Raw genomic sequence first — 72,089 nt, forward strand, 5'->3', positions numbered from 1 at the left:
CTCAGAGACATATTGTTGATTTGATAGCTCTCTTGAAGGGAGATCTGAGCGGCTTTCCCGTTGCCTATCTTATCACAGATAGCAGATGCCAAAAAAAGCACAAATTCTTCTTCTCCCTGTGTCTAGGAATTTGTAGCATGAGACTTTGCATCTTTTGACATGCAAAGATGGTATCTATTTCTTCATCCTCCTGGACTTTTTACCTGATTTGACGAAAAGAATGCAGAAGTTATGTGCCAGTTCCAAGCCTAGGCCTCAAAAATATTTGCAAGCATCTGTTCTAGTTCTTGGAACTTTGCCAATCTAACAAAGGAACAAGCCAAGGATAGTTTGCTGGATAATGAAAGACACCTGGCATCCCCTGCCTCTGCCAACAACCAATCAAACCTTAGAACAGAGCTACAAAGCTGATTTGAGGCCGACCAGAAATTAATGAACCCAGTCAAGACCAGAAGAACTTCTTGGCCATGCTCAGCCAAAATAAAATCATAAGTTAAATAAAATTTGAAATGTTTTGCTGTGCAGCAAAAGCTAGCTTCCATGTAGTTCATTCACAATTTGTGATTGCATTTTATTCATTAATTTTCCTTCCCTGTAACAATTACTGGTAGTTATCTATTTAACATTCATTTCACCCTTCTTTAACAGAACCCCATTTTTGTTCAGGAATGCATCCCTTCCCCAGGAGGCTCAGAGCCCCAGAGGAAGGCCCTGCTTAATCTAACTATTTTCCTGCCCCTTTGCAGTAAGGGGTTTAGGATCAATCCCATAACCCAGTTCTGATCAGTGAAACCTGAAAGGAAATCTGCTGGTGGTTGCTGAGACAGGTTTCTCGGTTTTAATAAAATCACATGAAGAGATGATCATTTTTTCATTCGGTACACAGACATAACTGAAAATGACATCTGAAGTTGTAGTAACCAATCATCCTGAAACTTCAAAGAAAACAACCTGCCAAAAAATTTTCTACAAGGGCACCTGGGTGGCTCAGTGGGTTAAAACCTCTGCCTTGGGCTCAGGTTATGATCCCAAGGCCTTCGGATCGAGCCCCACATCAGGCTCTCTGCTCAGCAGGGAGACTGTTTCCTTTCCTCTCTCTCTTCCTGCCTCTCTGCCCAATTGTGATCTCTGTCAAATAAATAAATAAAATCTTAAAAAAAATTTTATACAAAATTTTAGCATCTTAAATTATAAAAATTTTAGTTTTAAAGCCTCATATAAGAAAATATCAAATAGGGGGCGCCTGGGTGGCTCAGTGGGTTAAAGCCTCTGCCTTCGGTTCAGGTCATGGTCCCAGGGTCCTGGGATCTAGCCCCACATCGGGCTCTCTGCTCAGCGGGGAGCCTGCTTCCTCCTCTCTCTCTGCCTGCCTCTCTGCCTACTTGTGATCTCTCTCTGTCAAAAAAAAATAAAATTCTATAAAAAAAAATCAAATAATGGCCAATACTCAAAATCAATGACTTTCTGACAACCTACAATGTAATGGTTTTAGAATTAAACACATACACACTCCCTCAACTCATTGCACACAATGTAACAGAAATCACCCAACTTGTCAAATTTCACATCAGCCTGGGGTAACTGAAGCAGGGAAAGTGAAATGAATCTGCTTTCATTCATCTAAAGTTTTGTTCTGTATCAGAAAAAACCCACAAAATACCAAGAATATAGAAATCCATCAGTTCAATAACAAAATGATAAGTCATTTTTTACCTAACAGGGGAAACCCACAGGTAACAAATCAAAGTAGGTGAAGTTACAAATTTTATAGTGTTTGAGCTATATTTTATGACTAAAGAGATCATCTAGCACTTTTTTTTTTTTTTTTAATTTTAAGCTAAGCTCTATATCCAGCATGGGGCTTGCCCTCATGATCCTGAGATCAAGAGTTCATGCTTTACTGACTGAGCCAGCCAGGAACCGCTAATATGAGTCTTGCTCCCATGGTTTTACATGGTAAGTGTACTGTTTCACGGAACTTTTGTTTTAGTTATATACATATATGTATATATGTATATATATATACACACACACGTACATATATATGTATATATATATATTTGTGTGATTGGGATATTATAGTCTATGTTTTAAAGGATTTTATTTATTTATTTGACAGTGAGACACACAGCGAGAGAAGGAACACAGTGGGAGTGGGAGAGGGAGAAGCAGGTTTCCTGCCCAGCAAGGAGCCCAAGGTGAGGCTTGATCCCAGGACCCTGAGATCATGACCTGAGCCAAAGGCAGATGCTTAACTGTCTGTGTCACCCAGGCATTCCCTAGGACAGTAGTTTAAAAAAAAAAAAAATTTAGGGGCACCTGGGTGGCTCACTGGTTTAAGCCGCTGCCTTCAGCTCAGGTCATGATCTCGGGGTCCTGGGATCGAGCCCCTCATCGGGCTCTCTGCTCAGCAGGGAGCCTGCTTCCTCCTCTCTCTCTCTCTCTGCCTACTTGTGATTTCTCTCTGTCAAATAAATAAATAAAATCTTTAAAAAAATTTTTTTTAGTGAAACACACAGTAGGAAATAGACTATAGGGGCACCTGGGTGGCTCAAGTTGTTAAGCGTCTGCCTTCTGCTCAGGTCATGATCCCAGGGTCCTGAGATCAAGTCGTGCATCAGGGTCCTTGCTCAGCGGGGGGCCTGCTTCTCCCTCTTTCTGCCTCTCACTCTCTGACAAATAAATAAAATCTTTTTTTAAAAAAATAAAATTACTAGATTATCCTAGATGGTGTGATTAAGGAGAATGTCTATCGCCTTTGCCTCAAGTGAGAGTTTTAATTCTTTGAGCACTTTTGGACAACTGGACCACCAGTTCTTTATACCTCTGCCCTTCTCAGTCATTTTCTTAAAAAACAACAACTTTAAAATCATTTAATTTCTATCCAGCCCCTTTCCAATATTCTGTAGGATGATACACCTAAAATCACATCCCAGTCCTTTCGTAGCCCATTTTGTTTTCCTTCTAAAGACCCCAAGACTCCACTGTACTTGTCATCTCTGCAGCAGCAGCCATCTACTCTGCATCATAGATTTCTTTAAACTCAGGTCCCTGCTCACAGAGCACAATATGGCTCCCAGTCTCTGCCTTCTTTCCTATAGCTGAATTTGTTATTTTTCTTTTGAGGGTAAATGTGGGGAGAAGGGGAGAAGGTGGAAAATCATTCTATTCATTTTACTTGAAAGGACCAAAGAAGACCAAGATAGAGCCAGAAAGAGACGATAACAAGACTAAATAGTTAAGAAAAAAAAAATGAGAACCTACTTACAGAGTGGTCAGTACCCGAAGGAGCTTCCTAGAAAAGGGGGGCACAGGACCTCAGGTCAGCCCGACAGGATCAGCTTCACAGGTGTGTGATCAATGCAGTAAGCAGTACAGGGGACTGAGTTCAGAAAGAACCCATGTGTAGTTTATTATTTTTTTTAATTTTATTTTTTTAAGATTTTATTTATTTGTTTGACAGATGAGAGATCACAAGTAGGCAGAGGCAGACAGAGAGGGGGAAGCAGGCTCCCCGCCGAGCAGAAAGCCTGATCCCAAGACCCTAAGACCATGATCTGAGCTGAAGGCAGAGGCTTAACACACTGAGCCACCCAGGCACCCCCCCATGCGTAGTTTAATGCCTCCTCTGTTCCCATCTCGACATTCCTTTCTTTGAACTTGCATTTTTTAAGTCCAGTGGAACAAGACAGCATGTATGTAAAGAGGGGATTCATGCAATACGTGTATCTGTCTACCATTCCTTGCCTCTCTATTCATAAGTAGCATTTTCAGTTCTTCATGAGCAAAGAATTCCATTATTAGATTCAAAATGAGTGCAAGTGTGTTTCATCTAAAATTGAGTAGACAGTGGTCCTGACAACCCCAAGAAGCTGTGCTTTCAGTTTAAACCAGAACTTGGTTTTTTTGTTTGTTTTTTAAGATTTTACTTATTTGTTTGACAGGGATCACAAGTAGGCAAAGAGGCAGGGAGAGGAGAGGAGGCAAGCAGACTCCCCGCTGAGCAGAGCGCCCCATGCAGGGCTCGATCCCAGAACCCTGAGACCATGACCTGAGCTGAGGCAGAAGCTTAACCCACTGAGCCACCCAGGTGTCCCTTTTCCCTGCTTTTTAAGCAAGAGGCTTGCACCTATGAAAAACCCACAACGAATATCATTCTCAATGAGGAAAAACTGAGAGTTTTTTCCCTAAGGTCAATAGTGCAACAGGAACATCCACTCTCATCACTTTAGTTTAACATAGTAGTAGAAGTCCTAGCCTCAGCAATCAGACAATAAAAAGAAATAGAAGGCATATGAATCAGCAAAGAAGTTAAACTCTCACTCTTTGCAGATGATATGATACTTTATACAGAAAACCCAAAAGGCTTCAACCCAAAACTGTTAGAACTCATACAGGAATTCAGTGAAGTGGAAGGATGTAAAATCAATGCACAGAAATCAGTTTCATTTCTACACACCACCGAGACAGAAGAAAGAGAAATTAAGAAGTTGATCCCATTTATAATTGCATCAAAACCCATAAGATACCTAGGAATAAATCTAACCAAAGAGGCAAAGGATCTGTACTCAGAAAACTATAAAGTACTCAAGAAATTGAGGAAGACACGAAGAAATGGAAAAATGAAAATAAATAAAAAAAGAAATGGAAAAACGTTCCATGCTCATGGATTGGAAGAACAAATATTGTGAATATGTCTGCGCTATGTAATCTACACATTCAATGCAATCCCTATCAAAATATCATCAACCTTTTTCACAGAAATGGAACAAATAATCGTAAAATTTGTATGGAACCAGAAAAGACCCCGAATAGCCAGAGGAATGTTGAAAAAGAAAACCAAAACTGATGGCATCACAATTCTGGACTTCAAGCTCTACTACAAAAGCTGTAATCATCAAGACAGTATGGTACTCACACACACACACACACACACACACACACACACACACAAAACCACATAAATCAATGGAACACAATAGATAACTTGAAATGAACTCTCAACTCTATGGTCAACTAATCTTCGACAAAGCAGGAAAAAACTATGCAATGGAAAAAAGACAGTATCTTCAACAAATGGTTTTGGGAAAATTTGGACAGCCACTTGCAGAAGAATGGAACCACTTCCTTACATCATATACAAAAATACACTCAAAATGGAAGACCTAAATGTGAGATAGGAATCCATCAAAATCCTTGAGAACACAGGCAGCAACCTCTTCGACCTTGGCTGCAGTTAACTTCTTCCTGGACATACCACCAAAGACAAGGAAAGCAAGGGCAAAAATCAACTATTGGGACTTCATCAAGATCAAAAGCTTTTGTACAGCAAAGGAAACAGTCAACAAATCCGAAAGACAACCGACAGAATGGGAGAAGATATTTGCAAATGACCTATCAGATAAAGGGCTGATGTCCAAGATCTATAAAGAACTTCTCAAACTCAACCCTCAAAAAACTAACAACCCAGTCAAAATAAGGGCAGAAGACATGAACAGACACTTCCCTAAAAAAGACATACAAATGCCTAACTGAAGCACGAAAAAATGTTCAGCATCACTAGCAATCAGGGAAATACAAATCAAAATCACGATGAGACATCACCTCACACCAGTCAGAGGGGTTAAAATTAACAAGTCAGGAAATGACAGATGTTGACAAGGGTGTGGAGAAAGGGGAACCCTCCTACACTGTTGGTGGGAGTGCAAGCTGGTACAGCCACTCTGGAAAACAGCATGGAGGTTCCTCAAAAAGTCGAAAATAGAGCTACCCTATGACCCAGCAATGGCACTACCAGGTATTTACCCTAAAGATACAAATGTAGTGATCTGAAGGGGCACATGCACCCAAATGTTTATAGCAGCAATGTCCACAATAGCTAAAGTATGGAAAGAATCTAGAGGTCCATCAACAGATGAATGGATAAAGATGTGGTATATATACATACAATGGATTATTATAGTCATCAAAAGAAATCTTGCCATTTGCAAAGACATGGATAGAACTAGAGGGTATTATGGTGAGCGAAGTAAGTCAATCAGAGAAAGACATTTATCATATGATCTCTGATATGAGGAATTTGAGAGGCAGGGTAGAGGGTTGTGGGGTTAGGGAAGGAAAAAATGAAGATGGGATTGGGAGGGAGATAAACCATAAGAGGCTCTTAATTTCACAAAACAAACTGAGGGCTGCTGGGGGGTGGGGGGGCGTAGGAAGAGGGTGGTTGGGTTATGGACATTGGGGAGGGTATGTGCTATGGTGACTGCTGTGAAATGTGTAAGCCTGATGATTCAAATACCTGTACTCCTGGGGCAAATAATACATTATATGTTAATAAAAATAATTTAGAAAAGTAAAATAAGAAAAATGGGGAAAAAAAGAACATGCCCAAAGCACCAACTCTCTCTCCACCCACTCGTACCAAGTCAAATTATTACTTCTTCGGGGCGCCTGGGTGGCTCAGTGGGTTAAGTTGCTGCCTTCGGCTCAGGTCATGATTCCAGGGTCCTGGGATCGAGTCCCGCATCGGGCTCTCTGCTCAGCAGGGAGCCTGGTTCCCCTCTCTCTCTCTGCCTGCCTCTCTGCCTACTTGTGTTCTCTCTGTCAAATAAATAAAATCTTAAAAAAAAAAAATTATTACTTCTTCAAACATTGCCTTGCTTTGTTTTTTTCTGGATATGCAATTACCTCTGGACCTTTTCATTTTATGCACTATACTTTTTAACTCCTCATATTCTCCATTTCCTTTTTTAACACATTGCAAGTAATTTCTCAGGATCTCTTCCAGTTCACTAACCTCTATTCAGTTGTGTCTAATCTAATTAACATTCACTTTTACTTCAATCATTTTTGACTTCTGAAGTTCTACTGGTTTCTTTTATAAATCCTCCTGGTCAGTCTTAGTATTCTCCAAATGCTTGCTTATTTTTGTAATTTCAGCTATTTATTTATTTATTTATTTATTTGACAGACAGAGACCACAAGTAGGCAGGCGGAGAGGGAGGAGGAAGCAGGCTCCCCGCCGAGCAGAGAGCCTGATGCGGGGCTCAATCCCAGGACCCTGGGATCATGACCTGAGCCGAAAGCAGAGGCTTTAACCCACTGAGCCACCCAGGTGCCCCGTAATTTCAGCTTTTATTCATTTCATTAATTCAAGTATTTATTGGGTACTTTTGTGCAAGGCACTGTCCTAAGTGCTGGGGTTATACCAGCAAAACAAAGCAAAAAAACCAAACCAACCACAAACCATCCTTATAAAGGCTACATCCCCATGGGAGGAGAAATACAACTAACCAAAGTAAATTATATAGTGTATTAGATGATCATTGAAATGTTCACTAAGCAAGCCAGTAAAGGGTGGAACAAATGGTTGAGTATAAGTGAAGAGAAGCAGTTTTAAATATGGCTTTTACATCTTCTGATAACTCCAGTATCTGAAGTCCTTGGTAGTCTAAGTATATTATGTACTGTTTCACCTATCAGTTATAGCATGATTCATTGCCTGATGATCTTTGTGAGCTATTTGGCTGACCTAAATTTTCAGCCATCTTAGAGACCTCCTTAAGTGTTTAATTTCAATATCTAGTATCCACAGCAAGAGTGGGCAAACTGTGGTTTATGAGCCAAAAAACGGCCCACTGCATGTTTTTGGTAATTTTATTCAACACAGCCAGGCCCATTCATCTATGTATCATCTGTAGTTGCTTTCACACTATGGTAGCAAAGTTGAGTGAATGTGACAGAGAATGTATGGCCTTCAAAGCCTGAAATATTTACTATCTAGCTGCTTACAAAAAAAAGTTTGCCACCTGCTTATCTACAGATATACACAGGAATTAAAAAAAAGTAAAATGGGTACCAACATACACTGCTGGAGCAAGTGAATCTGGTAGAACCTTAATAGAAATATTCTTCCACTAATTCTGACAGACAAGTGTGGAACTAATCAGAGGTACAAAAGACTTGTATCCTGGGCTAGAAGTCCAAATATTATATATAATAGCAAACAACCAGAAATAATGAACACATCCAGAAAGGTATTAAATACTATTAGATCCATGGGAATGCATGAAATTTATAGGAACAAGGCTCATGAATCTGAATATTTGATAAAATTCAGTCTTGTATTTTACCTGGCACCCCTCATTTTACTTTCTCCCTTCTCATTACTCAGGTTTTCCTTATTCCCTCTGCTTCAGGTTAACTCCTCCATGTCATGCTGGTTCTATCTCTTTGGGGATTTTCTGGTCTTTTGTGTCAGTCTCATTCTTGCTGTTTCTTCTTGTTCATAAATATTTACAAAGCACCTTACGTTTGGAACAAAAGATCAACCACTCTTAAGTCTGATTCCCTTAAATATAACACTGTACATGGGGGATTCCCCATTTCTTTCATTTTCCAGTCACCTGCATTCAAGCTTCTATGTTCTCTTCTCACTTGCTCTTATGGTAATATTTCAATTAAGATTTCTAGGGACGCCTGAGTGGCTCAGTTGTTGGGTGTCTGCCTTGGGCTCAGGTCGTGATCCCAGGGTCCTGGGATTGAGCCCTGCATCGGGATCCTTGCTCAATGGGAAGCCTGCTTCTCCCTCTCCCACTCCCCAGCTTGTGTTCCCTCTCTCGCTGTGTCTCTCTCTGTCAAATAAATAAATAAAATCTAAAAAAAAAAAAAAAAGATTTCTAATGGTCTACCTGCAAACCAAATAGCAGTATTTTTTAAACCGTTCAATCATTATATATTCCAACTCTATAGAATTTTAAATATAATTACTATGAAGTTATTACAGAAGAAATAAGAAATAAGAGACATAATTAATACACTTTCCAGTAAAAATAAGTAGCAATATTTAGGGTTTAGTGTATGTCAAGTACTGGTACAGCTGTTTCACTTTGATCATTTGATCCTTAAAATCCCTATACGGTAGGTATTCTTACCGTTTCACACAGGAAGAAACTGAGGTAGATGTTAAGTTACTTAGCTCAGCTCATAGTTGCAGAATTAAATTCTGCTTAGTTCTAGAACTTAACTTAATCACATTATAGAGCTTTTTTTTTTTAAAAAAAAAAAAGATTTTATTTATTTATTTGACAGAGAGAAATCACAAGTAGGCAGAGAGGCAGGCAGAGAGAGAGAGAGGGAAGCAGGCTCCCTGCTGAGCAGAGAGCCCGAAGCGGAACTCGATCCCAGGACTCTGAGATCATGACCTGAGCCGAAGGCAGCGGCTTAACCCACTGAGCCACCCAGGCGCCCTATAGAGCTTTTTTTAGTTAAAAGAACTATAAAAATGATCATTACAAAAAAAGATGTACATTTCTTTTTCTCACAATGAAAACAGACTAACACAAAGCTTTACAAAAATAAATTTTTATTAAAAGCAGTAGAGTCTGAGCAGGAGACAGTACAAAGAATGTAAACAATGTAAACATCACTACATTCAGCTCAGCCTGATTGAATGCTGAAAGACAACTCTAAATGCTCTATGTGCCCTTACTAGCAAGATACAGTAATTCTATTATACACAGAAAACACACTCTAATTTTGATTAAGAAAAAGTATTTTATCGAAGTCGGTCCCAGCGCCAAATACTGGCATCATCACAAACAGCTATAAGAATACTGCTATCCCTGCTAAAACTGGTTTGTCTAATAGCAGCACCACATTTATGATGAGTCAGTGTTGTACATCTAGAAAAAAAACAAAACAATAGTTTAAATGCCATTCATAAAAAATGTTGTATCAAATTAAACCAGTGAATTAGAAAACAAATAGATGTTCCAAGTCATATGGAAAGCATTTAAAACATCACTAAGAGCTCAATCTCTAATTTCATAAAACTTGGGTATATTTTTAATTTAAAAAAAAGTAATTTGTCACCACAGTACTTATGATAAATAGTCATTATGAGAACACAAAGTATTTTAAAATAACTGAGTCATGTAAATGTTAAAAATGATTTAAGAATGGTACTTTAAGTATTAATTACTTCCTATCTATTGACATTTGAGTAAAAAGGCAGAGATTATCAGTAAAGGGACGCCTGAGTGGCTCAGTTGGTTAAGCATCTGCTTTCGTCTTTGGTCATGATCCTAGGTTCCTGGGATTGAATCCTGCAGGGCTCCTTGTTCGGTGGGGAGCCTGCTTATTAACCTCTACCTGCCACTCCCCCTGCTGATGCTTGTTCTCAATCTCTCTCTGACAAATATATAAAATCTTTAAAAAAACAAAACAAAACAAAAAAACCCACTTTATTTTTCCCAGAGAGAGAATGCACACAAGCAGGGGAGGGGGGCATGTCAAAGGAGTACCAGACTCCCCACAGAGCAGGGAGCCTGAGGACTCTATCCCAGCACTCTGGGATTATAGTCTGAGCCGAAGGCAGATGCTTAACCAATTGAGCCACCCAGGTGCCCCTATCAATACATAGTTCTAAATACTTACTTGGCTTTATGAGGATCTTCTACTTCTAAATCCCAAACATAAAGTTTGCCAACCTGATTGCCCAATGCAAGCATCTGTATAAACATATTTTTAAAAAATTCAAATTATTAAATAGGCTACAGGGCCTTCAAGCATTCCTAAGATATGTTCATATTTCAGAAAAACCTCAGCTTTAGCCTATGGCTATGCTCATGATTAGTTCTTTGCACCTTGTATTTCTGATTTGTAAATGGGGATAATAGCAACTAATACTTCAGAGGTGTCCTGAGTGAATTAGAAGGCATTCTGCATATTTATGAAGGACTTTACAATTTACATAGCATGTACTCTTTATTCTGCCTTAAAGAATTATAGCAACAGCTACAGAGAGCTTCTCCAGTCTTTTGAGAAATAAATACCCAGATAATTTGTTACTACAAATTCCTAATACAAGTCTCTTTAAAATTTTAGATAATTATTACTTTGTCCCATCTTCTATGCTGATTTTTCTCCAAGCTTTTATATAAAAAAATCTACTTAAAAAGTTTAACACTCCTGGGATGCCTGGGTGGCTCAGTTGGTTGAGCAGCTGCCTTCGGCTCAGGTCATGATCCCAGCGTCCTGGGATCGAGTCCCACATCGGGCTCCTTGCTCAGCGGGGAGCCTGCTTCTCCCTCTGCCTGCCACTCTGTCTGCCTGTGCTCGCTCGCTCTCCCTCTCTCTCTGATAAATAAATAAAATCTTAAAAAAAAAAAAAGATATATAAAATCTGGGTCTTTGTTTTTTGATTTATTAGTGTGAAAAAATAACATTCTAATGAAAATCAAGTTTGATATGTTTGTTTTGAAGTAGTATTGGGGGAGTTGTTGGGGTTTTTGCATCTCTAGTACTGGTTACTTTAAACAAATAAAAGCTTTCTGTAGTTGCTTAAAAAAAAAAAAAAAAAAAAAAAAAAAAGTTTAACACTCTAATCACCAAAACATTAAATCTTAGTAACAGATGTTATGGAACGTAAGCACCTCACTGCCACCACTGACACCTGTTAACTACATTTTAAAATAAACATTGCAGATGGTGAGCAGAACCACAAAGACAGAATAAATATCAATCGCCAAAGTAATCAATACAAAAGATCAAGGTAGATTCTTAGAGGAAACTGAAGATGGATGCACAGAGAAAAGTGAAATTTTCAATGGTCTTAAGTTTAAAATGTAAAAATATGCTGCTACCTTTTGCCAGAAATCCATAGAAAACCTCATGTACCAAATGTCACACTGGCTGTAATCGAATCGCCCAAGAATAGTCACATTAGACTCACTGGGTTTAATTTTATCTATATCATCTTCCATTTTCCCAGGTTTCCAGCAAACAATGGCATTTTCACAAGACTTTAAAAGAGAGAAATGAGAAAACAAGAAATGTTACATACAGAACTGAATTTTAAATATTAAAAACAAAGCCCTTCTTTATTATCTTTTTAGAATTGACAGTCTTAAAACCTGGTTACCCAACTACTAAATACAGTGATATACATTCATTTATATTTACAGAGTCAATGTCCACACTTGACAAGAAGTCCTATTACAACAGAATTTAACAATATTCAAAAGCATTATGTTATCTGGAGTATTCATTTTGAAGTCACAATTTCTCTTCCAAACCAAATTCAGCTCTAGATACTGTGGCATCCAGACTTGAGTGTTCTATAACGAAAGTAAAATTACAAAAACTCTGTACAAATGCATGACTCTTCAATATGGCCCCCGCTTAGAGGCCTTAGAGATCAGATTATATAGAAGGCAATAAACTCAGTAGTCTTAACATCAAGACACTGATATGGGCATAGGACTGAACTAGACTAAGTTACATCTTCCTCATTCTGTATCATTATCTTTGCACACATTCTCGTTAAGCAGCAAGTGATAAGGAATACAATGGAAGAAAAACTGCAACACGGTGGGCACAATTTATATTAAAGGCCAGTGGTGTGATAATAAGGGATATTTGGCAATGTCCCTGGCCTTTGGTGGGTGGACAAGGAAAGATGCTGCTGAGCATCCTACAATGTACAGGATGGCCCCTCCCATTAAAAAAAAAAAAAAAAAAAAAAAAAGATCTAGCCCAATTACCTCAACAGAAACTGAACTGAGAAATGCCTGTGTAGGTAAAGAGTGCCTGCTGGGGTGTTACAGGACACACAGTCCAGGCGATTCCCCAGCTGTGTCTGGTTCACTGACATATGAACAGTTTAACAGCAGGGCCACAGGAAGAGTAGGGAGGAGACAGTACCCCAACCTTTTTCTTTCTCTGCCTTTTTTAGATTATATAAAATCCCAGGGCTATATATCTGATACATAAGTTTTTTAAAAAGTACCTTAGATTAGAGATCACCTACTTTGATAACCTAACTAAATGCACAATTGGACTGATAGCCCATAGACTTCCCTCAAAAAACTCATCCTGGTCCCAACCCTACTGAATCAGAATCTCTACAAGGGAAGGCCGAAGCAGAACAACTGTGACAGAGTTCTTCAAGTGCCTTGCACCGAATACACTGGTAAAGGATTCTTTATTAGTCGAGTCCCCTCATGAACTAAAACTTGAGGTAGAATTTGTTCATTATAATGGATGACTGCATTTGAAAATCATCTTGATGGGTGCCTGGGTGGCTCAGTGTGTTAAGCCTCTGCCTTCAGCTCAGGTCATGTCTCAGGGTCCTGGGATTGAGCCCCGCACTGGGCTCTCTGCTCAGCGGGGAGCCTGCTCCCCGGCCTCCCGTCTGCCTGTCTACTTGTGATCTCTGTCTGTCAAATAAATAAATGAAATCTTTAAAAAAGTCATCTAGAGAGCTTTTTAAAATTACAAATTCCCAGGTCCTTTTGCCAGATTTAGAATCTCTGGGACTGAGACCTAAGAATCTATTTTTACAATGTTCTCCTAGTGATTCTGATGCAGAAATAGATTTGTGACCACCAATATAGTTCATTCAGGTCAGCTTCCTGAAACCTAAAATGCAGAAATCCCTTCGTATCGTCTGACGAAGGTCTAAGAAAAGAAATTTTAGAGCTAGTGCCTTTTTACTTCTACTTCCAAAACGATGGGGTAGGTGTACTTTTCCCCATTTATCCTCACTATAGCTTAAAAGACTAAGTATCAAATATAAAGCAAACATAAGACTTTGAAAGGTAGAGAAAAGGCAGACTGGTTAGGAACCTTGGGACATAAAGGATGCTGAGTTCCTTGGTTCTCTTTTGCCTAATTTATGTATCCCAAACTGGATGCTAGAGAAGGCAGCAGCTCAGCTATCAATACCCATGGGTTAATTACAAAACACCCACAACAAAAGCCTGCTCTCTCTAACCAAAGAACCAGGAAAGTGACAACCTAGCAGGAGAGAAAATTTTCAAACATCCTATTCCAGGAAAACACCACAGAAAAAAACTGTAGGCTCACCCTCGCATGAACCACCAATGACCCAGTGGAGAGCACTTCTCAGGTGGTACCTATGTACCTCAAATGCATACCCAACCCTCCCTACTCCTGACTCTACCTTCCCCTCATCATAATGATACCTAGGGTGGTATCAGAGGAGGCCCAGCAAGAGTCAGCTTGTTTACAATCATCCACAGCCCTCAGTGTCAGTGGAGACCACTTGGGAACAGTAATGAGACGCCATCATCTCGACTTCCCCACCACTTGCCAATGATGAAGCAGTGCTCCCCTTCTCCAGCTGAAAATTTGTCAAGGAAGACTGCTGCAAAAGATCTAAATAAAATAAGATGCAGTCTTGTAGTGTAACACTCAAAATACCTAGATCTCAATAAAAAATTCACTTGTCACACCTAGACTCAGAAAAAATCTCAACTTTAATGCTAAAAGACAATAAATGCCAACAATGAGATGCACAGATGTTCAAACTACCTGACAAGGATTTTAAAGCAGCCATAATAAAAATGCTTCAATGAAAAAAATGCTTCAATAAGCAATTACACACTTAAAATAAAAAGGTCTCAGCAAAGAAATAAAAAGAATCAAACTGAAAATTTAGAATTGAAAAATATAACCAAAATAAGAAAATCAACTGAAAGGCTCAATAAAGAAAGAGTCAACTTAACATCTGAAAAACAGAAACTACCCAATCCAAACAAAATGAAACAAACCTAAAAAAATGACAGTCCAAGGAGTCAAATGAAAGATCTAACATTACATCATTAAAGTTCCAAAAGGAGAAGAGAGGTCTAGAAACAAATTTGAATAATGGCTGTAAAACTTCCAAATTTGGGACAAACTATCTCCAAAAGTCATAAATCTATTACAAATATAAGGTTAGTGAATTCATAAAAATAAATTCAAAGAAATCAAGGTACATCATATTCAAACTTCTGAAAACTAAAAAGACAAAGAAAAAAACCCTGAAAGCAAGTAAGACAGAACACCTTGTGATTAGGAGAAAAATAATTCCAATGATGGCAGGTATCATCAGAAACCACAGACCCTGGAGAGAGGGAATACAACATTTTTCAAATGTGTAAAGAAAATAACTGTCTATGTAAAATCCCATTTTGAATGAATATAACTTTCAGGAATGAAGGATGAAGAAAAATGAAGAATTTGTCACCAGCAGACCTTTCCTAAAAGAATGGTTACAGGCAGTTTTATAAACACAAAGAAAATAATATGAGAAGGAATCTTGGAACATCAGAAAGGAAGAAAGAACAAGGGAAAAAGCAAAAATGAGTAAATACTCTCTTTTTCCTCTTGAGTTTGATGGTTGAAGCAGAAATAGTAACATTAAAAAAATTGTAACTTTTTTTGATGTTGTTCTCAATTATAAAGGGAATATTCAAGACAATCAAACTATAAATGGTGGATAAAGTAACATATAGGAAAGTAAGATTGGTAAAATGCTGATACACAGTAGAGAGGCTACATAAATATATTTTTATATTTGTGTTTGCATAGTAGGCATGTCTTTGAGCAATTTTTATCTTTTTTTTTTTTAAAGTAGGCTTCATGCTCACCATGGAGTCCAATACAAGACTTGAACTCACAACCGTGAGATCAAGACCTGAGCTGAGATCAAAAGTTGAATGCTTAACTGATTGAGCCACCTGGCCCTCTGGCAATTTTTTACTTTTAATCTACACACATTTTATACTTAAAGTGACTTTCTTACAAATAAAGCATTAATAAAGATATATAATATATGTAACAAAAGGTAACAAAATAGTTAATAAATATACATATATAACATCTAGAGGAAAAACTAAAAAGCTACATAAAGAAATGTACTTCAGGAGACTGGGTGACTCATATCAGTTAAGCACCTGCCTTTGGCTCAAGTCATGATCCCAGGGTCCTGGGATTGAGCCTCACATTAGGCTCCCTGATCACAGGGATCCTGCTTCTTCCTCTCTACCCTGCTTGTGCTCTAATAAATCAAGTCTTTTTTTTTTTTTTAAATAAATAAAATCTTGGGACACCTGGGTGGCTCAGTTGGTTAAGCAGCTGCCTTCGGCTCAGGTCATGATCCCAGCGTCCTGGGATCAAGTCCCACATCGGGCTCTTTGCTCGGCAGGGAGCCTGCTTCTCCCTCTGCCTCTGCCTGCCTCTCTGTCTGCCTGTGCTCGCTCTCTCGCCCTCTCTCTCTGACAAATAAATAAATAAAATCTTTAAAAATAAATAAATAAAATCTTAGAAAAAAATGTATTTAGTATCACAGATAAATCAAATGGAATTCCAGAGGTACCTGGGTGACTCAGTTGGTTAAGCATCTGCCTTCAGCACAGATCATGATCTCGGGTCTGGCTCCCTGCTCAATGGGGAGTCTGCTTCTCTCTCTCCCTCTCACCCCCCTCCCCTCAAAGGTTATGCTCTGTTGTGCGCTCTAACAAATAAAAAAACCTAAAAAAAAAAAAAAAGAAAAAGAAAAGAAAAGCGGGATTCTAAAAACTGTTCACATAGAAGTACCTGGCTGCTTTAGTCAGTAGAACATGGGACCCTTGATCTAGGGCTTGTGAGTTCAAGCCGTACATTGGACGTAGAACCTACTTAAAAAAAAGTTTGCATTACCTATAGGAAATTAGGGTAAAAGCCCAGATAAAAGAAAAAAAAGAAGAAGAAGAAAAAAAAAAAAGATTCCAGTCACCAAAACACAGCAATAACAAGCAAACCACCATAAAACTGAAAGCAAAAAGGGAAAAAAATCCACAAGTACAGCTGGAAACATCCCCATCTCTCAACAATTGATAAAATACATAGACAGGGGGCGCCTGGGTGGCTCAGGAGGTTGGGGCCTCTGCCTTTGGCTCAGGTCATGATCCTGGGGTCCTGAGATCGAGCCCCGCATCAGGCTCTCAGCTCTGCAGGGAGCCTGTTTCCTCCTCTCTCTGTCTCTCTGCCTACTTGTGATCTCTGTCTGTCAAATAAATAAATAAAATCTTAAAAAAAAATATGTAGACAGAAAAATCAATGAAGCCATAAAGAATTCAACCTCACATCGACCAACAGTACCTAATAGACACTTATGGAACACTCCACACAAACAGAATTACACACTCCTTTCAAGCTCCCACAGAACATACCCAAGATAGTGTCATAAAACAAATCTCAATAAAGTTTAAAAGAAACCAAATCACAAAAAATATGCTCTGACCACAATAGAGTCAAACTAGGAGTCATTTAAGAGAAAGATAACAAGAAAATCTCCAACACCTAGAAAGTAAAATTCATATCTAAATTAGTGAGATGCAAATAAATAAATAAATAAATAAATTAGTGAGATGCAGCTGAAGAAGTGCTGAGAGGAAAATTTATAGCATCTAATACTTATCTTAGAAAAGTCTCAACTCAATAATCTGAGCTCCCACACCTTAAGAAACTAGTAAAAGAGCAAAATACACCCAGGGCAAACAAATGGAAGGAGAGATAAAAAATTGAGGAGCCTTTATCAAGACTTACAAAAAAAGAGAAGACATTAACTACCATCTCAGGAATGAAACAGGGCTATCAGAGACCTTACAGTTGTCAAAAGTACAGTAAGAGAATATTACAAACAACTCTATACATCAATTTTACCTTAGATGCAGTCAATTAATTCCTCATACAACATAAACTACCACAACTCACACAATATGAAATAGTTAATTTGAACAGCTCTTTTAACTATTAAGGAAATGGAATCTTTATCTTTAAAACTCTCAAAAATTTCTAGACCTAGATGACTTAACCAGAGTATTCTAACAACCATTTATGAAGAATTTCTATATTTCTCCAGAAAATAGGAGGGAAAACTTGTCAATTCATGTCCATAAGCCTGTGTTTATCAATACCAAAACCAGACAAAGACATTACAAAAAACCTCAGACTCATATCACAGCCTCATTAATACAAACAAATCTTTAACAAGATTATCAGCTATTAGCAACATATATAAAAAGTTACACACTATGAATAAATAAAATTTATTCAAGGGATACAGGACCAGATCTATTTTAAAAAAATTAAATACACTCCATACAGGCTAAGGAAGAAAAAGCCACCTGGTCATATGAAATGATACAGATAAAGCATCTGACAAAATTCAACATCCATTCATGACAAAATTCTCAAAAAATTAATTAGTAAGAGGGACAGTTCTCAACTTGATAGAAACATCTACAAAAACCACATAGCTAATATACATAATTGTGAAAGACAGAATTTTTCCTTTTTAGTACCAGAAGTAAGTCAGGAATGTTTGTTTGATCTTAACACTACTATTCAACACAGAACTGGAATTTTGCCAGTGAAATAAAGCAAGGTCAGAAAGGAAAACATAAAACTGTCCCTATGTGCAGATGACATGATGGTCTACATAAAAATCCCAAGTACTAGACAAAAAAAAATCAGGGGATTCAAGGTCAGTATGAAAAATTAATTGCTTTCCTGTATACTAACTAGCAGTAAACAGAAAGAAAAAAGGAATACCATCTATAATCACTCAAAAAAGAGCAGTAGTTAGGTATAAATCCAACAAAGTATGTACAGGACTTGTATGCTAAAAGCTACAAAATGCTGATAATAAAACCAAAGATCTAAATAAATGGAGAGACATACTATGTTCGTGGACTAGAGAGCAGAGCAAAGACATTAATTCCCCATCAAACTGATATACAAGTTTAACAAAATACCAAACTCTTCCCTGCCCAAAAAACCTCCAGCAAGATTTTTTATAAAACATAGACAAGATTATTCTAAAATTTAAACAGAAAGGCAGGAATCAAAATAGCTAGAACAATTTTGAAAAAGAATAAAGTGGAAGAAAACACCTAATCAATTCCAAGACTTATTACAGAGCTACATTAATTAAGACTGTGTATATATAGCAGTGGTAGAGGGAACCGAACAGAAAAACCAGAAACAGCCTCACACAAGTAGGCCAAACAATTTTGACCAAGGTACAAAAGCAATTCAAAGGAGAAAGACTAGTCTTTCAACAAATGGTGCTGAATAACTGGATATCCAAATGCAAAAAATGAACTACCACCTAAACCTCATACAAAAATTAACTCAAAATAGATCATACATTTAACAAAACATAACACTAGAACACTTTTAGAAGAAAACAAAATACCTTTAGGATCCAGAGCGTGAAGAGCTTTTAAATGTAACATCAAAAGCATAATCCATAAAATCTTTTCAAACAAAAATCAATAAACTGAAATTCAACAAAAATTAAAATATTTGCTCTGCAGAAGAGCCTGTTAAGAGGATGAAAAGACAAGCTACAGACTGGAAGGAAATATCTGCAAACTATGTATCTGACATAGGATTTATATTTAGAATATATTAAGAACTCTCAAAACTCAACAATAAAAAAACAAAACCAATCCAATTAGAAAATGAGCAAAAGATATGAAGAGACATCATCGAAAAGGATATACGGATGGTAAATAAGCATATGAAAAAGATGTTCATCACTAGCCATCAGGGAAATGCAAATTAAGACCACGATGAGATATCACTACACACCTATCAGAACAGCTAAAATAAAAAATAGTGACAATACCAAATGCCGGCGAAGATTCGGAGACACTGGATCTTTCATACATTGCTGGTGGGAATGTAAAATGGCACGGCCACTCTGGAAAATAGTTTGGCAGTTTCTTAAAAAACTAAACAAACTTAACCATGACCCAGCAATTGCCATTCTAGGCATTTATCCCAGAGAAATGAAAACTTAAGTCCACACAAAAACCTATACACTACTGTTTATTAGCAGCTTTATTTGTAATAGCTCCAAACTGCAAAAGGACCAAAATGTCCTACAATAGATGAATAGTTAAATAAACGGTGGCACATCCATACCATGGAATACTACTCAGCAATAAAAAAGGAAAGCTATTGATACACACAACAACTTGGATGGCATACTGAATGGAAAAAAAACAATCTTAAAAGGTCCCATACTGTAACATTTTTGAAATGACAAAATTCACATGTAATAAAATGACAACATAGAACTATATGCACACATTGTACAAGGTCAATTTCCTAAATTTGATATTATACTGCAGTTATGTGAGATGTATGTAGAAGAAATTGGGTGAAAGGCAATATGGGACCTCTCTGTACTTTCTTTGAAACTTACTGAGAATCTATTATTTCAAGATCAAAAGTTAAAAAAAAGAAAAAAAGAAAAAAAAAAAAAAAGGTAAAACTATACCTGTAAAGCCAAGAAAAAAAATAAGCCAGGCTCTGCCCAAGAAAATATGAAATGCCCTGAAATCCACATCAAGAAAAGAAACTGGACAGCAATTTTTCCAAATGTGACAATCCTAAACATTCAGATACCAGCACCAACAACTACTCTAAATTATCAGCAAAAAAATCAACACATTAGAGAGCAGGGGTTGGCAAACTGCAGCCACAGCCAACTCCAGCTATCTGTTTTTGTAAATACAAATTTACTGAAAAGGACACAAACATAAAAAACCCATTACTGACTTTAGATATTCATTATTTTATAACATCGGATATCAGAGAAGAATCTCATCTTACAAGTTAACATTTTTTCCTTTATTGCAGAACAAGTTATAATAATTCATCAGGATGTTATATGCCTAAAACAAGTTTCCAAATCTGAGACTTCAAGGAAAAAAAAGGACTTTCCCATCTGCCATCCAATTTACCAAAACTATAAAAAAACTGTGCTCCCTGCAAGGTTCCAACTCACACAAACACAAACAACAGAAGTACAGCTTAACAGCAGTTAGCATACCTTGGAAAGTATCAAATCACCTAACCATCGTACACAATCGACATAATTCCTATGTATGTCTCTGGTGGAAAAGTCAGGAAAGTGAATTTTCTGAGAAATAAATGGCCTGCAATGGAAATGTCAAAAAGTTAAAAGAAAAAAGAATGTAGAATCACACTCATTTTCACTTTCAGATTTATGACTATTAATTTTATGTTCCTAGAAAACTGCAAAGCATCTCATTATTGAGAACTGAACTCTCATTTCATGCATTTGTTTCTATATTTTTTCCATTATCAGCTCTCAATTCAATTTCATCTTATGAAATTTCATTTGTAAGAACCGTAGCTTTCTTACTATGGTGACCAAAATTAATCACTTCAATTCTGGCTATCCTGACCAATGATAAGCAAGGTCTGCAGCACTAAAAGATTCTCACAGAAAACATTAAACTATCTATTCAATCCTTTATATTTAAGCATCAACATATCTAGATTATTTCAAAAGATAGTCACCTATCTAGGAACAATGACCTTATTCCAAAGGCTGCTAAAGGTAAGTTTAGAGGAGAGTCCCGCCTTGAGCAAAAATTTCTAAAAATGTTACCTGACAGGAATTTGACATTTATTAAAGACTTTTCCCATATTTAGGCAAGTAAAACATAGTGCTCTTTTTTTCCTTAAAGATGTTTTTGAGAAGACCAAGCAGAGAAGTTGCTACCAATTTTATAGTTACTTAAAAGTATACCTAACATTTCTAATCTAGTGATTCGGATTTATACTGAAATAACTGTAGAAGAATGATATGATGCCAAGAATTAGTTGTGTCTTCGGCAACTCACATGTCCTCTCTTTACTTTTTTCTCATATGCAAAAAGGATGGTGGGCTGAATCATCTCAAACATTCTTTCCAGTTCAAATTCTGGGAGCTTTTCTTTATTAAAACATTAAAATGTTATTAATGACCTGATACAAATTCTTAATTCTGTTATAATTATGTTAATTACTTTTTTAGCCAAATATATGTTAGTGCACTGAAATATTTGTTGGTTATAAATTTAACTGATAACCTATTAATAATCTGGTTTGATAACCATAAAATAAATGCTTTTTGTTAAAACAGAAGTACAAAGTTAATATACAGACATACCATAGTTACAATGAAAGTGTTAATAGCCTGATGAGATTCTGAAAAGACAGGTATTGAATTAAGAATTGAAGCATTTCAAAAATATATTAAAGGGTATCAGGCTGGCTTAGCAGGTGGAATGTGCAACTCTTGATCTTTGGGGTTCTAAGTTTGAGCCCCATGCTGTATATAGCGATTAATTAAAAAAAATAAAAATCTTCATATATATATATATGTATTTTAAGAAAATTGCAAGTTCCCATTCATAGTCCCATGAAGCAAGGCTCCTGCTTCTGAATTTTCTCCATCTAAAAAAGGGATCATTGTTTAAAGGAAAGCATTACATTACCAGGAAATAAAGCCAAGAAACCCATTTAAAAAAATTCATGATCTACTATCTTGACTTTGGAATTTAAAAGTGCTCACAAATAATACAAGTAATCTTATTCTGAAGGGTCCTTTACCCTACCCCACAGCAAGTTTTAAGCAGCTTTTAAAACTGTTATAATGTAAATAGTCAAGCATATGCATACCTAAATAAAAGTTTAACATGCTACTAAACTAAAAAACACAATTCAAAGGGGATTTTCCACAAACATTAAACTAAAAATAAAGGGCTTTGATTTTAAAAATCTTATGGTATATAAACTTATTCAAAGGGCTTCTAAACTCGATGTTGGGACATTATGTAAAAATTTTGGAAAAAGTAGAATGCCTCTATACAACAGCATGAAAAAACAAATTGTTTTCAATAGGACAATTGTTACCTGTTAGTTTTATTTGGGTTATAATCATAAGATTCCTTAATTGCATTCATCATTCTCTTTGAGTTGATCCTCCAAAGTTTAAGAGAGTGATCCATACCACAGGACATTATTTTTTCACCCAAAAGATCATAATCCTGTATGTAAAACAGAAAAGTTTAAATATATAAAACTGCCCAAATTAAGACTACCCAATTTTCTTTTCCTTTTTTTATTTTTTATTTTTTTATTTGACAGTCAGAGATCACAAGGAGGCAGAGAGGCAGGCAGAGAGAGGAAGGGAAGCAGGCATCTGCTGAGCAGAGAACCCGACTTGGGGCTCAATCCTGGGACCCTGGGATCATGACTCGAGCCAAAGGCAGAGGCCCCAACCCACTGAGCCACCCAGGTGCCCCAACACTACCCAATTTTCATCTGATATACAGCATAATGAAAAATCTTTTTCAAGTCACACACAAACATTCTGAGTTTATCTATGTAACCCATAAATCAGTTGTTACTACTTCCCAGACTTATTTTTTCAAGATTTAGTTTTAGCTGATTTGTCATGACTATAGTATATGAGTTTACATAAGAAAGTAAATTGTTTGAATTTAGTTTTATCTATCCAATTATCTTTAAATATTTTCTTTGCTTGATTCTGAAGGTAAACTGAAGTAAAACAATTATTTTATTACACAAAGATCTGAGTAAGTTTGTTAGAGTTCTTTGTCCAACCCTGATTAAACAATGAAATCAATAGCTATAAACTATAGTCAGTCCCTGAACAACTGAAATTTTACTTTATCTGTGTATCTAAGTCAAAATACTTGTTATATTGGTTTTAACTTCAATTTTTTTTTTAAGAGTTTATTTACTTGGCAGACAGAGACACAGTGAAAAAACGGAACACAAGCAAGGGGAGTGGGAGAAGGAGCAGCAGACGCCCCGCAGAGCAGGGAGTCTGATGCTGCCGATCCCAGGACTCCAGGATCATGACCTGAGCCAAAGGCAGTTGCTTAACCAACTGAGCCACCCAGGCACCCCTAATTTATAATTCTTAAAGGATGGTAGTCATGGCTCTTTGAACACATAAAACCAGATGGGAGAATGCTGCTCCAAGTTTTAGAAAATCCAAGGTGACAAGGTAGCTGAAGGTAGGTGTGATTCTCAAAAAAAGCATAAAAACTCCAACAACAGAAATATTTAGTACCTCCAAATAAAATGCTACGGACTTCAAAACATGGTGCCCCCTGCATAGTTTAATATGGAAGAGCTGTAAAACCACTACATAAGCTATAAATGGAAAGTAAATAAAGCTAAAATAATGTAAAAATACTAGCTGACTAAAAATACCAACATCATATCACTAAATTGATAAACATAATACATAAATATAAAAATAACAACATGACAAAAAATTATCTAAGACTTAGCACAATAAAACAACTTCCTAAAAATGGATTTTATATTTCAACTGCAAATAAAAGATGAAAGTTGATCTCAACTGCTAACTAGCTTAACCTTTTTCTTTAATAACTGAAAACCAACAAAACAAGAGTTGTTTTGGTGTTGTATGACTGAACAAGTTCATGGTATTTTTTCATGAGAATAGAGACGCTGGTATAAATTACAAAAGTAGAGATAAAGCGTACAAAGCCTTACTTGCTTAATTCCTTCATCTGTAAAGTAAAAACCTTGTCATATCACAAGTAAATAAACTGAGTGCCTAGCAGCTATGTCAAATAAACCATATACTTTCTTGTAAGAGTTCCATGGGGATTGTTCAGAGCTCTATACACCCAAAGGTCATTGCCCTGCAGCTTTCAACTTACAGCACTTAGAACTTCATCTCTGTGCCCTTCTACGCCTCCAAATATTGCCACCAGAGTGTCTGTCTGGATATTCCACAATCGTAATGCATGATCTAGTAAAGACATAAAAAAAATTTTAAATGGACTTTTTTTTTAAAAGGTTTTTATTTATTTATTTGACAGAGAGAGAGAGAGATCACAATTAGGCAGAGAGGCAGGGAAAGAGAGAGGGGGAAGCAGGCTCCCTGACGAGCAGAGAGCCCGATGCGAGGCTCAATCCCAGGACCCTGCGATCATGACCTGAGTGGAAGGCAGAGGCCTAATCCACTGAGCCACCCAGGTGCCCCTTAAATGGACTTTTATCATTCATTTACTCTGGACTCTCAAAACCTCTTTAAAGAAGTAAAAACTACAAGAGTTCGGACTCCAGCAATGCACAGTGAGAAGTAAGAATGGAAGCTACATTTTCTAATTAAGTATGAGCTCAAACTTTCCAGATGGAAAAAAAATACTTATGTGATCTTAAAATATGTTTAACTTATTTGCCTCCAATAATTTCCTTTAAATAATATCCTAATTTGATGGAATTATGCTCCTGAGATAACAAATACTTAGGGATTTGACAGAGAACAAGATACTGAAGTTTTTCTTCCACAGAATCCACATTTACAAATTGAAAGGGTGAGCCTGGTGGTGGGTATTATGGAGGGCACATATTATATGGAGCACTGGGTGTGGTGCATAAACAATGAATTCTGGAACACTGAAAAGAAATTTTAAAAAAATAAATAAAAATTTAAAAAATACCATTGCCCATTTTTTAAAAAAGTATTTTATTTATTTATTTGACAGACAGAGAGAGAGAGAGATATCACAAGTAGGCAGAGAGGCAGGCGGGGGGGGGGAGCAGGCTCCCTGCTGAGCAGAGAGCCCCACGTGGGGCTCGATCCCAGGACCCTGAGATCATGACCTGAGCCGAAGGCAGAGGCTTAACCCACTGAGCCACCCAGGTGCCCCCCATTGCCCATTTTTTAAAGGGTTGTCTTTAGTGTTGAATTGTTAAGATCTTTTGATATAAATCCCTTATTAGATACATAATCTGCAAAATATTTTCTTATACTTTGTAGGTTATCTTTGTACTTACTGACCCAAAAGGGGAAGAGTATGGCTGGGGAGTTGTGATAATTAGAGAGTGTGGCATCATGACCTATATGACTTGTAGAGAAATACCTGGGCCCAGCTATTACCAAGAAAGGAGAAAAAGTTATCAGCTCTTCTTAGTTGTTGATTTTCAAACGTAAGCCTTGGTAGGTAAAGGAAAATCACAATGAAGCATTTTCATGGAAGAGTTTTATTTTTTTTTTAAAGATTTTATTTATTTATTTGACAGAGAGAAATCACAAGTAGATGGAGAGGCAGGCAGAGAGAGAGAGGGAAGCGGGCTCCCTGCTGAGCAGAGAGCCCCATGCGGCACTCGATCCCAGGACCCTGAGATCATGACCCAAGCCGAAGGCAGCGGCTTAACCCACTGAGCCACCCAGGCGCCCCCATGGAAGAGTTTTAATCTGAGGACATCTTTTAGTATGAGCAGATTGTGGGGGAAGGTTATAGGTTTGAAAGCCTGTAAGAAGAATAAACTTGACTAGAATAATAATGTGGAAGTAAAAAGAGAACAATCAAGAACAAAATGCAGAAATAACACAGCTGATTTCAGAGAGCTCAGAAATTATTAAGAGGCTTGTCTGAATCCTGAATAAACTTATAATGCCAATTTAAGCGTACAGAGGAAGGCAAGGCTTTCTTTATGCATATGGGAAATATTTCAAAGAGCTTATGCTGGAGAACTTAGCATTTTAAGGAATTCTATTAGGGACTCCTTTGTAAAATAAAATCTTCATGTAAGAAAAAGCAATACAGATTCTCAGATGCATTATTTCTTATTACACAGTCGATCAGGGATAAGATTTGCAATACTATTTTTTAAATTCTTAAAAATGTCGTAACTTTGGTGATCTGCCACTTGAAATTAATAAAGCTTACTAAAATAATTCAACTGCAACTGAGGATACATACACTACCTAATATTAGTGTATTAGTGTCATAATATACTACCGTTAATAAGGGTTACACATACTTAACCTGTACAAATTATTTATGTCTGATGTTAACTATTTCACAGCCCTTTTACCTAATTCTTCGTCTGGAGATGCTACTGTAGCCTGAGATTTTTCTACTAAAAACATACTTTATAAATTCTTTTTAAATTTGGCTTTTTTAATAACTTAGGACTCTTTGTCCCTTAAAAAATAAAATCATTCCCAAATAAACAGGACTAAAGAAACATTTGCTTCTCTTACCTTTACTTACTGACAGGAGAAGATTTGGATCTCTTGGGTGGAATTTCAGTTCATTGATTGCATTTCCATGGCCAACATAATGCTACAATAAATTTAGAACATTCAACTTTCATATTAAAAATCAAGAAATTATTTCATTAATCTTTAAAGAATGGAAAAACAGTTTCACTTAAATTAGTGGTTCCCAACCCTGGCTGCATATTAAAATCACCCAACAAAATTGAAGGGAAAAAAAGATGCTCAAGTCCTATCTGCAGGTATTTTAATTTGACTGGATCAGCTGAGACCCAAGGAAGGATTTAAAATATCCTTAGATGATTCTAATGTGCCCCAGGTTTAAAAGCTTCTGATTAAAGTAATATGCAAAACTTAGTATCAAATTCCCAGGCTTTACATTTCGGTTCTTTACAAGTTCTTGACTCTATATCCCTAATTAGGATGTTTAGAAAAAGTACTCACTCTTTCCCTATAGTTCATTTAGAACATCTCAAAATAATGCAAGGGAGGAGGGAAATTATTTTTTAAAAATTACAAATAAAAACTTTCCGCTTATTCCAGAATTTGTATTATCATATGTGACAAAGGTCTCAAAGACCAGTCTAAAGGAAGCGAAAAGCCAAGTGCAAATCAAATTAGAAACTGTACAGATATTGATTCTACTGGTTTTAAGTTAAAAATGACAAGTTTTCACAAGTGTGTATTCAAAAAAGGGCAGATCTACAATTTAACCAAAAACCCACCTTTATGCACTGCATTGTTATGGGATTAATTATCCTAATTATGCCTCTAGATCCAGCCACAGCCAGCAAAGGATGGCTTGTATTGCTATCATATGTCCATGCACAAGTGTAAAAATTTTCATCAGCCTAAGAAATGCCAGTTAAGAATTGTAATTTGTTTTTGAAAAATAAACACATCAATGATTATGGTATATACTACACGGAAACCTCTAAAGAAGTGCTAAAGTTTCTGACACAGAAGTTCTTATTTCTTCTTATATTACCATATTTAAACAGTGACCATTTTAGGTCTACAATCTAAACCAAATGGTCAAACAAAACCAATTTTTCCACTCAATTTTATCAAAATTGATTTCTATTTCGATGCATAATTATTCAACTCTGTCATTCCAAAGCAACTGTAGACAATGTAAACGAATGGTTATAGTTGTGTCCCAGTAAAAATATTTACAACAATAGGTGGCTAGGCCCACAGGCTATAAATTGCTGACCCTTCTTTTATCCCAATATGTCTGATTATGCATGTCTATTCAGTCTGAGTAGCGTTAACTATGAGTTTTCCACCTTGTCCGGTGAGACTTGCCCAATAAGGCTACAAGTCACTTCTTTCCATAAACTACTGAAGACTTGCCTTGTCTTTTTTGCTAGGTTTTTGAAATGATCTGAAAGAAACACCGTATCACCAACCTTTGTCTAACCTTCTGGCTTTTTAAGCCTTTCTTTTTCTTTATGTGTTCATGTTTTGCAATATTTTATTTCCTAAACAAACTGTATGTGTTTACTTTTCCCCTATAAGCTTTGTTGCTCAAATACTTAGTATGACTGCCAGTCATAGCTTCTGATCAACCCCAGCTCACTAATATTAACTACCCTCAAGTGATAAAATTCTAAGCAAGGTCAAAGAAACAGGAAGTTGTAGCTACTCTTTGCTAGCATTTCTATTACTAGATTTCCAATGCTCATCTCTAGCCACTTCTCCCCACTCTCTCATATCCACCTTACAATGCATTTCTAGGATCAGGAAAATTAAATAAACTAGATACGAGGAATCTCTTGGGAGATACTAAAGGAAGAGCACTGGTTAAAGGACAGTATAGATTAAGGGAACTAATTAATTTAGAAAAGTTTTGGTGTACTTATTGAAAGTCAATTTCTTTAGCAAAGATATTAAAAACTCAAGAAAGGATACATCAGCATCCACATAAGATTGCAACAACCGGATTTCTCCTTGTGAGTGACATTCATATAAGGTAACCTAATAAAAACAAAAATATAGTAAATTTAATCTCAAACACAGAAACCACATTCTTTTCACCTCTGCAACATATTTTAGTCACAAATGTGTCTTAAAGATACTACAGAAACTGTTTTAAAATAGCTTCTTTAAACTTAGGGAAGCATTATAAAGTCTGACGTATTAGATAATTTCCCGAGTTTATTAAATATTGTAGTAATAATAATGGTTTCTAATTCCAATGTTTTAATTTTAGATCTCATTCATGTAATTGCCCAACTCTTCAAAGTGAATACATCTGAATACCTCAAAGTAAAGTTGTAATTTATCATTTTTTAATTAAGCTCTTAAAGTCTTTGGGTAGTTTAAGAATATTTACATATTAATTACATATAAGAAAGCTTATAACTTGCCTAAATAATGTTTTTCTCATGGACACAGCTCATTAAATATTAACTTTCTGATATATGGTGGTCCTTTTTATTTGCCATATATTCTTAAGTTAATGTATACACTATGTAAAATTAAACTTTAATAGATTTCTTTCCTTTTTTAGAGCTTATAGTCATGTTAGCAATTACTTGTTAATTTTAGTAGAAGTATCTAAGAACTCCATAAAGATACTATAAACTATCACTATTAAATTAATAAAATCGCTACAATAGTTTAAAAATATCCCTTATGACTGCTAAAACAGGTTATGTTCTAGAAGATAATTTTTCTTTAAAAAAAAAAAAAAAAGCAGAACTTTTTACAGTTCAATGAACTATGTAATGCCCTTCCATGTCATTTTAAATGAAACTAGGGATATTTTTTATTACAATGCCTGAACATTTAAATAAACACACTGAAGCACAAATTGTAACTATTCTGGTATTATCATGGCCAAGTTAGTGAAGTATAATCTTTGGTTATCATGGCGTCTTAAAAGTAGATTCAAAGTAATTAATGCACTATGTTCCCAACTAGGAAAAAATAACCTGATCTTTTCTTGAGCCTGTTATCTTTCCCCACGAATTTTTTTTTCCGAAGAATTCAGTAACCAGACAACTATAAGCAGGCTACATGTCACAAGCCACATTTGGCTGAACACCAAGAAAAGCTGTTATTCCATGTTACCAACTGCAGTAGCCAAGTTTCAAATTTTCAGGATTTCAGTGACCTAATAAAAGCGTCAGAGCCTTAAATGTAACGAAACCTTCCTTAAAAGAAGTTTTTTTGTTTTTTTTTTTAAGATTTTATTTATTTATTTATTTGACAGAGAGAGAGAGAGAGAGATCACAAGTAAGCAGAGAGGCAGGCAGAGAGAGAGGAGGAAGCAGGCTCCCTGCTGAGCAGAGAGCCCGATGTGGGACTCGATTCCAGGACCCTGAGATCATGACCTGAGCCGAAGGCAGCGGCTTAACCCACTGAGCCACCCAGGTGCCCCACCTTAAAAGAAGTTTTATAGGAAATTACCCAAAGCCAAATTTTACTTTTTAGAAAACAGAAATAGAGAGGATCTAGGCCAGAATGGATGCATGTCTGCTTGTTATGATTCTCGAACTTGCAGGAAAAAAGCCTGGAAATATGCTGACATTGGAAAAATACTGAGTTGACAACTCCCTTATTACCAAGTTAACTTTGTTTGAGAACAGAATACCAACACTGAGAAACAAAAAAACAAATACAGAAAACAGTATGCATTAAAACCACATGCTTTTATTGCCTAAGAAACTTAGTACAACTACTAAAGAAGCATAAAATTTTATTTTACTCAAAGTAACAACTTACGTACCATCTCTCAGATTCACTCCTCTTCACCTCTTACGTTAAAAGCAGAGGAAGTGACTTGTATTTGTTGCCAACCTGTATCTAATTAGTCAATTGCCTCCGTTTTTTAATTTCCCCCAAATACAACAATAACTCCTCGTACAGTATTAACGGATAACCAGGATGTTAGCTAATGTAAAGTTAGTAAGAGGACAATTTTTCCCTGAGGTGATTTAAAATAGCTTCTTTAATAACTAATTTAATAACTAATTCCAAAGCACTCCCTGGAAAGCACTAAGGACTCTTCCTGTTCTCCATTTATTTAGAACTGAAAAGAATTGTAAGTCTTTGCAGTCCACCAAGTCAGCCCCCGGTTTAACTAAAAAGTTAAATAATGGTTGATGTTAAAATGTGCCAACATGCTTCTTCCCTACACTTCTCTCAGCTCAAGATACTTTTGGCTTCCTTAAATAAAAACAAATCTAACAGATGTTTATGGCAAATAGTTAAAGTACTTTCAATAACTAATATATAAAGCCACTGGATTTATCCTTTGCATTTACAGAGAGCCACTAAGTTTATTATTTTTAAGAAACTACAGACTTTATATCTTAATTTGCATGATACAGAACTATTAAAACTGCTTCCAAAAACAGGAGTCAATTCTTTCAGTCACACACAAAAAAATGTTAACAAGGACAAAATATAAACAGAAACAACTGATAGAAATATATGAACTCTGAGAGCTGAGAGTAATATATGAAAGCTGTATTTTCAGTAGTGAATACTAGGTTTTGAAAACTTTAATTTTGTGACAATATCTAGAATATTACATAAGGATTATTGTTAAACCAGCTATGCCAAATTTACTTCAAAATCATTACACTTCAATACTATAGTAACACCAGAGTCAAACAGCCAAGCCAAATGCCAAACAGACCCCTGAACACTCACTCTGTTGCTTCCTACAGTTGCAAACACTAATGGATCTCCTTCTTTACTGTGCCAGTTAAACTGTACTCCAAACAATGGTTGATTATGATCTTCCTGCAAAATAATAGTAAAACGAAAAGTTACTAGAATTTAGAAACAAACGAATGGTGAACCCACCATTTCCCCTTACAACTTTTTTTCCCCAAATGTAGACCACTATTTAAATCAGAGGTCAGGTAACAAGCTCTCATCTATGAAAACACTCTGATATTTTCCTCCTACTTTCTGAAACCAAATCACTGGTTTAAGAAGAATCACAGATTCGGGGCGCCTGGGTGGCTCAGCAGGTTAAAGCTTCTGTCTTCGGCTCAGGTCATGATCCCGGGGTCCTGGGATGGAGCCCCGCATCGGGCTTCTGCTCAGCAGGGAGCTTGCTTCCTCCTCTCTCTCTCTCTCTCTCTTTCTCTGCCTGCCTCTCTGCCTGTGATCTCTGTCTGTCAAATAAATAAAAATAAAATCTTAAAAAAAAAAAAAAAGAAGAATCACGGATTCTTCTGATTCAAAATTAAACTGGGTAATTGTTACAGCTGCATTTAATCTCTTGGGACTTAAGTACATAATTTACGTTTCTCAAATATGAAAAGAACAAATACACCAAGAGTTAGTAAAGCTTCTCTAACACTCACTAAACTTTATTAGGTTTAATTTTTCCTTTGTAAAGTGAACCATATCATACTCCATGCAAATCTCCGCTATTACTCCTACAGAAACAATTTCAAATAATCTTGAATTTGGGTCCTTAAAAAAAAAATCCCAAGAAGTTTTATAATGAAGAAGAATACCTGAGCACTGGGGACCAAGGAAGGCAAAGGACTGTAAGGCCAGTTACCAGGATGCTATAATGAGGTGCATAAAAAACAAGTACAGGTGACCCTTGAACGACAGGTTGGAACTGCACAGGTCCAATTAAGCATGGATTTTTTGGGATACCTTTCTTTTCTTGTCTTTTTAAAGATTTTATTTGTTTATTTGACAGAGAGTGAGTGTAAGTAGGCAGAGGGATAGGCAGAGGGAGAGGGAGACCAGGTTCCCTGCTAAGCAGACCCTGGGATCACAACCTGAGCTGAGGGCAGATGCTTACCTGACTGAGCCACCCACGTGCCCCTGCAAATGTATTTTCTTTATATATATATATAAAAATAATATTTATACACATATTATATATATATTTTTTAAAAAATTTATTTATTTGACAGACAGAGATCACAAATAGGCAAAGGCAGGCAGAGCCGGGTGGGGGGGTGGGGAGCAGCCTCCCCACTGAGCAGAAAGCCTGATGAGGGGCTGGATCCCAGGACCCTAGGATCATGACCTGAGCGGAAGGCAGAGGCTTAACCCACTGAGCCACCCAGGCGTCCCAAAAAAGTATTTTCTTTGCTCTACCTTACTTTAGTGTAAGAATGCATTACATAATATATACAACACACAAAACATGTGTTAATCGACTTTATGTTATTGGTAAGATATGTTACTGACTTCTGATCAACAGGAGGTTATTAGTAGTTAGATTCTGGGGGAATCAAAAGTTAAACTTGGATTTTCAGCTGCACAGGAGTGGGGGTGGTGGCACCTTCAAGTTGTTCAAGGGTCAACATTATTCACTTCATTCAAAGTTATTTTTCAGCCTTAGAATTTTACTGGCAATCTCCTGGCACTGAACATTAACTTTCATATTCACTTTTAAAGTGTAAAACTTTCATTTTTTATCCTTTGAAAAGACATAGCTTTAGGATTCTGAAATACTTAATCAAATTATTTAAACAGTTAAAACCAACACCTCCCAAGTATATTACCTAAAAAACAGGTGAAAGTAACTAAATATTAACACAAAACTATAATGGACACTTTGCTTTTTTTTTTTTTTTAATATACTAAGATTAATTTCCCTCCTTTTAAGAGAATTTAATTTGGCACACTGAGCAATGTATTTTGCTACACAGACAGGAAAATAATTTCCATACAGCCAGAGCTTCTAATGCTTTCTGAATACTTTACCTAAAAGTATATTCAGATACTTAAAAAATATTCTAACTTACATATGTACAAAATAATGCAATGCATACTTTTGCTCAGTTTAAGAAAAATACTCCCAAATTAAAAAAACAGAAAATACATAATATGTAAAGGAAAACATTTTGAATATCACTAATCCTTCTTAAAATAAAAATGCTATTGAGGAAGCAGTAATTTAAGTAACTCCAAAACCTGGCCTTCCCCAAATACTGAATAGTAAGAAAATGTTAATGTATACCTTTTCCTTTGAAAACAATTTCAAGTAACACAAATGATAAGGATTAAATATTTAAAAACTGCATAAGGACATCTGTTTCAATTTATGCTGACTGGAAGTTAATGGGTCACATTCAGTTCTTATTATGAAGAGGTATCAGGAAGTGGCTTTGTTTTTAAAGTTTTATCAAAATAGGAAGAATAACATATCCCAAATCTTTTTTTCTGAATGTAGATAATAAGGAAAACCTAGTCTGTAGTACTAGGCATTACCCACTGAAATTAGTCTATGCTACAAAACAAAACAACTTTCAAAGTACTCTAATTTTAAAGTATTTTAAATGGGACAAAATATCTGATCATAAAATGTTTACCACTGAGAAATAATTCTGAAGCCTGGCATTCAGCCCACAGGATCTTTCTGCACATACCTTGAGACTATTTACACACTTGAAAGAATATTTGCATTTCTTGGACTTCCATTTTCCCTTCCCCCAACTTTTCCTTCCAGGAGCATTTGGTGTATTTGTAGGTGTATCAGGGCGTTCAGTGTTTGTGCCACTTTCTATACTGACCGCATCGTCCTGTAAGCAATAAATCAGGAAAAATTCCATGAAACAAAACACTGTATGTAGCAGAAAATGACTTTGTGCTGGGCAGCTGCTGACTGACCTTAAAGTAGTGATTAATAAATTCTGCAAGAAATGGAAAAATATATTCCTGTCTCCAAACAGGATAAAAAGCAAACCAGCTAAACATTAGGATTTGTGGACTTGTGTTATTTCAGCAACAATATAGTAAAAAAAGCTAATCAGAATATTGGCAAGAATAATATTGCCTTTAATAACAAAGCCCTGGTCTATGCCAGCCACCTTAGCACACTGGCTTATTTCATCTTTACAGCTCTTCACAGAAGGTACTGTTAGATAAGGAAGTGTTTAGAGAGCGTTAAGTGGTCTCTTGCTACTTAGGGCTGCTGGGATTCAAACCAAAGCTGTGACTCCTAAATCTGACTGAGCTACATGTCTTCGTAATTCATTTGACAGCTGCTCAGCTTGGAGTACAGCGGTTAATGGGCCTCTTAGGATGACGGAATGCTGGTGCCTCTTATTTTAGATGTAGTTTCTGAAAATCCTGTTACTGTTCAAACTCCGCTTAATTAGAATACAAACCATTCAGAATTTTTAAAAAATCCTACATATTCTGTGCTATTTACAAGTGACATTTGCCTCACAGCTCTTATGTAATGATACTTATATAGAATTCCAGAAACTCTCCCTAATTAAAGTAAAATCCTTTCAAATGTAGAAAGGACTGCAAGAAATCATGAAAATTCACTTAATTTATACCCTTTCTCCAGTTCACAAGATACATTCTTGGCCCTCTAATCTAAGATTTAACTACCTCCTTTGATTACATATTCCAGTGTGTTCTCTGGAATAAAGAGATTTATTTAAACCTATCGCCTTAGGGCAATAGTTCCTAAATTCATTCCAGAGGAAGGCTTTTTTCGTGGAATGCCTGTTAATATCTATTAGAACAAGTCTAGGAAACACAGCCTTAGGGACTATTTCTAAATGACTGCTTCCTAGTTTTAGGTTTACAGAAGGTAAAAAATTAACTGGAGTGTCAAAAAGCATATAAAAAAATTCATACAAATTCACCTAAAAACAGTGTGGTATTACATAACTGTTCTTGGGGTGATTTTCAAAATTTCAAATGGTTCCTATCTTTTAAAAAACTACAATTGTTATTCTCCAATATTATCAATTAGGATGAAAAAACCAGATAGATAATACACAGTAGGTGCTCAATATCTGAACTGTAATTTTAATGTAAATATAATCAGACATTTGAAAATGTAAAATTCTAAAAGTTCAGTTCCTAGGCTAAAATCATGGTTTATATCTCTCTTTCTTGCCCTCTTCACAGTTTCACAGTTAACACCCAGTGTAGAAAATTAACCATCTTTCAGTGGAAAACTATGTACTATTTTATGCACACCTTTCCACATTACAGATTCCAGCCTTCTTCATTGCCTTTGAAGAATTTTATAACTCTTGTTATACTGTGAGTAACTGACAGTTGTGTAAATTCTGTCTCCAAAGGTAGAGGCTTAAAATGTCTTCCCTTCCACAGTGGAAAAAACTTTGGTCTCCATCTGCAATTTCACCTCTACATTCCTTTAATGTATAAATGCATATTGTTTGACTCACACGTGCCCTATTCCCTCATATGAGTGTAAAATAAAAATTTAACATGTTTTACTTACCTTTTTCTGAAAACTGTCCTTTAACACTAGAGAAGTAAAATAATGAAACTGACATTTATTCACCAGCTTCTTTACTTCCTGGCACAAAATTCAATTGCTAATCAAGAAAACACAAAAAACACTGTTTCGTTTTTTAACTCTGACCACTTACCCATCTCCTCCAAAGGAAAATCACAAAAGAATCAAATGGAAATGCAATGCCGTCACAACGCTTTAACTTTATCTTTAAATTAAAATCAAACCTTTGCTGAGTATCTGTGTACAGGCTGACTTCCACCATGGCCCCTTCTCAAGGTACAGAATGATGAAATGGCACTACCATCTTCATTGGCCAAACAAGCAAACAGGGAGAGTAATTTGTCCCTTAATCTTGCCATGGGTTACTTAAGCAAAGTGTCAGTCTTCAGATTCAGCCCTCTACTAGGCAACCATTAATACTCTTCAAGAAGCTACATACTCTGCGAGTCATGAGACCTTTTAAAAATTCAATAAAATGGCATATACACATACAAAAAACTTAAAATATGTCCTTTCAATTCTTTGATTCATATACATAATAGTAACTGCTCAGATCATCTTAATTCCAACTCAAACACCACGTTCTTTCCTCACTTGCTTTTGGACTTCTCATCACTACTCAGTTCCCTCAAGAGTAAAGACCATGCTGTCCGTTTAGCTTTCTCTGAACTCATTTTCCTAGACTTCTCTACTATCTTTCCTTACTGCTTCCTTCTAACCTAAGTCCTGGATCTGGGGTCTTTGGGTGGAATTCTGAGGGCCTGTGAATTTAAATGGCCACAGAAACCCACTTAATTTTCACCATCTTTAACTGAAATTTAGCACTTCCTTTTATTAAATAAAGGTAGAATACATGAGACTACTACTGTAGCTGTCACTTTCTCATCACGGAAATCAAATATTTTCATATATTCTATTAATTGCAGATCTCAAAAAACTGCCTTATGTCCATCATTACTACCAGACCCCCTCCTAGATCTAGCTACTTAATGTGCTAATACAGAAGCACTCGCTGGCTGGGTCTGAGAAACACAGAACTCTTTATCTCCAGCCTTTGAGTTTGAGGCCCATGCTGGATGTACAAATTAGCACTTGACTATTTTATTATTAAAGCACTCTATTAAAACAAATCTTTAAAAATTTGTTTTGAGAAATTTTTATAACATATTTCATAATTTTATTATTTTGTTTGTAACTTTATACATTATATTTTATAAATTTAAAAATGTTGTTCTGAGAAGGCTACCCAAGATTCATTGAGGTGGTCAAGGCACTAAAAAGGCTTAAAGTCTCTATATAAATGAGGGAACCAAAATAAAGGCTTCATCTACTGTTTCTCAGTAGCTTCAGAATGCAAAGAATATATCCTCCTTGAGGGTCTACCAAAAAGGCTTTCCATTTATTTGGTCCCCTGAAATCTTCCTCAGTCTAAATAGATGATTGACATTTTCATTACATTTCTGCTTGATTATTTATTTAGTATGTGCTTGGGCCAGAAGCGGAAATCTTCACAGTAATTTCTCTTCAGATAGCATAAATAACTCTTGTATAGCATTTCTGGGGCAGAGACTCTTTTAAGCCCTTTACCTGTATTATTTCATTTAGTCCTCACAAATACTATTTGAGGTAAATACCATTATTAATCCCCATTTCTAAGAAATTAAGGAAACTGAGCAGGGAGCCCTGCAGCACTAGCTCCCAGGACCCTGAGATCATGCCCTGAGGGCAAAGGCTTAACCCACTGAGCCACCCAGAGCCCCTGGAAAAAGGTTTAAAGTAACGTTCAACACCTAAACTTTCCAGAAACTTCAAATCCAAATCCCAAAAACTGACAAACCCCCGAATATCTTTCTTCTGTCTACAAAAATTCTTTCCCATCTCTTCAGTGAAAATTTTGATTATGACACCATTCTATATATATGCTTGTTAGTGAAGTAATGATGTAGAATTTAGTAACTGGGTGTGTAAGATACCATTTACTCCTAAAACTAGCCCAACTGAGAAAATGAAAAACTGACATCACCCTCCAACAACACTTTATAAAGATTTTAAAAATATATTCAGGTATCACAGGAGGTTCACATTTGGATAACTTTGAGTGAATTGCCAAAACACTTCGCTGACCTTATTCGATATAAACCTAAAACTGAAAATTAACGTCACTTCACTTATTACTGGCAACTTACCTAAACACTAGATGATTACCGAGATCTATTTCAGAGTATTTTTTTTTAAATATCTGATTCCAAAAGCCTTACATTTGCAAAGCCACGAGCCCACCCCTAAAGACATCGTCTTTACCAGTGTTGCTTAAATCTTCCAAGTCATTCCCCTCATTTTAGTAAAAACTTTAAAAATAGTAACCGACTCTTACTAAATCAAAGGTGATTTCCCCCTTCGACTCATAAGACGACCCTCTTCAATTCAGCTCCTCCGGAAGAAAAGCCGACTGTCAGGCATACCCCAACTCCACCCGCAGGACAGGAGCAGACATAAAATCCCACCTTTGGAAGAGTCACCCAAACCCCCCAAGTCGAAGATTTAACTGCTCTTTCCATCCTGAAGAGTCTGTAAGGGTCGAAAAGTGACACAAACCCTAAATTTCTTAAGAGTCGCTAACTCACGCTGGCTCCTCCTTCCAACTTTCTCAGAAAAACTTCTAACTTGCCTTTTAAACTACTGGAATCTCAGATCCGCACTCTCCCCCAAATCTCCCAAAGGCCCAACCACGCAAAAGGATCTCACAGCGGACCCCTTCAAACCCTCCGCCTACCACGCTCTCTCTAAAACCACTCTCCTTCGCCAAGTTTCTACTTGCTCTCGGCCCCTGCTCAAAATCCCCATAGAGACAAGTTCGATTTTCTCCTCCACGCCCGCGTTTTCCTGAGGGTGACACCTCTCCCTCCCCCCCACAACAGCCCGCCCGCCCCCACGCCGAGTTTAAAAAGAATTTAAAACTTTCATTCCAGAGTCCCGTCCGCACTGCTCTGGGCTGCACTCACATTCTCGTCTCCAGAGAGGTCCGGATTGCTGTTCTCGTCGCTACTCAGCTTCTGCTTCTTGGCCGCAGGCATGTCTGTTCCCGCCGGCGCTGTCGACACTTCCCTCTCGGACATATTCCTCCGCCTCCCTCCAGGTTCCTGCCGCCTAGGGCGGGGCCTCCGCCACACCGCCGTCAAGCAAGCCCGGCCGGAGCCTGCCGCAAAGTTGCCGCTGCCGCCGCCACCTCCACCGCTCCCCCCACTGTCGCAAACCGCGCCCAGCCGCCGAGGCGGGCGTGCGTGCGACCCCGCCACACTGCTGAAAAAGGGGCGCGCGTGCGCGCCCTCCCGCGCAGCTTCCTGGCTCTTTCCCTTTCCCTGCTCCCGTCTTGCCCTTTTCCCGCCGCCCTCCCGGCAGTTTGCACGGAGAGGTGAGATCCGTTAGCTATCAAGAGCAGTATTTCGCACGTCCCCTTTCCCTATTGCCGTCTCGATAAAGAAGAGGCAGAACTCAAAGGGATGCCCCCTCACCCCCTTCCTCCTTCCAAAGACGTTTCAGCCGCAATCGGCCCAATCCTTCGATCCCCGACCCGCTGCAAGGACTCGAAAGTCTGTGGAATGGACTAGACCACCGATGTTCCAGGGGATGGGGGAAGATACGAGAAGTCACCTCTTGCTTTAGCGACGTATGCCAAGTGTCCTTAATCTTGAACTCGGAGAACAAAACTCTCACATTAATCATTGGAACTGCTGAAGATCTAGTGTTTCGTTGTGAATAGGCGTTCGAAAACTGTAGAGTGCCTCTCACTTGCCTCCCCCATCTAGGAAATGGAAGTTGCCAGTTAAGACGTGCGCATGCGCCGGTGCCTATTCTCGCGCTGGGTCGTCCAGACCCGCCTCCCCGTGCCCCTCCTCTTCGAAATCTTGTTTGCTGAACCAGGTAGTCTTCCACCGGGTTTCCGTAGCCCGGGATGGATTTCAAAGCACGACCGAGTCATAGCGTTTGGACGCGTTCTAAATTTGTGATGGGTATTTAATATGGTGAATATTTATTTCAATCAGTGATTATTCCCACCCCGTTGTGCCAATATTGAGTATCATTTAATATAGGAATATCCTGCAGTTAGCATTCTAGACTCCAATGAGTTGCGGCCCAAAGTGCTCGTTTTAACTGTTAAAAACATTGTAACGGCGCTGAACAATGTCATGGCCTAGAAATCAGTGGTTAGCTCCAACTTCGTATAAGAATGTGAGGCTTAAACAACGGACAGGATTTGGAGACATACCAGATACAATAAAATTTTAGGGAAAGGCAAACAAAACTGTTAGACTTCACCAAAATACTTGTTTCTGTTAACTATATCTGTACGCTTGACAGATGTCAAGTAATACTGGCGAACCTTGTATGTTTGTTAGATGGTTCATAAGTCCCATAGTAAGCAGGAAAAGGAGAACCATGACAAGGAATAAAAGCCAGGCCCTCATCCCCTCTTTGGTAGATCTTAGTTATGACTACTTCCTGGGCTTCATTATCCTCTTATGTAAAAATGAGGAAATTGGAAGCGACCTGACATTTCTCCAACACCTACTTGATAACAGATTTTTTCAGTTAGACCTCATCACCCAATGTATAACCTGATAGAGCGCCCCATCCAATAAAATTACGTGTACTGGAATTACTTCTGCATGATGCCTTAAGAGGGAGACTATCGGGCTCCTGGGTGGCTCAGTGGGTTAAGCTGCTGCCTTTGGCTCAGGTCATGATCCTCAGGGTCCTAGGATCGAGTCCCGTATCTGGCTCTCTGCTCAGCAGGGAGCCAGCTTCCTCCTCTCTCTCTGCCTACTTGTAATCTCTCTCTCTCTGTCAAATAAATAAATAAAAGAGGGAGACTATCAGTTTCATTATCTGCAGATTGCAAGTCACTTTTCTTTTGGAAACCAGGAGAGAACTCAGTTGAGAATGAAAAAAAGGAAGGTAAATCAAAGGAAGGGCAGAATAAGAGGTCTCTGCAATGCAGAGTCGGGAAAAATAAGGAAGTTGAAAAAAATTAAAGTTCAGGTCTTAATAATAATTGCAGTTATTTATTGAACTCTTCTAATGTGCCAGACATTCCTCAGTTGGTGAGAAAGAGATGAGACTGGTACGGAGTCAGCCACTGAGAAAGTAACATGTACTTAGGATGATATATTCATGTGCAGAGACAAACTTCCCCTATCAAGAAGATTGTGAAATTTTGCTCTACAATTACAGGATAGTTAACTAAAGCATTTCCAACCTATATTACTCTGTGTGTCTGGGATCTGTGGGAGCTAGAAAATGGGAGTCAAATTCTGGTCATAAAATTAGGACAGTTGTTCAACATCTGGATAAAGGACATACATGGAAAGAAGATGCCTCTAAGCATGCATGTTATCTGTAAAAAAGCAAAAATATTTTTAAAGAATTTTATTAAAACTTGAAGGAATATTTAAATTTTTTTTCTGATGAGACAGGAATAAATGAAAATTAGTTAATGCTTGTTATTACCAATGTTAAAAAATTATTGACACTTGTTAAAATAGTAAGTACCTTTATTTAGGACTATAGTAATAGGTATCAAGACTATTACAAAAAAAAAAAAAAAAACACCCAAAAACAAAGAAACAAAAAAAGACTATTGTCAATAGGAAAGAGATAGGGCTCAACTCCAAAATGCAGCAAGGACAAGTGGCGATTTATAATCAAGGAGCAGAAATGGGGTGAAGGAGCTTAAGGACGTACCACCCACAATATGCTTTTTGGGTTATATTGGTTATTTTTTTTTTTTTTTAGATTTTTTTTTTTTATTTATTTATGTATCAGAGAGAGAGGGCGAGAGAGCAAGCACAGGCAGACAGAGTGGCAGGCAGAGGCAGAGGGAGAAGCAGGCTCCCTGCAGAGCAAGGAGCCCGATGCGGGACTCGATCCCAGGACGCTGGGATCATGACCTGAGCCGAAGGCAGCTGCTTAACCAACTGAGCCACCCAGGCGTCCCTGGTTATTTTTTTTTTTTTAAGATTTTATTTATTTGACAGAGAGAAATCACAAGTAGGCAGAGAGGCAGGCAGAGAGAGAGGGGGGAGGAAGCAGGCTCCCCGCGGAGCAGAGAGTCCGATGCGGGGCTCGATCCCAGGACCCTGGGACCATGACCCGAGCCGAAGGCAGAGGCTTTAACCCACTGAGCCACCCAGGCACCCCTATATTGGTTATTTTGAGCTGAAGTCACTTGAACAAAAGGCTTTCTCTGAACTCCTCTTAACTGCCTAAAGACAGATCATCCAAAAAGAGTGCAACTGTCATAAATCCCCTTTCCAGGAGTTTCATCAACCAGAGAAGATTGACTTACCACAGAAGAGACTAGAAGTCACACCACATCCAGACACACTTTGTTATGAACCATCGGATCTCCCATTGATTGTAAGGGCCTATTCATCTTCCCAAAAAATCATTTACTCTCCCCTGTGTGACATACATCTCCCATCCCCTTCCCCTACTGAGATGGTATAAGCTCAAATCTCAGTTTTGGGTATTCACTTTTTGTTCCCTGTGGTGATCCTGTGCATGTTATATGAAAAATTAATAAATTTGTATACATTTTCTACTATATTTGATGCACTCAGCTATCCAACCTGGGAGGGTAGAGGGAAAGGCTTTCCTCCCCTGTGGGAAGGAAGAGGGTAGATGAAAACTTAGGAGAAAGACACATTCAGGGTAGGAGGATTCTTTTTTTTTTTTTTTAAGACTTTATTTATTTGACACAGAGAGAGAGAGAGATCACAAGTAGGCAGAGAGGCAGGCAGAGAGAGAGGAGGAAGCAGGCTCCCCGCTGAGCAGAGAGCCCTATGCGGGGCTTGATCCCAGGACCCAGAGATCATGACCTGAGCGGAAGGCAGAGGCTTAACCCACTGAGCCACCCAGACGCCCCCTTTATAACTTTTTTGATGAACGTGCCATGGTAATAAAAATGTTAACAATGAGGGAATCTGAGTAAGGGGTATACAGGAAGTCTCTGTGCTATCTTTGCAACTTTTCTGTAAAATTATCCCCCACATGCCAAAAATCCCATTTTTTCTTTCAAATTTTTGTTTAAATTCTAATTAGTTAACATATAGTGTAATTTTGGCTGCAGGAGCAGAATTTATAAATAACACCCAGTGCTCATCACAAATGCCCTCCTTAATACCCATCACCCATTTAGCTCATCCCCCACCCAACACCCTCCATCAAGCCAGTTTGTTCTCTATAATTGTCTCCTACAGTTTGCTTCTCTCTTTTTTCAAAAACCCTATTAAAAAAAAAATCTATCTCATTAGATTATGGAAAATGCTAGTCAGAAATACCCTTAGTCTTCAAATAAAGGGTTCATTTTTTTGGAAAAACTTTCAAAGATCATTTATTTATAAAGAAAAGAAACTTAACAGCCTCCCTTCGTATTGTCTTCTAGTATGCAAGCTTCAAATCAGGAAATGAGTTTCAAAAGCTAAATTAAATCCTTCCCATTTCAGTTGAAGTCTATTTCTCATTCATTCAACATTTTTTCTGTGTCTTCTGCTTCATAAATAGCAGCTGTTCATCATCACTCAGGCACTGTGTAATCATACGCTTGCAGATCCAGTTTTCTATGAACCGAACATCATAGGGCTTCTTTGAACACTTTAAAATCAATCAGGAGGAATTTACTGAATGCCATTTATGTGCAAAACATTATGATAATTGGGTGTGGGTGTGGGGATTAAAAAGGGAAAAATAAGACACAGTCCCTGCCTTCAAAAAGCCTAATATTCTTCCAGCATTAAAAGATGTCTCATGCAGACTTTCTGCCTGCATTTTGAGACTGGCTCTTCCCAAGAAGGTGCCGGGGCTGGAGGAAAGCCATCAGAGTCACGGATTCTTGTCAGCCCTGACATTCTAATCCTTGGGACCTTGCCTGGCTCAGTGTAATCCTGTCCCCAGAATGCGTCTTCTAAAGCCCTCCAGCTGAGGGAGGGTTGTCCACCACCACCCCCTCTCTCTTGGGCGTGTTAATATCCTCAGCATACCCAGGCTCAACAGCACACTTCAAGGCTCTCTTCCCAGATCCAGGAGGTAGATGGGGTTTTGCTACCTCATCCCAGCTTTGCAGGTGAATGAAGGAAGTCAGGAAGATGGAATGAGGAGTGGAGAGCATGTCCCCGTGTGAGTTATTCCTAGACTGCAATTCAACTTCTCATCAGTACCTTACCTGGCATTCTTCTCTCCAAATGTCCCAAATGTGATCTTAGTATCTTTGCCTTAATTAAAGCCTCTGAAGGGAGATGCCAGTTATTAATGACAGCTGTTGAATCCCCTCGTTTCCTGATTTGGATAAGCTGCCCCTTGCCTCAGTTGGCTATCTGAAACCAAATGGAGCTGCCTGGTTATATTAATATCATTTTTTCCTTCTCACACTCCCTTTTTTATTTTCCTAATGTTTTCTTTCCTTCGGTCTGATTCATCCTCTCTTTTGGTAGCTATAGATCTGTAAAATATTTCTCTTTTCATCTGTTAGTAATACTGACCAACTCCAATATAAGCCAAAACATTCTCTGATTTTCCTGTGCTTCCCCAAGATTTTAGATTAATAGTTGAAAGATTGTGTTCCTACCCACTGAAGGAAAACAGGTCAACACCTCGGAAGTGAACTTATGCTCTAAAATTTAGGTGATTTGTATGTAAATTATAACCTACCCAATATCTAGGTGCTTTTGGGGAAGGCTTAAACCATAAAAGCAGAGTTTGAGAAATTATAACTTGTAGAGGCTGCTTTTAAGCAACCAGTGTGAGCAATGGAAACTCAAGTATGGTAAAAGGGCCCATACTGACCACCAGGCCATTGGGCAAATCGCCTCAAAATAACCATAAGCCCTAGCTGACCAATGGGTTACTTACACCTGGGCACAGATACAAAAAAAGGAAAATTCATAGATTCCCATACCTCCTCACGTTGCCCCCTTCACTAAGCTCCCCACCACCTGGTCAACAGTCTCTCTCCTCTGCTGCTTGGCCCGTGTTCCCTTGCAGTATATTCAGTAAACTTCTGTCTCCTTTGTACTGGTCAATTCTTTCACCCCCTGAGCTGCTGGCCTTTACCTGATCAGGTCACCCCACATCTGGTGGACCCTGCATTTGATGGGGAGCCCTTGTCGGCCGCCGCACTCCCTGGATTCTCCAGAAATTTCTCAGGACTTTCCCTTTGTGGACCAATTCTAGTACTTTTCGGGAAATTGACAACCTCTGGCCAAGGCTGTCAGCAAGGGTCTGAAACCCCAGGGGGAACCAGCGAGACTGACCTTGCCGGAAATGGTGAGGGATTTCCCCTTCTGTCCTGTGGAGGGATCCTTCCCTCCTTCTCCTTTGCCGCCCTTCAGCAGTCTAATCCTGCTTATGGGTCAACTGTTTGACGGCCACCTATTTTTGTAAATAAAATTCTAATGGAACACAGCCATGTCGGTTACGTATTATTTATGGCTCCTTTTTTGCCACAACAGCTGAGCTGACAGAAGCTATATGGTCCTCGAAGCCTGAAGCATTTGATACCTGGTCTTTCACTGAGGAAGGCTGCCGACATCTGACTTAGGCAGAGGTCAGAGTTTTCTACTTCTGAATAATTACCCAGTTGGAGAGGTGGCCATCTTTAAATCTCTGTGACATCTCTAGAGGCGCTGTGACATGAATGCCCCGCTGCCCATGACAGAATGATCACAGTCCTTAGAGATTTGTTGGGAGCAGGGGTGAATCCATCTCCCACTGACCTGCTGCATGATTTGAGGCAATTGTTTCTAGCTTCCCTGGATTTGCGTCTTGGAGAAAGGCACCAAATGCTTTGAGTAGAAAAGGATTATCTGATACAGGCATTAAATTAGGATAATTCACCCTCAGACTAGTTCTCTGATCTCTGGCTCCTTGCACCATTTTCACTGGTTGGTCTTCTAGTTAAATGTGGAGCGGTATCTCTAGCACCTGCATTTCAGGAATGCTCTCTGAAGGGGGCAGTAAAGCCCATTAGTGAGCAAAGCAGAACCGCCGGAGAGCTAGGAGTGTTCACTGAAAAGGGCAGGAGGAGAGTACAGATGGAAGCAGCCGCCCAAGAGGCAGGTTGTCAGCTCAGTCCCCCCAACCGTGGGACCCGTGGGGCCCGGGGCGGAAACTGAACATTTCCAATACTTGGTTACTTCATCTCTGAAATAAGGTAATAGTACTACCTAATTCATAATATATTTAATGCCCCTAGTACTCTACCTGGCATAATACATGGGGTTCTTTAATATTATTTATGTAATCATTTAAAAAGCATATTGAGAAAAAAACCCACCGGAAACTGCCTTAAAAAAAAAAAAAAAAGCATAGGGACGCCTGGGTGGCTCAGTGGGTTAAACCGCTGCCTTCGGCTCGGGTTGCGGTCTCAGGGTCCTGGGATCAAGTCCTGCATCGAGCTCTCTGCTTGGCGGGGAGCCTGCTTCCCTCTCTCTCTCTCTCTGCCTGCCTCTCTCTCCATCTACTTGTGATCTCTCTCTGTCAAATAAATAAATAAAAATCTTTTTTTTAAAAAAAGCATATTACAACACTGTATAGACTTTGGCCTTAATCCCGTTAAAAATATGTACATACCCATATAGACAGTGGAAAAGATACATGAAGATACTCAGAAGCCATCTTAGGGTAATGGGGTTATGAGTCATTGATAGATTTTCTTGTACCTTCCTGCCATTTTGCAATTTTCTGCACAGAGCGTAGGTTTTATTATCAGAAAAGAAAAACCGAAAGGATAATCATGACTTAGATTTTCCAAGAACTTCCTAGAGGACAGGACAGTGAGCCTGGGGAAGCACCTCCAGGCCAGAACCACTGGACAAATCACCATCTTCGGTTGTGTTCTGCGGTGCAGGGACTGGGACAACTTGGCACAACATGCCGTGATCTCCCAGAGCAAGGGGCTCAACTTCTTGCTTAGTTTCTTCATAGTTCTCGCTGTAGGAAATACATGGCCCTCCCAAGGCAGGCACAGTTCTGCTCTGGCTCTCTGGGGCCCGGGTCTCTGAGACCAGACCCATCCAAGACAGACACGGTGACAGGTTTGTTTTCTGGCTTCTCTCCAGGACTCAGGGGGCAAGGAGACCCACCTGGCCCTTCTTGCAGGGGGCTAATGAGGTTCTAGAAGCATTTCTGACCCCTCATTAAGCCCCTTCCCCAGGATATGACAAGTGAAAGAACCAGGGGAGGAAAAGAAAAAGGAACTTGGGTGCTTTTCATGAGGGAATGCAGCAAGCCCAAGGGAAGTGTCATTGCTGGCATGTGGCAGGGAGGGTAGCCTTTCATGGAACCTGCTCCCTGGGCCACTGTACTGGCACAGGAAAGGCATCTCTGGGGGCAGCCCAGAGCCCAGTGTCAGGGCCTTCCTAGCCTGAGGCTGAGCTCTAGCAGTCCCTCTTTGGCTTTGAGGATATGGGGAGAATAGGACACATCAACTTCCCAAGGTGAACTGGGCATGTCTGGGTCCCCACCTGTATTTACCACTATGGTGACCTATACTAGGAAGTCTCTGCCTTGTGTCTCTCTTCACTGGACTACTCAGATCATGCATGCATTTTGTTTTCTCCTGGCTGATCATTTTTATTCCCCCAAACAAAATAACTTTATTGTTTTTCTAGTTTTTTTTTTTTTTTTTTTTTTTTCTTTAAATGATGCTACGAGAAGCCTGGGTGGCTCAGTTGGTTAAGCGTCTGACTCTTGATCTCAGCTCTGGCCTTCATTTCAGAGTCGTGAGTTCAAACCCTGCATTGGTCTCCATGCTGGGTGTGGAGCCTACTTTAAAAAATAATAACAAAGTACATTTTATAAAATGATGTTTAAAACATCTAACTATTGATGAAAATGTGAAAAAGGCAAGTCACAGAACAATAAGGAGAGTGGGGTTGCATTGAAAAAAATAAGAAAAAATAATGAATTTGATTACATATGCTTAGAAGAAAATCTTTTTTTTTAAAACATTTTTTAAAAGATTATTTATTTATTTATTTGACAGAGAGAGATCACAAGTAGGTGGAGAGGCAGACAGAGAGAGAGAGGAGGAAGCAGGCTCCCTGCTGAGCAGAGAGCCCGATGCGGGACTTGATCCCAGGACCCCGAGATCATGACCTGAGCCGAAGGCAGCGGCTTAACCCACTGAGCAACCCAGGTGCCCTTAGAAGAAAATCTTAAAGAATGCATGTCAAATATTAACAGTAGTTATACCTGAAAAATAGGACTGGTGGGGAAAGAGAGTTTCATTTTTGTCTTTATATGCTTCTCTGTTGTTTGAATTTCTTATAATAAGCCTGTTTTACTTTGTAATTTAAGTAAGTATATAATTAAAAATGAAAAATAAACATTGTCTAACCTCCCCACCAAATGTCTCATGCATTTAATAGACATTTACTGATTACCCACTATGTGTCAGTCACTATTCTCAGTGTGGGGAATACCTGATAATAAGAAAAACCAGACACTTTTCTACTGTCACAGTTTACTGTCTAGTGGGGCAAAACAAACATTAACCAAATAATCACACAGATAAATGTAAAATTACAGCTGTGATAAATACTATGAAGGGAAAGTATAAGGTCAGGACTGCTGCTAACCCATATCATGTCTGTGTGCTATTTTTTAAAAGGTGTCTCCTTGGACAAAAACAATCCAGAGTAGGCAGAGCTTAGCAAGCAGACTATGCCTCTGATGAATTAGAAAAAGTCACCCCTTCTAGACTGACACAGCCCTGCTCCATATGCAAGGCTTTGTGAGTGGAGTGAAACTTGGATTTCATCTACTAGCATTTCAAAGCTGGGAAAACTTATTTAGATGAACATCCTGCACAACTGTACCCAGCAGCCCTACAAAAGTTTCCATGGACACCTATAATGAAATGAGATCTCAGAGGATTTCTTTGAGGAACACACAGAAGAATGAGAGCTGAAAGAAGAATGGGAGCTAACCAGGTGAAAGGGAAGAAAGAGAAACATTCTTAGAGAGTGGTAATATCATGTGCAAAGGCCCTGGGGCGGGATAGGAATATATGCCTTTGGGGAACTAAGAGGTAATTGCTGGTGAAGGACTGAAAAAGTGAACAGGAGCAGTGGTTACAGTTTAGTCTAGAAAAGTAGGTGGGAGATCAGATCCACAAGGGCCTTGTAGAGATCTTTTTTTGGTGGGGGGGCCTTGTAGAGATCTTAAGATTGATAGGCAAAAAAAACTTCTGCTGATAAGACATATACAGTGAAAAAAAAAAAAGACATATACAGTGAAATGCACTGATCTTAAGTATACAGTTTGGACACCTGGGTGGCTCAGGCATTAAGCGTCTGCCTTTGACTCAGGTCATTATCCCAGGGTCCTGGGATTGAGCCCCACATTGGGTTTGAGCCCCACGTTGGGCTCCCTCTTCCGTGGGAAGCCTGCTTTTCCCTCTCCCACTCCCCTGCTTGTGTTGCCTCTCTCGCTATGTCTCTCTGTCAAATTTAAAAAAAAAAAAAAAGTCTTTAAGTATACAGTTTGATGAGGTTTTGTTTTATTTTTTAAAATAGGCTCCAAAACAGGATTGAACTCAAAACCTTGAGTTCAGGGTGCCTGGGTGGCTCAGTGGGTTAAGCCACTGCCTTCGGCTCAGGTCATAATCTCAGGGTCCTGGGATCAAGTCCCGCATTGGGCTCTCTGCTCAGCATGGAGCCTGCTTCCCTCTCTCTCTCTCTGCCTGCCTCTCTGTCTACTTGTGATCTCTCTCTGTAAAATAAATAAATAAAATCTTAAAAAAAAAAAAAACCCAAAACCAAAACAAACAAACAAACAAAAAAAACCTTGAGTTCAAGACCTGAGCCAAGATCAAGAGTCAGACGCTTAGCCCACAGAGCCACCCAGGCACCCCCAGCTTTATGAGTTTGACATAGGCATAAACTCCTGTAATCTGTTTCTAATCAAGACATAGAACTCCATGTGTGTTACTAACAAACTCAATGTGATGTCTGTGCTGCAGATCCAGGATGCATACTTTGAGAACTACTGGTCTAGACAATAAAATAAAAAATGTGTCATAAATAGTTTCTAGAAGTTTATTCATTCAGTAAACATTTCCTTTAATTACCTGCTCTTTGCCAGGCATTTTCTAGGTGCTGGGGATTCAAAAAGATTAAAATCTCCCACCTCTTCTCTAGTAACTTATAGTCTGGTAGGGGGTACCTAGGTAAGCCAACTGGGTATTTCTAGTTGTCTGAGAAAGTCTGCTCCCTAAATAATGGACAAAACATTTTAAAAGAGAAAACATTCTTGGTTTCCAAAGTAGATAAACCACTAAGTAGAAAACAATACTGTATAATGGATCCTATCCTAGGCATAGGATTCCTCACTGCCACACTGAATGAACAGATGATCAGTAAGATCTACTTTATTGGTGGTTTTCCATGTGTCCAGTACTATGCAAAGTATTTTCCATGTAGCTTGACATAGAATCTTCTCAATAACTCTATGAAGCTAGAACTGTCTTATCTATATTTTATGGGTAAGGCAACTATATAATCCAGAGAGGTTAAGGGACTAGACAAAGGCCACTCAATGAGTAGGTGAAGGAATCAGAATTCAAACTCAGATCTGGTTGACCCAAGTGCTGGTTCACTTGCAGCCTTCTAGCAGAAAACAACCTTCATAAATCATTTTAGTGCTAAAAAAATTAACAAGTCCTACAATAGAAATAGTCAATACAGAACACAGTACTATGATAGGACAGCTAGGGCAGGAAATAATTTTAACTGGGTGGAAATACAAGAAGTCTTCATGAAAAGGTGAGAATTAGTTTGGAAAATAAATTTTTCTCAGTGTTTCCCAAATGAAGTCTGAGAGGCAGAGATAATCTAGTGGAAGCAAATGCTGTATTCTGAACATTAGAAAAGCACACTATTGTGGACAAAGGAGAGAATATTGGGATCTGCTCTCGTCTGCATGAAATTTCCCTAGTGATTATACAGTGCTTCTGCTTACTAAGTACTACCTTACCTTTGTCACTGCAACTTTCTGGTTTCCTTGCTAACAGGAAGAAAGGGCTCTAAAGAGTAGACATTTGAATTTTAGTCACTGCAGAGGAATATTCCACGGCATTACTTGGGTACACGGTTTGTAAATAGGTATCTTGTTCATTTGGAAGGGGCCTGATGGTGAAAAGCCTTATTATGCCACTGGTCTGGAAGTAATGGTGGCCAAAGAGTTTTCTCTGTGGCAGACATCAGGGAGTAAGGCTGGAGGCAGAGAGGTGAGCTCCAAGGTGATTGCAATGCTACAGACCTGGAATAGGGCAGTGCCAATGAAGATGGATGGAAAGTAAGGGGTTGTTTCCAGATGCATTTAAGAAATATAACCAGGGCGCCTGGATGGCTCTGTCAGTTGAGTGTCTGACTCTTGATTTCAGCTCAGGTCATGATCTCAGGGTTGTGTGACCAAGCCCCACATTGGACTCCTCACTCAGCGTGGAGCCTGCTTGTTCCTCTCCCTTGGCCCCTCCAACTCCCACCTCTTGCCACCCCTGCACTCATGTGCTCTGGCTTTCAAATAAATAAATAAATAAAATCTTTTTTTAAGAAAGATTTTAAGACGATTTTTAAAAGTCTCTTAAAAAAAGATTTTATTCATTTATTTGACAAGAGAGAAAGAGAAAGAAAGCACAAGCTGGGGGAGAGGGAGAAGTAGACTTCTTGCTGAGCCAGGAGACTGATGTGGGACTCAATCCCAGGACCCTGGGGCCATGACCTGAGCCGAAGATAAATCCTTAGCCGACTGGGCCACCCAGGCGCCCCTAAATAAATAAAATCTTAAAAAAAAAAAAAAGGAAATATAACCAACAGACTCAGTAATTCACGGAATGTAAGGGTGAAGAGAGAGGCATAGCATGACTCAGGTTTAGAGTCTGGCTGACTTCCTGGTTGGTGATATCTCTAAATAAGATAGGGAACATAGGAGGGGAAGCAGGTGGAATTTTTAGCTTTAAGCATTGAACAGATAGACATGTAATTTTATTTCTCCCCAAATCTAAATATAGTCTCCAAGGGCAAATGCAAATGACAATGGTCTATTATTAGTGTAAGGGAAGAGTTAGTTAAAAAAATGGAGATAATTCTAATGTCTTGTTCTTTCAAAAGAGTCTTGTGTGAGCATTAAATAAGACAGTATGTGTGGAAGAGCTTGAAACATTATTGCATGGAAAATTACAAAATGATATATTATTTTTGATTCGTGAAATAAAGGATTGTCCTTGCTTTAAAAACAAGCCTTGACTTTAAAAATAGCATAATTTTATATGCAATTTCCCCCTTATACGATTTTGGAAAAAAAAAGTATGAAGTGTGAAGAAAAAGATAATTGTGATTATAAATGACTATCTTCTGAGACGCTCAGTGCCCTTTTCAAATGTAAATCAAAACCATCAACGTCCCAGGCGCCTGGACTCCATTGGTTAAGTAGGTGTCTTCGGCTGGGGTCATGATCCCTAGGTCCTGGGATGGAGCCCCACATCGGGCTCCCTGCTCAGCGGGCTTCTGCTTCTCTCTCTCTCTCTCTCTCTCTCTCTCTCTCTGCCTATTTAAAATAAATAAATAAAATCTTAAAGACAAAAAGCAAAACAAAACAAAAAAACAGTGATGTTCCTACTTGAAAACACTAAGACAAAAAGAATCAAGAAAGTGGAACTAATCATCAATATTCATCAAAGGCTTGCTATATACAAGACACACAACATCCTTGCTCCTCTATGTTACAGATGAGGAAGATGGGATGGAGAAATGAAATTACTAGCTCAGCACAGAGGTGGCAAGTGGTGGAGTTAGGTGTGAACTCACACAGCCTAGCTGTGTGTACTGAGCTCTTCAACCCTGTGCCATATGGCTTCCTACTGTGTCATCAACATGTTTATCGCTTGGGGGGGATGGACCTGAGTAATATTCTTTATTTCTCTCTTTCTGCTTCTCTGTATTTTTGGTGTAAGCATACTACCACGTTGAGGTTGTGAGAAAAGGGTTATTCTAATTTAAAAAGCAATCAAAAAAATAAATAAAAATAAAAAGCAATCAGATAAATGAAATTTATTTTAAATAGCCCAATTTTCATTCAGTTCCTGAAAAGAACACCTCTCTATCTAATTCTGATTTGAAGCCTTAGGTACACTGCTGTTCAAAGAACGAGTTTTGTCTGGTGTGTGGTTCATGGTGTGTGCTTAATTCTCTGAAAAATAGATGACGGTTATTGCCGGGTTAATTAACTGTCATTATCTTAGAGTCTGGACTATTACAGATAAATTTTATGTGCAATTCTGAAATAAAACTTGAGCTGTCAAAGCCAGAGAAAAAGGAGTATGGTTTTTCTGTTCTGTTCTGTTTTTGTTTTGTTTTGTTTTTGTTTTTAACATTTGTAACCTTTAAATTGTCTGAAAAATTGTTAATCAAGCTTAAGAAATTTTCTATTATCTACAAGTTAAAGTTAGCCCCACAGTCCCGAGATCGGATGTTTAAAAGAAATGAGAGGTTAGCCTCTTCGAAGTGCAAAACTGCCTTTTAATTCTCTTTGTGAGTATTCAGTTTTTCTCTTTCCCTGTTCATCTTGGTTTGTTATTGTATGATGTCTCAGGGGCATTACTTTGTTGGATCAGATAGTGCTGTTTTTGTTGGAATAAGGCAACATCAGGGATGTTTTTCTGTTGAAAGGATAATTAGATAGATTAAATTACGTGGACTTTGCAAAACAACATGAGGCACTTAAAAGGAAACAAAAAACAAAACAAAACAAAAACCCTTTAATACAGGTTACGCCTGGATCCCCTGAACTTGACACTAATCCTCCATTGGCACATATAACCAAGGCACGGAAAGAAATAGACTTTAATGCAAATACGCTTTATACAAAATTACTTACTGCTTTTGGTTTGAAGATATGTATGTATTTAAAAGTGTCTGAGAGAACACTGAATAGGTTTAAGGTACACAGCAGTTTTTTTCAAGTGAATATGAGTAAAAATAAACGTGTTTAAAAAGGGAATAGGAACGGAATCAGAAACTGTACCTTCTGAATTTACTACAAATTGGGTTCTTACTTTATTTTATTTCTTCAACAGAACAAAAAGTGACTTCTGGTTCTTTGGACAAAGACTTGTTGGAGCTAAGTTTAAGCATCCAGAAGGCTCAGAGTGAAGGCTGCGAGTCGAGGTTTTGATGAGTTACCTGTAAATGAATCAAAATCACAGGGATTATGTGTGCATGAGTTTAAATGTGCAGAGGAAAGATACTCAGTAAAAAGCTCCGGGGCATTCTAGGGGCACCTGGATGTCTCAGCAGGTTAAACCTCTGCCTTCGGCTCAGGTCAAGATCTCAGGGTCCTGGGATCTGGGTCCTGGGATGGAGCCCTGCATCAGGCTCTCTGTTCAGTGGGGAGCCTGTTCCCCCCTCTTTCTTTGCCTGCCTCTCTACCTACTTGTGCTCTCTCTCTCTGTCAAATAAATAAATAAAATATTTAAAAAAAAAAAAGCTCAGGGGCATTCTAAAACTCAAATACTTGAAATACTTGAGATTTGAGGTATACATTAATGAAACCATGGCTATCCATCTCCAGAGTAAATGTGATAATATGGCAAATGTGGAAATGTGGATAAATTTGTTTTTCCATTCAACATTTTGTAAATCTTATGCCCATGACTAAGGATGCTAGAGGGGCACCTGAGTGGCTCAGTCAGTTAAGCATCTGCCTTCCACTCAGGTCATGATCCCAGCGTCCTAGGATTGATGGAGCCCTCCGTCAGGCTCCCTGCTCTCCAGGGAGTCTCCTTCTCTCTCTGCCCCTTTTCTCACTTGTTCTCTTAATCTCTCCCCCCACTATTCTCTCTCAAATAAATAAATAAAAATCTTAAAAAAAAAAAAAAAGAATAAGGACACTGGGTTAGTCAAGGTTCTCCAGAGAAATGAAACCAATATAGAGAGAAATAAAAAGAATTTGGGGGATAGTTAAGGAATTGGTTCACTCAGTTTTGGAGACTGGAAAGTTTAGTTTGCAGTTCAAGTTCAAAGGCCATCTGCTGGCAGAATTTCCTCTCAATTCCCGGAGGAAAATCTTTTGTTCTCCTCAGGCCTTCAGGTGATTGGTTGAAGCCCACCCAAATTAAGGTGGGCATTATCCTTTATTCAAAATCCATTGATTTAAATGTCAATGTCATCCAAAACACCCTTACACAAGCATCCAGAATTTTGTTTGACCATATATCTGAGCACCGTAGCCCAGCCAGATTGATACATAAAATTAATCATCACAGATGTCAAGTTGGCTGATTTTTATCTTCTTGATAAAGCAATGCCATTTCAGATGAATGGATAAAATCCACCAGCAAACTTTTAGAGCTGGAAAGGGCACAGGAGACCTTCCAATGGTACTTCTCAGTGGGGATACAACTAGCACTGGGGGGGCCAGAGTAATTTTTGTATGTGTGCCATTGCCCCAACCATGGAAAAGCATTTACCACCCCTGACCCTAACCTCTGGTTGTAAATACCTCTTCCACTCAATGCACCAACCACAAAACCATCCCAAAGGTTTCCAAACACTCTAAGGTGGGCATAACACTCTTCACGAAGGATTATTCTCTATTCTCTTTTAGAGTAGGAAATATATTTGACAAGGTTACCTTTTTAGTATATCTCATTCCTCTTTTTTCTGACTTGACAGTATAATTAATTGTATCAGATTATTTCATAGTAAATAATGTGTGACTCTACAATTACACTACCTAAAATAGGTTTAAAATGAAAACTCTCATTAGTATAACAAGTTATACTGTACAAAAATGGGTTAGGATTTCAGTCATAAAACTACCAGGATTTGATTAAAAATGTATGTATTTTTGGTATTAAGCTAAAAGCATGGATAAGTTTTTAAAAAAATGTGGCTTTGAAAAATTTTTGAAAAACCGATTAGTTGGGGAAGCATTAATTCAAAGCTTGTATAAATGAACATACTGAATATGACCATCCGTTCTGTGTCCCTTCTGAAAGGGAGCATTTCTGGAGTGACAGTTAGCTTTATTTTGGTTAACTAAACCTCACTCTTTAGATATGAACTTAGATGTCACTTGCTTCAGAAGTGGTCACAAGGCAAATGTACTTCATTGACATCTCCTATTCTTCTGCTCACAGAAATTATCCTCATAAGCTTTCGTTGGTCTTTCCACTTCCCTCACTGAACTGAAGGCTCTGTGAGGTCAGGAACTGTGTGAAGATTGTTTGCCTGCCTTTGTATTCTCAACATGGAGTCAAATGTCTGGCACATAGTAGAAGATCAATAAATATGTGTTGGATCAGTGAATGAGGAGCAGCACAAAGAAAGCAAACTTCTATCTTTATTGAAAATTATGCTCATTATTTTCGACTGTGAAGCCTAGGGAACAGTAATATTTTATCATCTGTGTGTGCTACCACTCCTCAGCATTGCACCTGGCATGCCTAGTGTCTCTCATGATTTATAGAAGTATAATTTATATACAATAAAGTGCCTTCATTTAAAGTACACAGCTCAGTGAGTTTTGATGCCACCAAGACATAGAGAACAATTCCATCATCCCCAAAGTTCCCTTTGAACACATCTTCCCCTCTCCACCTCCAACCTAGGTAAACAGACTTGCTTCCTATCACTATAGATTAGTTTGCCTTTTCTAGAATTTTATATAAATGCATATGTCATTTGCTCCTTTTTATTGCTGAGTATTTTATTAAATGAATATGTAATAATGTGTTTACCCATTTCCTGTTGATGGACAATTGGGTTGTTTATATTTGGGGACTATTATGTGAATTAAGCTGCTATGGACATTCAAGGACAAGTCTTTGTATGGACATATTTTTAAATTTCTCATGGACAAATTGCCTAGGAGTGAAATTCTGGTTATATGGCAAGTATATGTCTAACTTAATAAGGGACTTACAAACCATTTTCAAAGTGGCTGTAGCCACTTTGGTATTTTCATTACCACCATCCACATATAAGAATTCTGTTTGTTTTACATGCTTCCCAGTAGTTGGTATTGTCAATCTTTTTAATTTTAGCCATTTTGGTGGTTATGTGGTAGTATCTTACTATGGTTTTAATGTCCATTTCCCTGAAGACTAATGATGTTGAACACCCATTGATTATCCATATATCTTCTTTGGTGAAGTGTCTGTTCAAGTCTTCAGATTTTTAAAAAGTTGTTTGCCCTTTCTTTTATTGAGTTGTAAGAGTTCTTTATACAGTCTAGATACAAATCTATTGGCTGATACACATAAAATGTTTTCCCTAGTCTATGACAGTTTTTTCACTTTCCTAATGATGTCTCTTAAGTAGCAAACGTCTTTTTAACTAAGTTTAAATGATCAATTTTTTTATTTTTATTTTTTAATTTTTTAAAAGATTTTATTTATTTATTTGACAGACAGAGATCACAAGCAGGCAGAGAGGCAGGCAGAGAGAGAGGAGGAAGCAGGCTCCCTGCTGAGCAGAGAGCCCAATGTGGGGCTAGATCCCAGGATCCTGAGATCATGACCTGAGCCGAAGGCAGCGGCTTAACCCACTGAGCCACTCAGGTGCCCCATCAATTTCTTTTTTAAGATTTTATCCATCCACTTGACAGACAGAGATCACAAGTAGGCAGAGAGGCAGGCAGAGAGAGGGAGAGGGAAGCAGGCTCCCCGCTGAGCAGAGAGCCCAAAGCAGGCCTGGATCCCAGGACCCTGAGATCATGAATTGAGCTGAAGGCAGAGGCTTAACCCACTGAGCCATCCAGGTGTCCCCAAATTATCAATTCTAAAATGATTTCTTCTTTTTTTTGGTTCTGTCTGAAGTCACAAACATTTTTCTCCTATTTCCTTCTAAAAGTTTTATTGTTTTAACTTTTACATTTAGATCTACATGATATTTTGAGTTTATCCTTACATATGATATAAGATGAAGACTGGGGTTTGATTTTTTTTTTTTGCATATGTATATCTAGTGGTTCCAACACAATTTATTGGAAAGACTTCTCTTTCCCCACTGAACGCCTTTGCACCTCTGTCATAAATTAACTGACGACTAATGTGTGGTTCTTCTTCTAGACTTTCTATTTCATTGCATTGGTCTGTATGTCTATCCGTTCACCAGTACAACACTATCTTCATTACTCAAGCTTTACAGTAAATCTTGAAATCGGGTATTGTTTGTCCTGAACTTTGTTCTTTTCTTCCTATGTTTCTTTTGTCATTTTAATGTTTATCCCAAAGATGATCTTACTTAACAGGACCCAAGCATAATCCTGCTTCCTTTCATATCCCCTGATGCCTTAAACCATCTGTAGAGCTACAGAAATAAAGGATCATGCTTTCCTTACTCTGTCATATCCAGCTTCTTCCCTGCCCCAGGAGAATACTCTATGCTTCGACCAGGAGATTTTTTTCACTTACTAATGGCTAAAACGGGTGGGGTTTTCTTTATGATTTTACTTTTTTAAGCAATCTCTACACATAATATGGGGCTTGAACTCATAACCCTGAGATCAAGAGTCACATGTTCTACTCTAACTGAGTCAGCCTGGCACCCCTAAAACTTATTTGTTTTTTAAAAAAGATTTTAGGGGTGCCTGGGTGGTTCAGTTGGTTGGGCGGCTGCCTTCAGCCCAGGTCATGATCCTGGAGTCCCAGGATGGTATCCCACATCCGGCTCCCGGCTCAGCAGGGAGTCTGTCCCTCCCTATGACCTCTCCCTCTCATTCTCATTCTCTCTCTCTCTCTCAAATAAATAAATAAATTCTTTAAAAATTAAAAAAAATTAAAAATTAAAAAAAATTTTTATTAATTTATTTGGGAGAGGAGGGAGAGAGAGAGAAAAAGAGAGCATGCACATGCATTTGAGTTGGAGGAAGGGCAGAGGGAAAGAGAGAGTCTCAAGCACAACCCACCCTGAGCCTGGAGTCTGAGGCAGAGTTTGATCCCAGGTCCCTGAGATCACGACCAGAGCTGAAATCAACATTGGATACTCAACCGATTAAGCCACCCAGGCGCCCCCCTAAAACTTGGTTTTAGTAAGTTTTTAGTAAAACTTGGTTTTGGGGGGTGCCTGGGTGGCTCAGTGGGTTAAAGCCTCTGCCTTCAGCTCAGGTCATGATCCCGGGGTCTTGGGATGGAGCCCCGCATCAGGCTCTCTGCTCCGCAGGGAGCCTGCTTCCTCCTCTCTCTCTCTCTCTCTCTCTGCCTGTCTCTCTGCCTACTTGTGATCTCTGTCTGTCAAATAACTAAATAAAATCTTTAAAAAAAATTAAAAAGTAAAACTTGGTTTTCATAGAGAACGTGGTAGGTCATGAGATGGATAAATGGGGTACTTTATACATGCTAGGGTTAACTGCAACAAGAGGAATCCTGTGCAATGTTACAAAAATTATTTTGGGATGAAAATCATAATAAATAGGCACTCCTGGGTGGCTCAGTCAGTTAAGTGTCTGCCTTTGGCTCAGGTCATGATCCCAAGGTCCTGGGATTGAGTCCCACATCTGGGCTCCTTACTCAGTGGGGAGCCTGCTTCCCCCTCTGCCTGCAGCTCTCCCTGCTTGTGCTGCCTCTCTCTCCCCCTCTGACAAATAAATAAATAAATAAATAATCTTAAAAAAAAAAAGAAAATTATAATAGATGAAACATGTCCTTATTACCCATAAGCTTAAGTCTAAACTTGTTTACCCAGCATTCTTGTCTCATGAAGACTTCATATACATGATGCTCCGGGAAAACTGTTCAACACCTGTGTTCTATAGCTTCCTCATCTGTATGCTATGAGGCTGCCATCTCCTGAATGCCTTTACCCTCATCTCAGAATATCTCAATTTTCTCCTTCTACAAAGTTTTTTCAGTCTTCTCAACCAAAAGTAATTGTGCCCTCTCTAGATCTCTCATAACACTAATTTTTATCTTTGTATTGTATTTATCTTAGGAATACAATAGTTTACATTTATTGATTACTACGTGCCAGACATTGTGCTTAGTCCTTAACATACATTGTCATTTTTAATCATCACAGAAATATGATAAGGTAGACATTATTATGATTGAATTGACAAATGAGGAAATAGAGTCACAAAGAGATTAATTAATGTACTCCAGGCCACATGATTAGTAAATTTTAGTGTTAAGATTCTAAGTTCTGACTCCAGGGCCGATGTTCCTAACTAATATGCTGTTCTGTTCCAGATAGTGCCTATTTGAGGCAGTTGGGTGGCTCAGTGGGTTAAGCCTCTGTCTTCGGCTCAGGTCATGATCCCAGGGTCCTGAGATCAAGTCCCACATCTGGCTCCCTGCTCAGTGAGGAGTCTCCCTCTCTCCCTCCAATTGCCTCTCTCCCTGCTCATGCTGTCTGTCTCTCTGTCAAATAAACAAATAAAATCTTAAAAAAAAAAAAAAAAAGGAAACAAAAAATAGTGCCTATATTACTGGCCTCTCAGAAACTCTGGTACACTACCAAAGGCTATCAGTAGTCCTATTTGCACATGGCCAACTAGAATACTGGAAGTAATGCTGAAGACTTTAACATTGCTTCGAGGTCCCACAGATACAATAAATTAAAAGCCCTTGAACATAAAAAGATGTAGGAAGACAACCTTAAGTTCCTGAGGAGGATGCCCCAGACAGGATGGGAAGTGACGCTTTTCTTTGCCTCTTGATACAAGTTCTGTAAGGTTTTGAGTTGGCACAGTTGGTGTCACTAAAATAGTCTTCCGTTCCAGTCCTTGGGGAATTTGGTAAAACTTCTTTGTCAAGAAAAGCTACAAAATAGGAAGAGCTAGACTACATTTTGGTCTTTCTTTTTAAAAATATAATTTGTTTTGAATAATGAAAGTAACACATGTACATTTTGTATAATTTGGAAAATAACAAGAAAACCACAAAGAAGAAAACTCTTCTATAATTCTACCACCCAGAGGGAACCACCATTAATATTTGAGTCTTCTATTCTTTTTTTTTTTTAAAGATTTTATTTATTTATTTGACAGAGAGAAATCACAAGCAGATGGAGAGGCAGGCAGAGAGAGAGGGAAGCAGGCTCCCTGCTGAGCAGAGAGCCAGATGCGGGACTCGTTCCCAGGACCCTGAGATCATGATCTGAGCCGAAGGCAGTGGCTTAACCCAATGAGCCACCCAGGCGCCCCGAGTCTTCTTAATAGTCTTTTTTTTTTGAACCTACAACATGAATATACACATATTTGGAAAATGTAATGATACCATGTTATGGTTTTGTAGGCAATTTTTATAACAACATATGGTGAATATTTTCCTAAAACATCATTTTAATGGATCCATAGTAATAAACCATAGGGATAGCCAAAATTTAATTAACCACACCTCAATTGTTCAGCATTTAAATTGTTTCCGATCTTTTCATATTCATGCAAATATATGTTTATATCAGAGTATGATTATTTCCTGAAAGGGGGGGGGAGAGGCTAAATCATTCATGCAAAGTTACATTTCACTCTGGTAAAGTTGTATAAGTTAACACATGTGGAGTTGGGTTCCTATTTGATGACTAAAAGATCTGTAATTCCGGGGCAACTGAGCAGCTCAGTTGGTTAAACAACATCTGCCTTTGGCTCAGGTCATGATCCCAGGGTCCTGGGATTGAGTCCCACATCAGGCTCCCTGCTCAGCGGGGAGCCTGCTTCTCCCTCTCCCACTGCCCCCTACTTGTGCTCTCTCTCTCTCTGACAAATACATAAATAGAATTAAAAAAAAAAAAAAAGTCTGTAATCACTTTGGGGCCAGATCCTAAAAGGGTTGCCAGAATTGCAGGCGCAGATCCCTCCACTGGGACCTGGAAGAGCAGGGGTTCCAAGCAACAATGAGAAAATACAAACCAAGCTTTTCAACTTTCATACCAGAACACTAACTTTGAAAAAAAAAAAAACAAACACTAACTTTGCATATGCCACCTGTTTCTTGGTCTATACCTCAAAGTCCATGGATCAACAACACAAAATACATGTACTTCAAGTTCTCAACAGTGATGTTAGCCCTAACCCAGTTAATTAGCAGTGCCATACCCCCACCCTGGGCTGGATGATTTGTGGGCAGAATACACTTCTGATTCATCCTGATATCCTCCGTGCCTTCATACTCAATATTTTCTGAATGAATGAAATCAATTCTATTTTCTGTTTACTACCTTAATTTAATTGACTTTTTTAGGGCCTTTCAAGAAGGTAAGCTCCAGAAGTTATTACAGGGATTAAGACTTTACCTGCTGTGAGAATAGAATTGGACTAAATGAAACCATTTTGACAGGTTGGAGCTTCTGGGTAGAGATCTCTTGCCCAGGCCCACTAATCTACCTAAGTAAAGAAATCTTGAAATAATCATGCTTAAACCCGCATTTGAAATCTATTTGATTGTAACACACTTGTATAACTTGGTTTTATTATCAAAGTTTTTTTAAAAATCCCTGTTCATATCGGCAGGAGAAATGTACTATTTCAACGAGATTGCGGTTGAAACTTGGTGACCAAGTTCTGTTCTTTCAGGTCAAATTCCAGTAAAACAGTTTTCATTATCACAAGATGGATTACAGCAAAAAATTTTCCAAGCTTTTACAGACCCCTAATAATAATGTTCTGCCAACATCCACTATAAGAAATGTTTTGTCAGTATGTACTTATCTCTAACACTCATTTATGCCACGCTCCTGAGAACCACATGGAATCTCCGTCACAGCCAGTACATTTGCATAAAGAAAGAAGATTCTGTGGGGTAGAGCAAGGCCTTAAGATGTCCCATAGTTTTCTCTCTAATGATTTTAGTACAGAAAAGATAATATATCGTTTCTGATATCTTTTTTTTTTTAAGATTTCATTTATTTATTAGAGACAGTGTGCGTGCAAGAGAGCATAAGCAGAGGGAGCAGCAGAGGGAGAGGGAAAAGCAGACTCCCTACTGAGCAGAGGGTCCAATGTGGGGCTCAATCCCAGACCCCAGGGTCATAACCTGAGTAGATACAGGCAGAGGCTTAACCCACTGAGCCACCCAAGTGCACCATCTGATGCCTTTACTATGAAAGTCCCGAGTGCTTGTACCCTTATGTAAGCAAAGAGTTAATGTTTCTTTGCCTGTGAATAGTAAAGGATGGGGTTGGGGTTTTAGATTAAGTGTTAATAAAGACTGGAATTTCAAGGGTTTTTTTAAAGATTTCATTTAAATCTTAAATTTAAGTTTTTTGTTTTTTTTGTTTTTTTTTTTTTTTTTTTTTAACTTCTCTGAGCCAGTGTTTCCTACTGCATCAAAAGCAGGGGAAAAGGGAGAGTTGTGGGAGGCTGATTGTACTAGCATCATTTCTTTCCTACTTCTGTTTTCCTGGCTTTGATAGTCAGCAAATCATAAGAAATTTGGAGCCAGCATGGCGTAATGAAGATCTGTAGTATTTGGGGAAGACTAGCGTGTAAACCCTATTTCTGCTATTTAAAAACTGTGAAATCGGGCACCTGGGTGGCTCAGTGGGTTAAGCCTCTGCCTTTGGCTCAGGTCATGATCTCAGGGTCCTGGGATCCAGGTCTGCATCATGCTCTCTGCTCAGCGGAGAACCCGCTTTCCCCTTCTCTTTCTGCCTACTGCTCTGACTACTTGTGATCTCTGTCTGTCAAATAAATAAAATTTTTAAAAAATCTTAAAAAAAAACAAACTGTGAAATCTTGGGTTAAGTCATCTAAATGAGCTTAAGTTACGGATACTATGGAACTCTGATAACATCTGCCTTAAGTAGCTTGTATGAGTTGCAAATAAGACGAAATTACTTGAATCCTTGTTGTCCAGTTTATTTAATTTTCAAATGTTCATGAAAGGCCTTTTCTTCTTTGCTTGGCTCCTTTTCCTCCACCTATTACATATCTGCTCCTGTTTCTTAGAGTTCTGCCATACCTTGTTTTTGTTATATCAGTGAATACATAACCCTCAGGTGACCTATTCTCTTCTCATAGCTTCAACTATTAAATATATGTTGATGTCTGCTATTGGTGTGTACCACTCTGTTGAACTTTAGATCTACATATTATACTGCCTATTGGAGATGACCATCTCAGAAGGTCAAGGTCAAGTTTGGCCCGCATATAATTTTAAAACTTTGAATTAGTTCTCAACATTTCAAAATTGAAGGAGGTCTCTGGTTTGCCTGGAGAGAGCAAAGGCATAGCAGCATTGAGGCCATATTCTGGCAAAGTAAAATCAACCAGTGCCTGGGGCTGCTCATCCCCATAGCTGGACACAGGTCACCTCACACCTCACACTCCAGTTCACCTCAGGCCCTCCCCAGCCAGCTGTACTCATGGTAGGTATTTGAATTTGCCACCCTGCAAGTTAAGGAATTAATTAAATGGATGAAAGAATAACCCGATGGAATAATTAAATGGATTAAGGAATAACTCAACGATCATGTGGCCAGGACCGAAATTACTTCACCTGACCACTCCTTCGGGCATGTCTGAAAGAGCTGATGTGCCTTTGCTTGGATGCAGAGCTCTGTATTCATGAATGTTCATAAGTAGAAAGTATTTGCCTAAAGACCTGCAGTGAATTCCTTGTAGTTTACTGATTAGGTTGTGAGCTTTTTCATACATATGTTTCCTTTTGCTTAAAATACCCTCTTCTTCCTAATTCATCCTTTTCTCTTAGCTCATCCTTCAAAATTTAGCTTCCCAGGAAAACTTCCCTCATCCCCCAAACTGATTTGGTTGCACTTTCCCCCACATTTCTGTAGAATGCTTCTTTTAGCGTAGTCTCCAATTATAGATTGGAGGAGTGAGATGTGTTCTGCGATCTTTTATTCAAACACGATTGGGAACTTCTTGAGGGCAGATTACGTGTTGAGTTTTATTCCTATCCTATAGACCTCTTTTCACTTCCTCATAGAGGTCTCCTTGTATACCTAGTGTTAGGCATGTAGAAGGCTTGTAACAAATACTGGAAGGATCAATGTGATTAAAATTCTCCATCAACAGACTGTATATGATTTGCTTTCTGTTGCCCTGTCAGCAATAATTTTGTCAGTGGTGGTATATAGATGGACCTGTTCTGATTTATTACCTTAACTGATCAATTTATTTACAGTTTGTGCTGGAAAGTTGTGTGTGTGTGTGTGTGTGTGTGTGTGTGTGTGTGTGTTTTATATGCTAAGTGTTGGAGAATAGGAGAAACAAAGAAAGTGCAGGTCTAAACTCTTTAAGTCTTAAGTGGGGCCCAAAGTTGTTAAAAGGCATCCACTTCTCTCTTCTGGGAAAACACAGTACCAGAATATTTAATTTAGCTACACATTCTCATGAGCATCTGTAACATCTGATTATCAAATAAATGACTCAGAATAAAATGGTATTGGGCTTACATAAAGTGGGGAGGGGACTGCTATAATTACTAAGTGAAGACATACTGATGTCATTAATTTGCCCATGTAAGAAGTTAGTGGGAAATAAATTGAGATGAAATGCAAGGGTAACCTAATAACTTATTATTACCTTTGAAACCTTGGTTGATATCATCATTACAGTCTACTTATTAACTGTATATACCCCTACATTTACATCCTTAAATTCATTCCCACCCTTGGTATCACAGAAGGATCTTTGGTTTTGTTCACTCCTGCCACAGAGCTCCTAAAACCCTTGGAATTTCTTGGGATAAGAGTGATAGGAGTTTCTTTTAATGAGGCCAGTCTTGGCGAGCCTCTAGATAGCTTTAGCAAGGGGAGCTAGAAAGACCAAGCCTAGTTTAGTAGCTTGGAAATTTCAGCCCTACCTCCTGAGAGGGGAAAGGGGCTGGAGATTAAGTATAATCACCAACACCCAGTGATTTAGTCAGTCATGCCTACGTAATATAACCTCCATAAAAACCCATCAACAACAAGGTCCAGAGAGTTTCCAGGCTGGAGAACACCTCTAAGGGTTAGGGGCATGGCACATTCCAACTACACAGGGACAGAAGCTCCTGCACTTGGGACCTTTCCAGATCTCATGCTATGTACCTCTGCATCTGGCTGTTCATTTGTATCCTTAATAGTAAACCTGTGAATGTAAGTAATATGCCTTTTTAAGTCCTGTGAGCCATTTTAGCAAAACGTCCAACCTGAGGAGAGGGTCATGGGAATCCTCCATTTATGTCTGGTGGATCCAAAGCACAGGTGGTCTGGGGCTTGTAATGGGCACCTGGAAGTGGAGGCAGTCTCGCCTGGGCTGAGCCCTTTCACTTAGGAGATTTGATATTAACTCCAAGGAAATAGCACCAGAATTGTTGGTCACTCAGCTGGTGTCGGAGGTAGGTAGTGTTGGGAAAGACATCGGATATGTGATGTCAGGAGGACAAAACCTCTCATGCCCTTGATTGTTAGATTGATCACATCAGGGTGATCGTTAGCGGAACTGCTAAGTTACTTTAAACGGTCCCTTTAAATCTGTATGTCAATTCCTTTTCCCCGTTGCCTTTCATGCAATATTATTCACTTGCTCCACATATATTAAAACCCTGTTATATGCCAGACCTATGCTGGGACCTAGGGAATAGTGGGAAGCAAAACCAGATATGAGTCCCCACTCTCAGGAGCCTAGTGATAAAAACAGACATCTATCAAAGAACCATATATATATATATATATATATATATGTATAGATTTACAACTGTGGTAAATGCTGAAAGTGAGAGGTATAAGATGCTCTGATTGTTCTCATCAGAAAAAGCATGACACGCTTTCCTAAGGAAGCTGGAATCTAAAGACCTGTAGGAGGAGAACTAAGTGAAGGTGTGGGAGTGGGCAAACTTAGACCTTGCGTCTTGCAAAGTCTTCTGAGACTGAGGATTCTTTTTCTTCTCCCTCCTCTTTCAGCACCCTCCTCCTCTAGATTCCCCCCCATCCCAACAATTTGGCTTCTATTAAGAGCCTCTCAGAATATACCCAGAACAGCATCAGAAGAAAACATTTCATAGGCTTCTTTTTAAAAAAACAGTTAACAGCATTAGACACTCAGTAAAGAAAGGCCCCTAACTTCTCATAATTGAGCACAGTACTGGTCTCCTAATCGGTTTCCTTCTCACTTCTCAGGAGGACCTCCAACTGGATGCACCTATCATTTATCCAGCTAGGGCCTCAGGGATTGCAAAAATTACTAATAGAGCTAAGACCCAAGACTATTGGATGGCAGTGGGAGCAACTTACTTTGCTGAGTGGAGTCACAGGAGATTTAAAATAGGTTTTGAAGGGTGAGGAGGAGAAGGGATGGCAGGAGAAGGGAGTACCCACAAAGTCATAGAGGGGTAAAAGAACACATATTTGCAGGGACTGAGGGTAGTTTGGAACTCTCTTAAGTAAGTCAGGAAAACATCATAATAAAATAGTGAAACTAAATCCACTTTCTAAAAATACAAAGATCAAACGTCAGTGAACTCTAAAAGTCCCATAGGCAGAATCCTCATTTCTCTAAAATCCTTGGTAAATGAGTTGTTGCTACATGTATTAATCTAAACATCTGCAACAGTCCTAGGTTCTAGAATCTTTAGTTCAGTTCCTTGGAATCTGTGTATTTTCCTGGCATACCTTATTTAAATTCTTTCTCATTTTTTAAATCGTCTTCCAAGTGTTACCCTTCTTTCTTGCTTACCATGTAGAACAATCTTTGTCAGATGATTTCCACCTTCCCAGACCGTGATGTAGTTGACTAAGAGTTTCTTTGGCATAGCTCTTTTCCTTTTAGTTGCCAGACTGGAAGCTTCTACCTAAAATGGCACATGGCAAGGGCTAGAGGAAAAAATGTCAAGAAAACAGGTTCAGCCTATGGAGAGAACCAGCCACCGAAAACTTCCATTAGGAACACATCTAGAGGGGAAAACAAATGTTTCTGCAGTACTTTTTTTTTTTTTTTTAAAGATTTATTTATTTGACAGAGAGAGAGAGAGAGAGATAGAGGGAACACAAGCTGGGGGTGTGGGAGATGGAGAAGCAGGCTTCCCACCCAGCAGGGAGCCCGATTCTGGGCTCTATCCCAGGACCCTGCAATCATGGCCTGAGCTGAAGGCAGCCCCTTAACGACTGAGCAACCCAGGCGCCCCTCTGTAGTATTTTTGATTAAACAAGTTGTATAGTTCTCTATTGTTACATCACCAGGCAAATATTCCTCTGTGTGCCCATTTTCAATGAATAAAGAAGGCAAACCTTTCTTAAAATTGAGAATGTTTCCATTTTGTGTGACGAAAGGAGGCATCAACAGGTCTTAGCACACATCTGATGCTAGGGCTCTGCATGCAGTCTCAATGCTACCTTGTTTAGTCAGCTATCAGGAGCCTAGATGGGGAGATGCTCATACAGTTTCATCGTGGTGACAAACCTGAGATGGAACCCACTCCCTTGATTCTCTGGAGAGTAGTTTCGTGCTCATTTAGGTCATTAACAGTCACGTGAGACTTGAGCCCAGGCTGCTGATCCTTCATCAGTGTTCTTTCCACAGCAGGCTAAGATTCTCGTGACCTTTCTCTTCCAGTCCTGTTTCTCTTCTTTCTGTCTTCTTTCTTTTTCAACAGTGTGGTTATCACTGTTCTTTGAAAATGGGTTGTTTGAAATCATCCTTCAACAATATAATTCAACATTTAGCAACGGATCATCTACTGCACACTAGACCTTGACACTGTGGTAGGCATTTGGTTGAATAGAATAAGATAAGCAATGTAGAGATAACTAAAATACAAAGGAGAATACAGGAAGGCTTTGTAAACAAGTTCTACAGGATTTCAGAGCTGGGTGTGGGGAAGCTGGCCTGGGACTTGGGCTTTTAATGAATGGAAACGATTTTCACGAGGAGATGAGGACCCAGGGAAGGAAAAGAATTCTAGGTAAAATGAAGAGCAATAATAGGGTTAAAGAGGAAGGAAACTTGGGGGAGAGATGTCAAGTAGAATATGACTAACAAAGTACTTATATTAAAAGAGAAAATGTGAGACAAGATGGAAACATAAACTGTGCTGTTTAAGCCGCTAGCAAGGAGAACTTCCTATTATAGAGATTAGAGTCCCTGAAATGCGAGAGGATAGAAGCCGCAGTCAGATGTCCCCTGATCAGGCTAAACACAGGTCACCTAGAAGCAGGCTGGAAGTGGATGGAAGATGGCAAGCAATTAACTAAGGTTGCTGTACTGTGTGGACTGAAGTCAAGAGCGAGGCTGAGGAGACTCTTACTAGCACACTCCTACCTCTAGGGGGTGCTCAAGGCTTCTGTCCTTCATTCCCAAGAAAAAGGAACTCAAGTGAATCTAGAACAAAATGGAGATTTTATAGAAACTTCTGCGGGAGATTGTGTTGGAGGAAGAAAGTCATAAATGGAAGTGGGCTGAGAAAATATTTTCCCTATCAATCATCTCCGGGGATCCTTAGCTTTGTTTAGATCTCATAATGTACTTATCTTTTCATCTCTTCTCTGCCTTGTGTTTGGTGTCTGCTGGGACATTCTGAGTCAGAAGGGCAAAAATATCACTGGGGAGTCCACATCGTTGAGCTCGATAGGATCTGGAGCAAGCGTGAGCTGGCAATAAAGATAACGGGCAGAAAGCCCCAGTGTCCTCTGTACATATGTCGTGAAAAACCTGTAACAGCTCCATGCATGATTCAGGATCAGGTCGGATTGTTCCCACTGTAATAAGATGTGCATCTGGTGTGGTCACATACGTCACACCGGTCACTGGGACTTCGGAGGCAGGATCTCAATGGGCAGAATTCTTGCTGAGAGAGTTCTTGCTCAATGCTTCAGCTACTTATTACCAATAGGCAGAGACAGAGGGCTATTTCTGACACCAGAAAAGGTGTCCTTGAGAGGCTGAGAATGCAAAGGCACCTACCTGCCCCGTGGTATAGCTCTGTCCTTCATGGTGAGGGAGAACCTGCTTTTGGCCAGGATTCACTTCTGGGACCAAAACAGTCTCCTCAGCAGAAGCCTGGAATTGGAAGAAATGCAAAGCCAACTGTGAGGCACACACCTTCTCTAAAATGAAGGCTATCTTCGTGGACAGACTGAGTCCCACTTAATTTAGGAGTGAGAAGCTGGAAACGCCAAGAGCGATGGCATGAATTTAGGACCCTGGAGAGATGTTTAACCTACAGGAGTGAAGGAGGCCTGTGAATGACTTACAGGAGAGAGATGACAATACTGTAAATTCTTAGTTTCACCATTTCACAGTGGTGTTTAGGTGCAAATCTATGGGAAAGCAGGCAGCCTACACGGGTGTAGGACTTACCCTAGCTTGTGGGTGTGTCAGAGAGGTATAATTTTAACACTAGTTTTTATTCATATATTCAGAAAGCATTTTTAAAACCATCTTCCATGGTCCAGTTATAGGAGTTACATTATTATTCTAGCATGCCATCTGATATTCTTATATGAAGGTCCATGTGTTCCGGCCCAACAAATCTTTTATTCTATCATTTAATGTACTCCTAACTTTCTGATTTAATGACAATTTTATTTCATTATAAAATCCATAACTAATGCGGAATATTTGAAGACACAAAAAACACAGTGTAAAACAAAAATTACCCATAACTGTATCAAAGATAGTTTTGATGTATGCACTTTTACTGTTTCTGACTATATATGTGCATGTTTTAAAATAAAAATCACCATGATATTTACACTGATTGTAGCTTTTTCTTTCTACTGACTAATGAGTATTTGTGAACTTTTTCAATGTCAGCAAATGATTTACATCAAGATTTTTTTCTTTATAACTTTTTTGTTTTTTAAGATTTTATTATTCGTGGGGCGCCTGGGTGGCTCAGTGGGTTAAGCCGCTGCCTTCGGCTCAGGTCATGATCTCAGGGTCCTGGGATCGAGTCCCACATCGGGCTCTCTGCTCGGCAGGGAGCCTGCTTCCTCCTCTCTCTCTCTCTCTCTCTGCCTGCCTCTCTGCCTACTTGTGGTCTCTCTCTGTCAAATAAATAAATAAAATCTTTAAAAAAAAAAGATTTTATTATTCGACAGAGAGAGAAAGATCACAAGTAGAAGAGAAGCAGGCAGAGAGAGAGAGAGAGAGAGAGAAGGGGAAGCAGGCTCCCTGCTAAGCAGAGAGCCCCATGCGGGGCTTGATCCCAGGACCCTGAGATCATGACCTGAGCCGAAGGCAGAGGCTTAACCCACTGAACCACCCAGGCGTCCCTCTTTACAACTTTTTAAATTTTTAAGTATTAATTAGCTGTACACTGTTGTGAACTTAGAAAATGGAAAAAAATTGCCCAGAAGGAAGTCAGTCATTGAGAATCCTATCATCCATTGATTAATTGCTTTTGATATTTTAGTCTATATCCTGGAAATCTGTTTTTTAAAGTTCTATAAGTAATAACTAAATGTATTCTCACTATAAAGTTTCAAATAATACAGAAATATTTTACTTTTTACTTTGCATGTAATAAAAATCAGGTCATTGTTTCTTTGAACTTTTGTCTGTATTTATCTGTAAATGAAATACAGAAAGTCTGAAAGGAGGCATAAATCACTGGGCTGAAGTCAAGATGTGAGCAGGGCCACTCTCCCAGAAGAGGGCTCTATGGGACACTCTGCCTCTTGCCTCTTCCAGCTTTTTTTTTTTTTTTAAAGATTTTATTTATTTTTTTGACAAAGAGACACACAGCAAGAGGGAGAATACAAGTAGGGGAGTGGGAGAGGGAGAAGCAGCCCCCCACCCCCTTGCAGAGCTGGATGTGGGGCTCGATTCTGGGATCCTGGGATCATGACCTAAGCCGAAGGCAGACACCCAACGACTGAGTCACTCAAGTGCCCCAGGCTCTTCTAGCTTTTAAGACTTTCAGCATTCCTTGTTTTATGGCTGCATCACCCTAATCTTCAAGGCCAGCAGCTTCAAATCTCTGTGTTCCAATTCGTATCACCTTCTTTGATCTCTCCATCAAATCTCTCCCTGCCTCTCTCTTAGGAAGACCCTTGTGATTGCATTTAGAGCCCACCAACAATCCAGGATAATCTCCTCATCCTTAACTTAATCACATCTACAAAGATTCTTTTTCCAAATTAGGCAACATCTGTAGGTTCCAGTGAATTGGGCACCACTATTCAGCCTGCTAGACCTGTCATCTTTGTGTGG

At 38.7% G+C, this 72,089-nt stretch overlaps 1 protein-coding gene across 3 annotated transcripts; it reads right to left on the minus strand.

Annotated features, from left to right (window-relative positions):
• Positions 1–9,347: 9,347 nt before the first annotated feature.
• On the minus strand, positions 9,348–39,336 carry EED (embryonic ectoderm development). Of its 3 annotated transcripts, XM_044258362.1 has the most exons (13): positions 38,939–39,336; positions 34,078–34,230; positions 31,379–31,471; positions 28,628–28,693; positions 27,439–27,564; positions 26,699–26,780; positions 24,363–24,454; positions 22,552–22,685; positions 20,678–20,783; positions 19,466–19,540; positions 11,646–11,804; positions 10,438–10,511; positions 9,348–9,683 (listed from the first exon to the last, which is right to left on the minus strand). In XM_044258362.1, exons 1-13 carry the CDS (start codon positions 39,050–39,052, stop codon positions 9,557–9,559), a joined length of 1,401 nt encoding a protein of 466 aa, XP_044114297.1. In that variant the 5' UTR covers positions 39,053–39,336; the 3' UTR covers positions 9,348–9,556. The 3 variants fall into 3 exon arrangements, with proteins under 3 accessions (XP_044114297.1, XP_044114298.1, XP_044114296.1); XM_044258363.1 differs by lacking the exon at positions 19,466–19,540 and having other exon boundaries at positions 38,939–39,221; XM_044258361.1 differs by lacking the exon at positions 10,438–10,511 and having other exon boundaries at positions 9,563–9,683; positions 38,939–39,108.
• Between the last annotated feature and the right edge of the window lie 32,753 nt (positions 39,337–72,089).

Source organism: Neovison vison, chromosome 7 (assembly GCF_020171115.1).
Source record: "Neovison vison isolate M4711 chromosome 7, ASM_NN_V1, whole genome shotgun sequence".
In the NCBI taxonomy this organism is placed as follows: Eukaryota; Metazoa; Chordata; class Mammalia; order Carnivora; family Mustelidae; genus Neogale; species Neogale vison.

What these genes read in the sequence shown, in the direction of transcription:
- EED (XM_044258362.1), bottom strand. Translation starts at nt 39,052, where the DNA reads ATGTCCGAGAGGGAAGTGTCGACAGCGCCGGCGGGAACAGACATGCCT. An exon ending in AGTGTGTAAATAGTCTCAAG is followed by an intron (nt 31,472 to 34,077) that starts GTATGTGCAGAA and finishes ATTATTTTGCAG; the next exon opens with GAAGATCATAATCAACCATT. An exon ending in CGAATCTTCGCCGGCATTTG is followed by an intron (nt 11,805 to 19,465) that starts GTATTGTCACTA and finishes TCTCTTTTAAAG; the next exon opens with TCTTGTGAAAATGCCATTGT.